This window comes from Mauremys reevesii, linkage group 16 (genome assembly GCF_016161935.1).
Source record: "Mauremys reevesii isolate NIE-2019 linkage group 16, ASM1616193v1, whole genome shotgun sequence".
Lineage (NCBI taxonomy): Eukaryota > Metazoa > Chordata > Testudines > Geoemydidae > Mauremys > Mauremys reevesii.
The window spans coordinates 39,444,841-39,510,369 of record NC_052638.1 but is presented as its reverse complement, the minus strand read 5'-3'; the positions used below and the strand labels follow the sequence as shown (position 1 = coordinate 39,510,369).

The following is a 65,529-nucleotide window of genomic DNA, read 5'->3' as shown; positions in this document are numbered from 1 at the left end:
AAGCACTTTGCAAGCTTTGCACGCCTCTGAGGCAGGGCAAGGCTCTTATCAACTGAGGCCCAGAGAGGCTAAGGGCTCGTTTGCACAAACAATGAGACCGCAGCAAACTGGAGTGTGAACCCAGGCCTCACTAGCCTGTGTGACAGACCCAGACCAGTGGGGTACAGGAGTCTGGTAGAAGGCAAATATACTGGTCACTGGATGAGTAGTTTTCTGTTCCCTGAGTGACCAGAGCAGGGGCTGCAGTAGAGTAATCAGGAACCTGCTAGAACCAATTAAGGCAGCCAGGCTGATTAGATCACCTGCAGCCAATCAAGGCAGGTAATCAGGGCACCTGGGTTTAAAAAGGAGCTCGCTTCAGTTTGTGGTGGGTGTGTGAGGAGCTGGGAGCAAGAGGCACCAGGAGCTGAGGGTGAGAGGGTGCTGCTGCTGGAGGACTGAGGAGTACAAGCGTTATCAGACACCAGGAGGAAGGTCCTGTGGTGAGGAGAAAGAAGGTGTTTGGAGGCGGCCATGGGGAAGTAGCCCAGGGAGGTGTAGCTGTCGTGCAGCTGGTACAGGAGGCACTATAGACAGCTGCAATCCACTGGGCCCTGGGCTGGAACCCGGAGTAGAGGGTGGGCCCGGGTTCCCCCCAAACCTCCCAACTCCTGATCAGACACAGGAGGAGTTGACCCAGACTGTGGGGAAGATCACTGAGGTGAGCAAATCTGCCAATGAGCGCAGGACCCCCAAGGTAGAGGAGGAACTTTGTCACACCTGCCATGGTCTAACTGTCCACAGGCACCCAGCTGTAGCACATTGAAGTTCATCAGAGCGCTTTGATCCTGTTTCAAAGAGGACTAGATCAAAGCTGGGTGCACATGGACAGTTAGACCGCAGCAGGCCAGCATGGGCTACGTTCACACCCCAGCTTGCTGTGATCTATATGTTTGCGTAGACAAGCCCTAAGTGACTTGCCGCAGGTCCCACAAGGAGCCTGTGGTGGTGGCAGAGCAGCGACTTGAAGCCAGGTCTCCCAAGTCCAAGGCTAGTGCCTCACACATGCCAAGGCATGCAGTCACACGTACACACATGCCACGGCATGTACTCACACGCATATACACACCAAGGCATGCAGTCACATGTACACACATGCCACGGCATGTACTCACACGCATACACACATGACATGGCATGCAGTCACACACGTACACACTCCAAGGCATGCAGTCACACACGTACACACATGCCAAGGCATGCACTCACACACGTACGCCCACGCCAAGGCATGCCGTCTCTCACACAACTGCATTTTAAATATTCCCCCACCACAATTTTGAAGATAAATCCTCTCCCCTCTCAAGACGCCTCAAGCACCTCAGGCTCCGCACACTGCACTCCCACCTACGCACACTGCGGCGAGTTATACTCACACAGAATGCACTCAGGAAGCACGCTGGAGATCCACAGCTCAAGACACAGAGGAAGATTCTGCCCTGAGAGTTTTACAATGGCCAAGCCAATGAATCGTTTTTTCTTTTATTGGATGCCAAGTTTCCGCAGGATTTAGACAGTCAAGTCAAAAATTCCTGAAAGACAGGGTTTAGCGCAGAGGGAACACAGATGCTGTCTTAACCCTGGTGCTGTAATTACACCACCAAACTTAGAAAGCAGAGGAAGTGCGCTATTGTAGCACTACAATTAGGAGGACGTTTAATTGCAGCCTGATTGCTTATTGTTTTCCTCGCCACCACTCCAGCTGCCAACAACCAGTTTATCAACAGGAGAGTTACTGCCAAACCCGGACGTGCTGGCTCTCGGAGACATGGAGTCACACTCGCTGGGCACGCACAACCCCCTGTGTGCAATGCACATGTGACAATGCACCTAGGCAGGTTGTTGGGAGGGATGGACCCCAGACCCTTCAGCGCTAAGGGCATAAGCCACTGCTATTTGAGCTAAAGGACCAGAGCCATGTTCAAAGGCAATAGGCATATGCACACCAGTATGCACCCTCCGCCCCCACATGCATGCGATATCCCCTTTTCCAAACATACTGGACCCAAACTGGCAGCAAGGGAAGGGGGGCAGGTGGAAGAAGCAGCCATCTAAATATTTACCTAATTGATGAAAGATACTTTTCTACAAAATTCTTCCCCTTGCTCAGGGATTCCCCCGCCTCTGCCCAAAGCACCCTCGCTGTCCACCACGTCACCGAAGAAGGATTTCTCCCTGTCAGACTGGAGATTAAAATGGATAGATGTGTGGGAATCAGCCGCAAGAATGGAAATGACATAAGAGAGCTGCTGATTTCTATCATGCTGCCCATGAAAACGGCAAACGTAAATCTGCTGCTTTTCATGGAAAAGCATGAGTCAAAGTAGCACTTAGAAACTTCACTTTATCTCCTCTCCAGTGTGACTCATCCTCGTCAGCTCCAGAGTCTCGGTAAAGAGGGACTGTGATAAATAATAACAATGATCCCTCGTACGGTTCATCCAAAGATCTCAACGCATTCGCAGAAAGCGTTACTACCCCAATTCCCATTTTATGGGCAAGGAAACTGAGATACAGCGATAACACAACTTGCTCCCTAGTTCACAGTCAGGGCAGACCTGGGAAGAGACCTCAGGTGTCCTGACTCATGGTCTCCTGTTCTAACCACTAGATTTTGCTGCATCCCTTCTGGTTTTTGCTGGGAGTAGAAACCCCACTGTTGACCAGCGATGATGTTCAGCTAACACAGAGTGGAGAGAGATTGCACGGCACTGTGTTCATTTGAAATTTCCCCCACATCCCACTTCCTTTGACAGCCCTATAAGAAATTCAGTGACCTGTGGGCAAAGTTGTTACAGTTCACAAGATTAGGGCTGGACTGTGATGCTAGCCCCAGCCCTGAGCAAGGTATGATGTGTGAACTGCAGTCCCAGGACGTGCTACGGCTCAGGCCTGGTCTACACTACGGAGTTAGGCCTAACTCTGTAAGCGTCTACACTAAAATGTGGCTCCCATCGATGTGACTTGCCCACTACATCGACTTAACTCCCGATGTAAGAGAGGCAGAGCACTTCGGGCAACGTCGTTAGGCTGACGCAGTGCCAGCGTAGATGCTGAATTGCTGACATTAACGGTTGCTGCCTTTCAGAAACCATCCCACAGTGCTCACACGGTCAGTAAAATCAGTGCAAGCGCTCCTGGAGAGGACGCCCGCCGCTGTCACAAGGAGCGTTGCGCGGCTGGTGTGTAAAATGTCGGCTTCACTGTATTATTACTGTAACACCTCGGAGCCTCGGTTATGGAGCAGGGACCTCATTGTGCCAGGGACCCCATTGTGTGTACAAACACATAACAAAAAGCGTTTACTGTCTAAGTACAGGAGAAGAGACACCCGAAGGAAACAGACCGATGGGGGAGTACAAGGAAACAATGAGACAATCTTGGGCACCTTGATAAGCCGTCGTCTCAGCACATCCGTCTAACACATGCTGAGCGAACCAGTTCATTTCACAGGGCTGTCACTCGGGGACTGGCATATGCCAGTCCATTTCTCCTGCTGCAACAGAGCTTGGAGGCAGAGCACGGGTCTCTTTACTGCAGGCAAAAGGGACTTTCCTTGCTAGAGTCTGTTCTTTTCTACTGGCATATCAGGACATTTGACTCACTGAGGAGGTGTTTGCATAACATGCATTATGTAGGAAGACAATTCCTGTTATTTTCACAGCTGATGGCGGTTCTGGATATGGTGTAATGTAGATACACTGAAGAGGAAATGCATTAGAGGGTCAAACTACAGCTGTCTGCAGTAGTTCTCTGCACCTGCAATTGTTTGTAAAGAGGGAGCGTTCCTGGTGGGTGTCTTGGCTCATGCTGGCAGTGATGGATTGAATCGGTATGGGGTGGTTATGCCATATCAGCACTTCTCTGCTGGCTCCTCACTTTCTACAGCATTTCGAGCTTTCACGTTGGAAAAATAAAGTCTGTCTTGTTCTGACGGTTGCAAAGGAAATGTTCCTAATAAGAGCTGATGCACTGTCAGAGTATAGTAAAAGGGGTGTTCGTAACTGGGGTGAAGTCACTTGGGGTAAAACGGCAGTAAAGACAGGGCAATTCGGCTTTTCACTTGGGTTGGCAGCATGAGCGAAAGCCAAAAGGGCAGCCTGGTTATCCTTGTATTGCTAACCTGAGGTAAAAGATGAGTTGCTCTGTCTTTCCTGCTAGTTTAACCAGGGTGAGCTAATCTGAGTTAAGGATACACCTTTTTTTTGGCAGTGTAGACATACCCAAAGCCCTGCTCTCTCTTGAGTTGGCAGGCACACACTCTGAAATATTAGTGCTGGGAAAGGTACGTGCTACTTTTATCATCTCTGAAGGGGTTTCAGCTCTGAAGACTCATAGAATATGAGGGTTGGAAGGGACCTCAGGAGGTATCTAGTCCAACCCCCTGCTCAAAGCAGGACTAATCCCCAGACAGATTTTTGCCCCAGATCCCTAAATGGCCCCTTGAGGATTGAACTCAAAACCCTGGGTTTAGCAGGCCAATGCTCAAACCACTAGAGTGATCCTTCCCCTCCTCATGATGACAGTATAACTAGTTCCCATAATTTTGGCTGAAACACTGAGCTGTTTTGCAGCTGTGGACGGAGCTTGAGACTGTGGGTGGAGCTTGGGACTGTGGGTGGAACTAAAGTAAAAGTCCACCCTCCCTCCATCTTCTGCCTCCCAGGGCACCCTTCGCACAGGTCTGAGAGATGGAAGCTACAGGTAACACATATGCAAGGGAACGGGCAGGAAAGATCTACTGGGAAATCTTTGTAATCTACAGGGACCCATCGGAGGCTGCCAGATAAAATCAGCATCAAAATCAGTGGAATTTGCTTTGGAAAAGTTAACTAAAATCTGGTCCATGAGCGCCCTGTGACCCATGGACAATCTAAATACCCCACTGCTGACACCTAGCACTGCCTGCTCTCTTGCAGTACGCGTCCATGGAAGTGAGCAGCGCTTCCCATGTTTACTAGATCCCCAGTGATACACTGCAAGAGAGAACACACGGGGAGATGGCCACGTTACTGCAGAACTCTCAGCCTAAGATGTGTGCCCCAGAAATGCACCGAAAGAGGAGCTGTGGGAGGACAGAAGCCCTGGAACAGTCAGAATAGAGGAAGGAGCAGAGAGAATGGCGTGGCCTGTGCCCCTGTCTTAGCCAAGGGAGAAAAATGGACAGTCCCTCAGATACCATGGTATAAGAACCCAAATTGAGTCAATACAAGACCGTCCCAGCTGAAGCAAGAAGACTGTAGCGTGCAGTGTGCTCCTCACATAGCACTGAATCGCAGTTCCTAGTTTAGCTGGGAAGGCAAGAGAGGAAACGTCCTATGCACTCCAGGCGTCTTCCTTCAGTGTTCTGATCTCTCTTCACAATAAAGTTACGGGAAAGAAACGCGCGGAGAGCTTTTACGGATGTCCTTCCGTTACCTCCCCATTGTGAAATGGCTCCCAGAAGGATACAGATAGCCTGGCCAGCGCCAGCCTACGCCTGTCCCGAGCAGCAAGTGTCACAACACAACAGCTGCCATCAGCTTGTCCTCCTCTTCAAAAACTAAACACAAATAAAGAGCACTTTTCTTCCTTGTCTGTTGACACAGCTGGGAGGACAGCAAGCCAATAGGCTCCACATACTGGCTTTGTAGCTCAGGCAGAACTGGAATAAGCAAACCTCCGTCTAGCTCACATGAGCTTCCTGGGAAAAAGCCCCTCAGATGTCCCCTTCCTCCATCAAGGGGATTGGTTGGACTTCCCAGCTCATTAGGAGCAATTTAGGTCAATAGGAACAACATGTCTCCCCAATCGACTCCCCGGTCGGTCCTGTCCGATTACACAAGCCCCAGAAGGGAGCGCTTCTGGTAAGTCAACATATGGCCATGGAACGCAGAACGACAGTGCCACGTCTCTGTTAGCACAGCCTCTTGGAGGTTTCTGGCCACGTTCACAGCTGTGCAGGGACCTCCCCTGCCCAGCCAGCTAAGGAGGTGGCTGTCCTCCCAACAGGAAGACCGGGCAATAATTTTGAGTATCTGCCCCGCGAGGCACTGTCAACGTCATCACATCCTGCCGACATTGTCCCAGCATAATGGTGTCATCACATGATGGTTAGCCATCTTCACCCCTGAGGCTACATCGCCACTGTGCGCCATTGCAACATGGCCCAGCTGTGGCACTTCAAGGCTACTGATGAGTGAGGTATAAATGCTTAGAGCTGGCAGATGTATTAAGGCAAAGGCATGATGGACAATACATCCGCCCATCTCCTTACTGGAGCAGGTCACCATAAATGCCCTACACCTTTGCCCCCATCTACTTCTGGGTGCACTTCTAGGCACTGGGCAAAGACCAATATTGTTTGATACCTGGCTATTTGATAGACCATCTATTTCCCAGCGCACCACCACAACAGGTGTATTTTATTTGTCTGACAGCCCCTAGAAATACACTTGAGGCACCCGGGTACATTCTGTAGGCAGGTGCAGGGGCTGATGACCACTTGGAGACTGGAGGTGAAATTCTGGCCCTACTGAAAATAACGGGAGTTTTGCCATTAGTTTCAAGGGGGGCCAAGATTTCACCCTGGGGGTTCTTGGTGGAGGGCCCCAAACTGGAATTTGTTCTCTCCGGTGAGCTGGACTTTGTTGGCTTTCAGAGCACACGTGGAAGGCCCAGTGTTTTGGCCAACCCTTTGTCTACACGGGTAAACCTTAAGGCATAGCCTCGTCTCTATTTCTTTTCTGATTCCTGTTTTAGAATTTCTCACACTGGTTAGATGTTTAAAGCACATATTTTATTGTAATTTATTCTCAGTGCATCTACAGGCACATTAAAGACATGTGGAGATCAATTAATAAACTACAGGGGCTCGTTACACAGTTCTCAGTCAATAAGCCACGGTATTCGCGGCATGCGTGTTCATAGATGCAAAGGGACATCGTTGCAATTCTCTGTGATTTTAGTTGGGATGAAGTGGTGTTTCTTCTGGCAGACAGATTCTACCCTGCAGGAAAAAATGTGAGGCCTGATCCTGCAAACATGTAAGAATATGTGTAACTTTGTTCGTGTCAGCAGCTCCATCAAGTTAAAGGGGACTTGCTCTGTGAGTAACATCACTCACGTGCTTAAATGTTGGCAGTATTGGGTTCTTGGTTTTAGTGCATTTGCCCCAGGTAAATTCCCACCGATGGAAGCTGCCTTTTTGGTTTTGGAAAACATCAAAACAGTTCTGGCTTTCAAACCTGTGAGCTCATAGGCCAAATCTTCACTGACTTCCCTGGAGCGGTGCTGATTTCCACCGGCTGAGAATCTGGACCCATGTGTTTGCAGGGAAGAGGGAAGAAGGCAGCCTTCTGTCAGTTTGCCACCAGTGTCAGTTACACAGAAACCCACACACACATTCCCCCTTTTAACAACCCTGCCTCCCTATTTCCCCCTCTGCTAGCCTGGACTTTGGTCTTGGACCCTGCAGCCAGATTATTTGCATACATGCGCCTGTCCTACAAAACAAGGAGCAAACTGGAAGCAGATCCTTGCTCAGGGGACTGGACCCAGGTTTCCCTGCCACAGTGCGTGAGCAAAGTTTTCCAAGGGATGGGACATAGAAAGATTCATTCAGCCCCTTGTGAAGCGGAGCAACTAGAGGGTCCCTGGATAATACCCCAAAGGTTTCAGATTGATCTCTCATGGAAGTCAGCGGAAATTTTGCCATTGACTTTCATGAAGCCAGGCTCAGGATCTTGGATGAGCCTGGATGGCCCAGTTGTGTGATTGGTGGGTTTGTTCCTCTTTGCCTCGGGGCTCCGAGACAAGGAACAAATGCAAAGCATGCCTTTATCTCCCTGCCTCTATGGAATGACAGAGGCAAAGCAACCAAATGCATCTTTGAGAGAGCTATAAATTTCATTTCCTTTGAAACCATTTGCTTCCACTTATAACTCAATGGAAATCCTGCATTGCTGGCAAGGTTGTGACTTCATTTACCCTCTGATCAATGTATATACCCCAAAGCTGAGCTTTCTGGATGAGCTTAAAAGTTCATGGACAGAGATGGGGCGGGGGGGAAGAGGGGAAAGACAACTGTGGAAAATGCTTAGGGAATTAAGGGCCTATTTCCATCTTCCTTGCGACCTATCAAGCAAGGGGTACCATCCACGCTATGGTGGCCTCAGCTGCACAATCAAAAGCTGCTTTTGTTCGCGGTGCAAAAGTTCATCTCTGGAAGCTCCTGGGATGTGGAAGCTGAGAAAGCCATTCCTGATGAATGCTGACTTACTGCATGAGGATGGCTCAGGTACTGCGTGGTCCATCAGGGCTGAAGAAATGGATAATCTCCATTTTACCAGGGGGTTGATTATAAGGCCTGCCAGGGGAAACAGCTGGCCGAGAGTAGCTCAGCACAGCTCCTAGCAGCTCTGCCAGGGGATGGTGCTATTTAGGTCCACTTAAAGAGACACAACTGCTGTCTGTGGGCCATGAGTCTCAGCTACAGTGATGAGCTTGGACTATAAACAGTAGGAGGATACCTGGCTGCTGGACGCCTGTGCTGTCAGACGAACCAGGTGTATATTTCAGGCCTGCATCTCCCATGGTGCAAAATGTACCAGGTACCTCTGACAAGGGTGCATCTCCTTTGCTGCAGATGGTAAGAAGTATATTTGGCAAGTGGGCACTCACAGTGTTGGTGAATGTGCCAGGTACATCACCCCCTGTAATACTGAACAAACCAGATACATTCATGAAGTGCCCTCAACTACGGTGCTGCCACATGCACCTCCTGTGCTAGTGAACACACCTGGTAGCATCCGGACACGGTACTGATTCGGAGTGATCATTTATTACATGTATTGCAGGAGCAGGGATCCGATCAGGGCCCCACTGAGCTACAGAATGACACACTCAGAGAACAAAAAGCAATCCCTGCCCCAAGGAGTATGCAGTCGAATGCCAGCACGGGATCTATGGTATAGGATTTCAGCAGGATGTAAATCAAAGCAGGGCGCAGGGCTAACGCTGCTCCTACTCAACACCCCGTGTTCATATCGAAAGCTCCTGAATGAAAAGCCTCGGCCGAAATAAGCCAGGCACTTGCTGCCCACGCAGCAGTTTGACAGTCTCAGTGCAAGAGACCAGTGAGAGATGCACAGGCAAGGAGGTGGCCCTGACAGCCTGGGGATCTCATCACTCACTCACAGGCAGGTAGCACATGCCATCCCCTCTGCTCTGCTGAGTCGCTGTGTTGTATTACATCCCCTAAACGTCAGCCAAGACGGTGAACCGGTTCATCCTTCTCCGCTTCGGCACCATCCCTTGTGTCTCTCAGCTGCAATGGGGATTGGAGTGAATTTAATCCGATTTCATTCCTTTGAACGTCTCTACAGCCCCTCCACCCTCCAAGCCCTCTGGCCACAAAGAAAAGGTTCTTAAATGAACTCCCAGATAACTAACTGCTGGCCTGGGGAAACGCCCACAAAACTAGGGACTGAAAGACGACTGCACTTACCCCCTTGTTCTAGCTTAGACCCGGATGTCCCACGTACACCGCTTAAGAGCATCTGATTTAACCGATTAACCTACGTGCCACACAGGAATCCTGCTGTCCCAGTTTGGCTCTCGAAGTGTTACTGCTCTCTAGTGACTGGTCCCCGGAAAGGACAAGGGAGCTGCTATTCCTAAGAGAAATCTTCCTTAGCTCAAGTGGTAGAGGCCTGTATTTCTGAAGCTAAGGGGTGAAGTACTGCTAGACATGAAATAATAGCGAGAGAAAGCACCGCAGGTTGTCAGGCTCCAGGGAAGGTGGATCTGAGAGAAGAGGGAGTCACCAGGCAAAGAATGGACTCAAATTCTACCACGGAGGGAGAAATCTTGCAAGGAGAAGTGGGAAATAGTTTTTAAACAACTGGCAGAGGAGCCAGGACAAGTGCACCAGAGCAGCAGCTCTGCCTGCAACCGACTCTCACTCATGTCGTTCCCGGCTTTCCAGAGGAGGAAGATGAGCGAAAGCAGCCAAAGGCACAGTGGGGAAGGAGGGACAGTGAGTACACAGCACTTAGCACGCCCAAGCGACATGCCGATGGTAGTTAATTAATCCTCTGAGGGAGAGCAGTAGCATCATGGCCACATGGAGAAACCGAGAGATGACCAGACTGGGCCAAGGCCTCACAGCGAGCCCAGGGCAGAGTGGGGAGTAAAACCCAGGAGGTTGTGGCTTTGCCCTGCTTGTGAGGCCAAATGGCTGAGAATGATACCAGCCAAATTAGCAGGTTCATGTAGCGGACACGTCCTTTCAACGTACGCTGCGGGGAGGATGGGAGTGAGAGAAGCTTAAAAATAGTGTCAGGTCAGAGTCATGCTGACCAGATAGTGGCAGGTGTCCCAGTAACACCGCTATTTAAAATAAAACACACCAGGCAATGACAGATCAAATGAGGGGGGAGGTGGGCGGCCCACCTGGGAGAAAGCAGAAACCAGTGCAAATCTCTTACCCGGGTCTGAAACTGCCCCATCCACGCCCCCCAAGGACAGTAACAGATGGTGAAACCCAGTGATGATTGAAGCTGGTGATATTCTGAACCCAAACACTTCTCAACCATGCTCATAGCTGTTCCCATTGCTTTACACTGACTCAACAGACAGTCTAGGCTTCAGAGGGACACACAGACAAGTGACAATCCTGGAATCTAATGACAGAGATTATAGGTACTGCAGTGTCCCTGGGCTCAGTCACAGACCAGGGCCCTTTTCTGCTAGGCGCTGTCTAGGCATGGAACAAAAAGATGGTCTGTAGCGAGGCGGTGGGATACCCCACAGCCCCGCTGAGAGATGGACCTCCTCTAACACCAATGTGGGCGGAGTCACTGGGTCCTGCGCCCGCCCCTCAGAGGTCACGGCGCAGACCCAGAAGTATAAAAGCTCACCAGCAATGCTCAGCTGGGAACCAGACGCCGGAGAGGCCAGACGTCTGTGACCGAGCTCCCTCTGGGGAGACAGCAGAAGGCTGCGGCCAGCCTGAGGTAGCACCGGGCCGGCTGAGCCTATCCCGCGCTCGTTACCCCAGCAAGGACTGGCCGAGCCTATCCCGCGCTCGTTACCCCGGCGAGGACTGGCCGAGCCTACCCCGCGCTCGTTACCCCGGCGAGGACTGGCCGAGCCTACCCCTCGCTCGTTACCCCGGCGAGGACTGGCCGAGCCTACCCCTCGCTCGTTACCCCGGCGAGGACTGGCCGAGCCTACCCCTCGCTCGTTACCCCGGCGAGGACTGGCCGAGCCTACCCCTCGCTCGTTACCCCGGCGAGGACTGGCCGAGCCTACCCCGCGCTCGTTACCCTGGAGAGGACTGGCCGAGCTTACCCCTCGCTCGTTACCCCGGCGAGGACTGGCCGAGCCTACCCCTCGCTCGTTACCCCGGCGAGGACTGGCCGAGCTTACCCCTCGCTCGTTACCCCGGCGAGGACTGGCCGAGCCTACCCCTCGCTCGTTACCCCGGCGAGGACTGGCCGAGCTTACCCCTCGCTCGTTACCCCGGCGAGGACTGGCCGAGCCTACCCCGCGCTCGTTACCCCGAGGAGGACTGGCCGAGCCTACCCTGCGCTCGTTACCCCGAGGAGGACTGGCCGAGACTACCCCTCGCTCGTTACCCCGGCGAGGACTGGCCGAGCCTACCCTGCGCTTGTTACCCCGAGGAGGACTGGCCGAGCCTACCCCGCTCCAGCTACCCCGAGGAGGAGCCGAGCCTGCCTCTTGCCAGCTACCCCAAGGAGGAGCCGAGCTTACCATCCGCTACTTACCCAGAGGAACCGATGGTGTTTGAGACCGCCGGTGACGCTACGAAGACTCAGGTACCCTACGAGGGGGAGTGCGGAAGTAGCCCGGGGGCAGCCGAGCCCAGTCTGGTTGCAGCACTGCCAGAGCCAATGTCAGTGTGTTGCGGCCGGGATCCCCACTGACAGCAGCGAGTTTCTGCCACTGCCAGGGCCCCGGGCTGGGACACAGTGGAGAGGGAGGGCCTGTGTCCCCCCTGTCACCCCACCCCGGGGTGGCAGACTCCCCCTTTTCCCGGGCCTGGAGAGGCTAGGACCTCCCGCTAACTGACTAGTGACTCAGCCCCTGCCAAAGGGCCTGAGTCTTTGGCTGTTTGTTTGCGGCCCCGCTCTGACCTAGGGCCTGGGCCACCATTTGACTATTGACTCAGCCCCCGCTCCAAGGGCCTGAGCCCCTAACCGAGTGTGCGTTATTCCCCACGACCGCAGGGTCGACGGCCGGCGAACTAGAGCAAGGCAGTGAGATACCCCACAGCCCTGCTGAGGGACGAACCGCGGCAAAGCCGCACCACATGGTCCTTGCCCCAAAATGCTGGCAATCATACCATGTGCACAGCAGGGAGAAATGTACCCCTCTGATTCTCAACAGCCCCAGCCCACTGGTGTAAATCAGAGCAGCCCAGGTGGTGTTCTAACTTATACCAGCTAGCTACGGCCGCTACGGGGATGTCTGCCCAGTCCTTGGGAGATATATCCCCTAAGCCTGGGGTGGGCAGTTGGCCTAAGAATCACCTGCACCACTTTATTACAGCGGAGAGCCCCCTCATGCGGGCGGAATGCCCCGCTGGCCAGTTGGGGTCAGATTCTGTCACTTTGCGCCATCGGGTGCTGCACAATGTGTCAGGAACAAGAGGAGACAAAGGAGCTAATAAGGGGAGATGCATCAGAAGAAAGAGCAGGGCTGCAGCTCCTGTACAAGGCCTCCATTCTGCTTCCTCTAGAGCAGTGGTTCTCAGCTTTCCAGACTCTCATTTGTCTTGCGTCCCCCCAAGTTTCGCCTCACTTAAAAACTTACAAAATCAGACGTAACAATTCAAAAGTGTTACAGCGCACAATTACTGAAAACCTGCTGACTTTCTCTTTTTCCTCATATAATTATAAATCAATCGTAATATACATATTGTACTTACATATCAGTGTATAGTATACAGAGCAATGTAAACGAGCCATTGTCTGTATGGAATTTTAGTTTGTACTGAGTCTGTAAGTGCTTTTTAGGTAGCCTGTTGTAAAACTAGGCAAATATCTAGTTGAGTTGATGTACCCCCTGGAAGACCTCTGTATATCCCTGGTTGGGAACCACTCATCTAGAATACAGGGTGTCTTCTTGTTTCCCCATCCCATAGTGATTGCCCTGGAGAAAGTGCACTCTCAGCGTGACCTGGGGTGATCCCAGATTGGAGAACGCTCATGGGAACAGGGCCAGATAAGGAGAACTAGGGGAAGTCATGGTGGAAATTCCTCAAGTGGAATGAAATACAAGGTGCTCCCCGGCGAGAGGCTCACAATCCAGAGGGCATGCTAGCAAGAGACAAGGGTGGCACTCAGGCAACACTGTTCCCCAAGATAACATAGAAGGGCAAATTCAGCCCCAGCATAAAGAGGCACAACTCCCAGCAACGTCAGGAGGAGCTGCAGTTACCTATCCCAGGGCTGCGTTTGCTCCAGAGAGCTTGCACAGCCATGCTCATGACCAGCTCCTGGAATTAGCAGGGTGCTGGCTACATATCAGTGATTCCTCCAACAGGACCTCTGGGAATATCCACACAGAGCACATTGCACATCTCTCCCCTGGGACTGCAGCCATGCACCTTCCTGTCCATATCTTTGGTGCTACATTTAATGCCCCTGCAAGGAGCCCGACTGAGCCCTACAGACCAAAAGCTTCTCTCTGACCTCAGAAGAGAAACAGCTATAGGGAGCAGCAGCATATTCCCCACTAATTCCCCCTAATACGCCTCCACCTTGGCCTAGGGCCCCTCCTAGAGAGAAGAGAGAGGTTCACTTTCCATGGCCCTTTCAGTCCTTGGATAACACAAGGGTAGGGAGCAGCTAGTGCCAGTTGGGTTATTAATTCCAGGAGCCACTGAGCCAGAGAAAGAAGCTAATCCTGAGGCAGAAGCATCAATATTCCATGGGAAAGTGTTTCTTCACTCTTGTCCCATCCAGCTGGGGCTGTGGGTGGAAGCTCAGAAACACCTTACGGAGGGCTGTTCTGGTGAGTTTCTAATTCCCTTTTACTTGAGGTTTGGTCAGGAGTATCTGAATGTTTGGATATTTATCCAGGGCTGACCCAGACCTGGAGCCTTTGCAGGGTCACCCACTCTGAGGAACCACACACCAAAAAAGAAAAATCATCACACTGGGGCAAGGTTTGTTCCCCCCCAGCCAATGCACTGCTTTACAGCTGTCTGCCATCCCTTCCAATCCCAGCAATGTGTGCAGGCCCACTCCGCCAGGCAGGCAGGGGGACAGGCATTGTGTAATCAGATGCAGCGCATACCACTGCAGCCACAATCAGATGAGAGGTCTTTCTAATAAAATGCCAGCAATGCCAGCTAGAGGAATCTCTGGCTGCCAAAATGGAGCACGCGGCTTGTTCCAAACGTAGCTCCTGGCTGAAGCAGTCAGGGAGGCAGTTCACACAGAGGGAATTAGGCCACTTGTACGTTACCTTTGATTTTTTTCCCCTTGGGTCTGCCATTATTTTCATTGCTTACTCATTAAGTAGCATTGATTTCAGCCTCCAGTTGCCCATCTCACAGCAATTTGTTAGGCTGCTTCAATAGACTTCAAGTTCCCTATTAGTCGATCCATCTGAAAACAGTTTCTTCTCCTAGCACCAGTGCAAACAAGACCCCTCGCACCTACACAGCAGGGAGGGAAGCCAGGGTCAGAGACACTGTGTTCTGAAACCAATATGTGGCTACGGTTACACAAAAGGGACCTTTAGATAAAAAACATGCCCCTGAAAAACGTTTCATATGTATCTTACATAGCACCACAGACGATTAGAATGGAGAGACTATTAAGCACCTGATTTATGTGTCATCCTTTACTAGGCTGCTAGTGTGCACAAGCCACTGTCTGTCATGCTGACCAATCCTGTCTTATTGTTTCCTTGTGCTCTCCTGTTGGTCTCTATGTTGTCTCTTGTCTTATAATTACATTGCAAGCTCCTTGGGGCAGAGACTGTCTTTTTCGGTCGGTTTGTACAGCACCTGATACAGAGGGGTCCTGGTTCATGACTGAGTAAAAACTGAAAATATCAACCCCCCCCCATTTCCGGTCAGTTGAAACATTTTTGTTTTGATCAAATTGAAACGTTTCAACCTCCATTTTTAAAAATGTGCCGTTACAGGATAATGTACCAGATACTACAAAATAGACAAACCGAAACAAGAAGTCGTGAAACATTGAAATGCTTCACAAAATTGGGTCTATTTCGTTGGAATTGTGTTGAGGAAAAAACCCAGTGCCTGGAAGAAATCGCAGCAAGCCAGAGAGAAGACAAAAGTTAGCAATACACGTCCATGCACGATTGTGGACACACCACGTCCTCCAGAGAGCTCCAGCTTTTTCACTAACTAAAGCTCAAAGAATTGTATGGATCAAGTCCAACATTTCATCCGCTTTAAGCAGGCTGGCTGAATCATTAATTACTAATACTATTCGTTAGTTACTTAGCCTCTTTTCTTGTCCACAATTCATTTGTAAGCTGAGCCCAGTTCTCTTTATCCAGGCGAATGCAATTTTAGGCCGTGGGTTATTCACAAACTGTCCCCATCAGCAATTCGCTATTTGGGTGGGGACGGGTAGGTCTCATGCTATTGCTTCTGCCCCCCGACTGGATGAGTGATTCTTTTTGAAACAGGAAAATAAGGAAGAGAGAAAGATGTACTTTCCGGTGCAAATGTTCAGACAAGTGATTGCTTGTGCTAAAATTTGTGAAACAATCACAATGAAGTGAACTAGCTGCTTTTCTTCACAAATCAGGGCTTTACCTATTCACCCAGTGCTAGCTGCGAGGAGGGAGGGCTCTGATTTTCAAAGGGGGTGCTGTTAAGGATACTTAGGTGCCCAAATCCTGTTGGCTTGGTTACAATCCACATCTGTCATCTCTGAAGATTAAAATCACTATGAATAGGTGAAGTAGAACTAATATATGTGAAAGGAGGGAATCTTTCATCACACCCTTTCCCCCCTCCATAAACTATAAAATTGGCATCCAAACCAGTTGCGTGTGTCCCTTTAAAATCGCGGTTTATGCATCTAAATGAGGGGCGCTCTGTACAAAATGTCCACAGCGCGGATGGAGGGTATAAAGCCCCCAGAAGTTTAAAGCACAACATGAAGCCCGTCATAGCTCACTTCAAAAGGCTGCAGCTTCCTACTTGATAACATCAGGAGGCCGAATCAAAGGCCGCATCCCAGGAAGTCCAGAGAGGGAAGAGACAAAATAAAATCACTTCCTTGAAAGCATTTCTAGCTGCTGAAATCAAGCTGTTGGTTTATGAAAATTAAACCATTATATTAAAATGACAGATGGCATCAAAGCACGACTCTAATGGCTTCGCGGGGTGGAGGGAAGAATTCGGAATAGCTTTCGTTGGCCTATATCAATATTTGCCCGACTGGGAGAGCTCAGGGACCGCAGCAGATTTCAGGTGCTAGTTTAAATCTCGCCTTGCAGATAGGGCAGCAGCATCTTGTCTTGGTCAAGCTCTGTTCAGTGCTGGACCAGCGGAGGGCAGAGCACAAATGGATTTGCTGTAAGCCCCAGCTGTCCTTCCAGCGCTCTAAAGGGCAGTTCCATCAGCTGGGTGAGAAAAGAGGGCTCCGGCCATGATCTCTGCACAAAGGGCAGGGAGGGGTGTGCTGCTGAGCCGCTACGTTGGCTCTATGCCACCTGGTGCTAATAAGTTTCACCACCCTGCTCACACGCAGAATGCATCGGCAGTGAAATGAAAGCACGCAGCACAACCATGATGGAGAGGAAGGGCAAGGAGGCCAAATGGAACAGAAAGAAGAGCAGGGAGACAGCAGAGAACTTGAGAGTGGAGGGGAGGCAGATACTGGCTGGGATGTGCAGGGTGCTTGGTAACTGACTGTAATTTACTCCATCTGGAGGGCTATTTTCCCTCAATCGCTATCCAACTACAGTGCTTTTGTGTAATGGGGTGACTATCTTGGGAGATTACAGGGGAAGACAGTGGATCAATGTGTGTGTACGTTCAGGCTCTAAGCTACACCCCTGATTTGACGAGAGAGAGACTAGGCAGTTCCCAAAGAAAAACAGAATTGGAATGAAGATCTCAGGGTGGACCCTGCCTCAGATTTCACAGCGGGGCCAAGAGCACGCAGCACTCCCACGCACCTTGCCCTGCATACCTACCATCGCCTGGAAAAAAAAACCCCATTCCTCTTTATAAGGCAATTTCCCACCTGCCACACCGTTTTTGGTTGCAAACACAGCTGGTGCGAGTGGGGGGTGTTTGCAATCCTCTCCACTTTGGGGCATTATCAGCTGGCAGGGATCCCACTGGAGCCATGACATCAGCACCAGGGTATGTCTGCTTGTATATATCCATTCCAGCCAGAAGAGATCGGAAGGAATTGGTGCTGAATATACAAGGGAGTCTGAGTCTGATTGTAAAATGCACAGTGGGTGGACTCACGCCTGGGGGCGAGAGAGATTCTGTTTGGGGACACCTAACGAAGGGGACAGTTCTGCAGGCCTGGGGGTGTCCCAAGAGCCACAAGGAGGATACCCACACACCGCAGGGCTGGGATGGCTGCTGTAGCATTCATGCTAAGGGCATGGACCTGCCTGGGTCTCCTTGCAACAGCAGTTCCAGATGTAGACATACGGTCATTGCCCCCTGCCTTCTCTTGGCCTCTGCTGTCTCAGCAAGGAGCCTGAGCTTGCACAGACACCCCCTCCACCCAATGCCATGCACATTTCCTGCCCAGCCACCCTTCCTAAACTAAGGGGGCCCAGTTGCACTGAGGTCACATGGGGGTGATGCTGAGCGAGCAGGGGATGATGCCAACTTCTCCTCCTCCGGCAGCGTTTTGGCCAAGGGTTTTCTGCTGGTCTTTTCCCCTCCACCGCACTAATGGGAGGGGGTGATCTGTCCCTTGGCCAGCGAGGGCTTTCTTCTTCTCCCTGACATACACAGCACCGAGAAGCACAGTCACAACTCTGCTAAGGAAAAGGCACCAAAGTGATGAATGAAAAGAATCCGAGGAGCTAAAAACCCGTTCCCCTTCCCCACGTCCTCTGAACCTGACCCATGCAGCACGTGTCACAAGGGTTTCCAACCACAGGCCGCACATGAGTCTTTCGTTTGGGGAGGCTACTCCCAAGAGTGCCAGAAATGGGAGAGCCACTGGCATGCAGACCGGAGCCCTGCCCCCACTCCTGCCCCTCCCCGTCATGGCCCCACCTGCGCTCCTCCCCCATTCCACCTCTTCCTCCAAGGCCCTGCCCTCACTCTGCCTCTCCCCCGAAGCCCCACCTGCTGCTCGCTCCTCTCCGCGCCCTCCCCATCCCTTGCCCTTAAGGGGAGGGGAGGGACAGTCCCGGCACCGGTGGCCCCCCACGCTTCTAGGGAGCTCTCAGGGCACAAAGGCGATTGGCCTCCAAAGGAAGGGGACCGCATCCCGCATTTGCCCCCCGCATGGCCAGCCTTTCTTATTTTGGGGAGGCTTAGCCTCCGCAAGCCTCTTATAGGTGCCACCCAGGTTTCCAACTCAAGCAAGGCCAACAGTGGTTTGCAGATCCATCCCCCTAGCCACATTCTAAATGGAATCTGGGATCATCAGCACGACGACGATAACAAATGACCTTTAATAACGCATGGGTAACCTGCACAAATTCAGCACCCTCTGAGCCAATCTTTCTCATGAAATACCACCTGACGGGGAGCCCAGCATTGCAGCAGTTCAGGGCACGCAGGCTGTCTCTGCCCCGCTGCGTGTGTAATCAGAGGTGTGACTGCAGTAGGCACAGACACACCAGGCCCGTTTACCTACCTGCCGCGTCGGCAGGTTCGGCCAATCGCAGCTCCCACTGGCCGCGGTTCGCTGTCCCAGGCCAATGGGGGTGGTGGGAAGCTGCGGCCAGCACAACCCTCACCCGCGCCACTTCCCGCTGCTGCCATTGGCCTGGGACAGCGAACCGTGGCCAGCGGGAGCCGCGATCGGCCGGACCTGCCAACGCGGCAGGTAAACAAACCGGCCTGGCCAGCCAGGGGGCTTACCCTGGCAAGCTGCGTGCCAGAGGCTGCCAATCCCTGCGCTATCACAACAGAAATAATAACGAATAATAATCATGTGGTCAAGCGAGAGGCTTGTTTCCTATAACTAGGAAACAAATGATTATGACACCATGGACCATAACTTACTGGCCGTGCTGTGCTGTGATTGGGGCACAAAACTGTCCTCTCTTTCCAGTTTCGTAAGCAGCATAATACAGATTAAAAGTAAGATTGAACCATGGCCTCTGATTTCATACCTGGCGGGGACCCCCTTTCCCACAGGAGCAAAAAAGACAAAGATCAGGCAAGGCCCAATGTCTCAAGCATGGAACATGCATTAAGATCACACTTGGGCTTTGCTAAGGAGATTCTTGCACATTTCATGCATGATTCTTATGACAAGTGTGTGGGTCTTTGCACTTTGGCCAGTACGGTACAGACTCACTTGTGTAGACACAAATAACTGCCCAGGTGTTTTTAAAAACATTGACATATAAGTAGGGTGACCGGAGAGCAAGTGTGAAAAATCCGGACCAGGGGTGGGGGTGGCAATAGGCACCTATATAAGAAAAAGCCCCAAATATCGGGACTGTCCCTATAAAATCAGGACATCTGGTCACCCTACATATAAGATGGTGCCCACAAATCTGATAGTCAGATGCTCATGTGCTGTAAAACTATGCATGCAATTATTTCTGAAAGCAGAACTGGAGGCCCAGTTGAAAAAAATTCAGGGCCCTGGTATGTTACTACGTAGGGATCAATTTGTCAACCGCTAGATCTTTTCCTAACGCACACACAGAGTTTCCTGAATCGTAATTTTCCAGCAACCCACCTCCTTTTAAATTTCCTGCTTCTATCCTTCCCACCTTGCTCACGCCTTGTCTGCTTACGTCGAGTCATATTGCCTTACACCTCCAATGGGCTGACGCGAGGTTGCTACCACCAGAGTGCAGAAATCCATGACAGGGCTGGACGTACGCTCCCGTCTCAGAGACCCCTTCCTTCAAGCAAGGATATGCACTTTGCTAGAAACCATGGAAACTTTGCCATGTGGCCCGCCTCCCATTTTGTAATTTATTTATTTTGTTCTGATGCCTCAAAGCGCAGGGAGGCAGCTGTTGCCTTTTCGTCTCCATCTTTTTCAATTATCGGCGCCTTACAGGCACACTGAACTTTCCTTTTTTCGCTAGTCAACTCCCAGATGAATAGCTTTGGGCAGCAGAAAGAGCAGACAGCACCTCCTGTATTACACGTATCATATGAAAAACAGATGCCACGAATATTGTTACAAATCAAAGCTGACAGGGGGACAAGAGGTTTACTTAGGGCTTGCGGGAAGGCATAGGCTCCTTCAAATGGGGCTACTGTTTGGAATCCCTTGGTACACAAATATGTAATTGTACGAGTGCTCCATGTAGCCAGGCACTGAGAAATATTTGACATGGAGCCTGAAAAATGCCAATAATCAGACACTTGTGCATTATTCATCTTTTCCATTAGTTTTTTATAGAAATGATAAGAAGTCATTACCTGGGGAGTCCTTTATTTTTGTTAGTTTTAACTTATCACTGGCTGCACTTATACAGATGTTTCAGATTGTGCAAAGCTACTGAGCAGTTTCCACAGCTGCTTTTGCAAGGCTTCTAAGAAAAGGCATTTTCAGATGGCAAGCTGGTGGCAAGATCCTTACTGGTAAAATGCTTTAATGAACTGTCAGCTAACAGAGGGAAGGCTGATGAAACAGCCATTCTTATGTTTAGTGACAGCTGTAATTTACTAATCCATCAGAAAAATAAATAGGAGCAGAGTGTAATAAAAGTGGAGTTTAATTCCAAACCTAGCTGGGGCATTAACAATGAAAGAGAGAGTCACGTTTTATAAATGACCTTTTCACGTAACTCTTGAGCCCTCAAAGGAAGCAGGAGTTGGCCTGCACAAAGAATGTCTTTGAAAACTGCAAAGTCAAGACTCTTGAGCTGGGAGGTTCTAAGTCTATGATGCGGGGCGGAGGGGGTCTGTGACGAATGATACGTGGAGACGCTTTCATCCCTCTGACCTCCTGAATCAGATTGTTCAATAAAGAGCCAACAGTCCTGCCCCCAACATGAAATGGAAATGATCGTAAAAATCTCTGCTACCTATTTTCTGTGACACATGATGACAAATTTGGCCCTAGTTCTCTTCCAGTTCACTTCTCCCAGGCTGCAAACCAAGCATGAGGCTTCCAAGGCAACAGAGATGAGCCTGAACCCAAACCCTAGATCCAAAACACGGATCTAAAGTTCTGAACTTAAACCTATCATGGAGATTTAGGAAAGGTTTGCATCTGACTCGGATTTCCAACCACCTGCCTGGCTGTATTTGGACCCAGGGGTTTGGGTGGGTCCTTTGGAAAGATACAAGTCCTGATCCAGACCCAGGGTTAGAATCCAGGGTTTTCATTCTGGTTCCTCTCTATAAAATGATTATTTGCATTGCTGTTGCCCCTGTCTTCTATATGATAACATTCCTGATCAATGCCTTTGAGATCTCGTAATCTAAGCAGGTTCCCAGTACTTAGATGGGAGATTGCAAAAGAACCCCGCCGCGGGTGCTATAGTACCACTGCACTTTTCTTCTGAAGTGTGTGCTGAAACCAATGGTTGTCATGCAATTGTAAAATCAGAGGAGATGTAAAACAGATCTTGATGGCATGTGTTCTGTAACCGTTCCATGGGACTCACTGGGAACCAAGGGTTATCCTGCCCACATTCCAACTTCAGTACCTATATTTTCTTTTCTTAAATACCCCTGGTAAGAATTTCTTTCAGTTGGAAAAGATACTTTTCACAACAATCTGCTCTAAATTATGGAGCAGCTTTTGTCGTTGCTTCACCCCAGAGCAGGCAGCGTTTGCTTCTGGTGGTTGAAACGATGCTGTACATAGTAGACAGTTATGGCTGTTAGGTTTGTAAAAGTGCTTTGGGATTAACAGTGCAATATAAATTCTGATATTATTATTTCATGGATTTTGAGGCCACAAGGGATCATTATGATCATCTGTCTGACCCTCATCACCCTCTGATTCCTGCATCAAGCCCAGCAGATATTTTAGAAAGACATCCAACCTTGATTTAAAGACTCCAAGTGATGAAGAATTTACCACCTTCCTGGTAATCTGTTACCATGTTACTCACCCTCTCTGTTAAAAATGTCTCATTCCCAATTTGAACTTCACTGACTTCAACTTCTAGACACTGGATCTTGTTATGCCTTTGTTTGCCAGACTAGAGAGCCCTCTAGTATCAGATATTCTCTCCCTGAATGGGTATTTATAGATTGTAATCTAGTCACCACTTAACCTTTTCTTCAATAAGATAAATAGATTGAGCTCCTTTAGTCTCTCATTGCTAGGTGTATTTTTCCAACTATAAATCACTCTTGAACCTCTTACCTGAATTCTTTTAAATTTTTCAACATCATTCTTAAAGTGCTGATAGCGGAAAGGGACATAGGATTCCATTTGGCATCCTCCATTCTGTGTGACCTCCCGCGTAGCGTACACGCGAGGTCACGCCACATGGAGGACACCATTTTGGTTTTGTACGTTGCCTGTGGAGGTGCTGCACAATTACACACGCAGCCCATCATGGGCGCCAGGTTTGTATAATTTTTGGTGGTGCCCAGAACGGGTCCAAGCAGAGCCGTCCCATCCACAGGACAGACCGGGGCAACCACCCCAGGCCCCAGCCTGCTCCCCTCCCCCAATGTCACTTGGGGGAGGGGGCAGAAGCCGAAAAGAGGTGGGAAAGGGGCTTGGGATGGAGTGGGGGCTGGGCAGGGGCGGAATGAGAATGGGGCGGGGCAGGGCTCCACCTACTTCTCAAGCACAGGGACCCCCAAAGCATGGGGCCCAGGGTGGTTGCCCCGGTCCATCCTATAGACGAGACGGCTCTGAAAATATAAGCCCAAACATTGGTGAAGCCGGGCCCACGTTCCTGAATATCGATGGCGCATGGGCACCACGGGCCCATATAACTCGCCACCTATGCAGAGGTTGGACCACTGTCAGGATTCTTGGACCTTTTTCTGATTTATCTGGTAGTGGCCACTTTTGGAGACAGGACTAGATGGACCATGACTCTGATCCAGTAAAGCAATTCCTATGTTCCTGTGAACTTGCATTTGCCTGTATTAAAATGCATATGCTTTGGAAAGCTGGGAGTAATCAAGCAGTCTAAATAGTTCTGTATCAGTGACTTGTCTCTGTTGTTATTTACCATCCTGCTAATCTTTGTGTCATCTGCAACTTTATCGGTAATGATTTATTATTTTCTTCCAGATCACTGATAAAAAATATTGAATAGCAGTGGGCTGAGAAATTCTCCATACCACAACTACATTTTGTGTTCTATCAGTTAGCCAGTATTCAAGTCATGTAATATAGACCACACAGATTTTATATAATTCTGCTTCTTAATCAGACTATTGTGGCACTAAGTCAGGGGTCGGCAACCTTTCAGACGTGCTGTGCCGAGTCTTCATTCATTCACTCTAATTTAAGGTTTCGCGCCCCAGTAATACTTTTTAACGTTCTTAGAAGGTCTCTTTCTATAAGTCTATAATATATAACTAAACTATTATTGTTTGTAAAGTAAATAAGGTTTTTTAAATGTTTAAAAGCAGATCCAGACTAACACGGCTCCCTCTCTGATACTTAAATGTTTAAGAAGCTTCATTTAAAATTGAATAAAATGCAGAGCCCCCCAGACCGATGGCCAGGACCCAGGCAGTGTGAGTGCCACTGAAAATCTGCTCGCGTGTCACCTTCGGCACACATAGGCCATGGGTTGCCTATTCCTGCACTAAGTCAAACACTTTATAAAAGACCAAATATATTATATCAACTTAGTTACCTTTATCAATCAGACTTATAACCTGGTCTAAGAATGAGATCGAGATTCATTTGAGAAGACCTGATTTTCATGAAACCATACAAATTTTATGTAAAATCCAGATCCAATGATGGAAAGTTGGAGCTAGACAAATTCAGACTGGATATAAGATACAAGTTTTTAACAGTGAAAGTAATTAACCATCGGAACAATTTAACAAGGGACGCAGTGGATTCTCCACCACTATATCATGTCCAGAAGCACCACTTCTGGAATAGGACCATGGTGCTTCAACAGAGAAAGAAGTTACAAGGGGGAAATGACTCATAGACTCAGACTCATAGACTTTAAGGCCAGAAGGGACCATCATGGTCAACTAGTCTGACCTCCTGCACCTTGCATGCCACAGAACCTCACCCACCCACTCCTGTAACTGACCCCTAACCTCTGGCTGAGTTACTGAAATCCTCAAGTCATGATATAAAGACTTCAAGTTACTGAGAATCCACCATTTACACTAGTTTAAACCTGCAAGTGACCCATGCACCACACTGCAGAGGGAGACGAATCCGCCCCCAAGGATCTCTGCCAATCTAACCCAGGGGGAAATTCTTTCCTGACCCCAAATATGGTGATCAGTTAGACCCTGAACATGTGGGCAAGACCCACCAGCCAGACACCTATAGTATGACATTGTTCCAGGAAATATTACCTTCAGGAGGTGGGACCTCAAGCAATGGCTTCAAGGCACAGTGGTTTGGGAAAGTTTGTTTTTTGCCTCTACCCGACATAAACAGGTGGTACGTAGCAGTCAAATAATTGCTTCCTTCTTGAGCAGTTTGGCAAGAGTAGCACATTGGAACACATGCTTAGGGAACGGCGTCATTTTGAGATCTGGATTATAGCTCACCACGTGCTTCACTCAGGACTGAAAAGCAATTTGAAAGACCCGAAAGGCCAACGTTTCATCTCAACAACCCAGCGTGCCATCTCCAATGTACCTGATTTGATTACAATCTATACTATTCACATGGCCGGAAGGTGACTGCAAGGAGATTATCAAAGCATGGTATAGGCTGAAGGCAGGTGAAATACTAATTGAAAATACACTATTAAATGGATATGGCAGATGCATGATGTCATGAAGAGCACTATGAGACCTTGACTTATTGCTGCCTATCCATATTCCAGATCCCTATTTGAAGAAGAGATGACACCGGATTGAACAAGAGTCCCAATAAAAACTCCAGCAATAGATGAACGCTACAGGTTGCCCTGTCCTGATCAAAAGTGTGCTTAGCTCATGCCTACTGCATTCCTCAAAAATGCAGCTGAATCCTCTCAACTAGAACAGTACAAGGAATGGTCTAGAATCCCAAATAAGTGAAGGGGCCATTAAAAAAAGACATTCAGAAAGACTATAAATGAAATAAAACACTGTACTCACTGCATTGCATCCTCACTTCTTCTCTCTTACTCTTTTCATAGTATTATTGTGACGGTTTCTGTATTAAGAGACCAGCTTAGAATGTCACACTTGGTTAAACACCAATTAACCCCTTGGCTCTAGCTAAATACTCTTCCCCATTAAGTGGAACTTTACCTAATACCATCTCGATCAAGCGTTAGACATCACTCATTAGCATCTGGCTAACTGGTTCCCAGGGAGAGATCGCAATAATTTGCCTGTACTATTTAAGTGAGTGCTGATTAAGCAGCATATAATACTATCACTATATTAGCACTCTTGCTATTGGCACACCTATGGGATTATAAACAGGAACTATCAATATTCCTTTCATCTCCAGTAACCTATTGCATTGGTTGAAAACTTACTGAAATCCTATTGTGGTTGCCGGCATTCAAGGGTGATATGGTAGTAAGAAGAACATACAGTCCCAACAATGTGAGGCTATTGTGTTGAGAAATTTTACCAGGAATATGTGGGAATCATCCCCGACTGTGACACCCCGTAACCCTCTCCCTACTACTGCTCTGAAAGCCTGCCAATAAAAACATCATTGTATTACGAGAGCCCAAGCAGCTAGTGCCAGAGCGGTCAAAACAGCCTCCCCATTGTGTTCCTGTTGCAGAATGTTTAGTTAGGGTTTAGGGCAGTGTAAGTGTAAAACTTTTCACTTCACCTCTTCGTTAACGTAGAGCGGAAATAAGAAACGTTCCACGCCATGGCTGTTTTGCACAGAGAGCCCAAGTTCTGAAGAAAAGCAACCCAGCTGCTTCGAAACCAGGGGTGCTCAAACTTCCCTGCACTGTGACCCCGTTCTGACAACAAAAACTACTACACGCCCCCAGGACAGGGGACTGAACCCTGAGCCCACCCAAGTCCCGCTGCCCTGGGTGGGGGGAGGGGCAAAGCCCAAGCCCAGTGGGGCTGAAGCTGAAACCCAAGAGCTTCGGCGCCAGGTGAGGGGTCTGTAACCTGAGCTTCGCCACCCACGGCTGAAGGCCTCGGGCTTCGGCTTTGGCCCCAGGTGGCGGGGCTCGGGCTTCGGCCCCAGACCTCAGCAAGTCTAACGCCAGCCCTGGTGACCCCATTAAAACGGGGCCGCGACTCACTTTGGGCTCCAGATCCACAGTTTGAGACCCGCTGTTCTACCCTATCCTTTAAGCAGCACAGCTTGTAACAGAGACCTCAATGCTGAGTAACAGGGGAGCTGAAAATGACAGCATCTTGAATGTCACTGATAATTACCCCTAGAAAATACCTACTAGACAGCGTATCCACTGGTCAGAGCAGGGGGCAGGCAGAGTCTGGAATGACTGGGTTCCATCCCCAACTTGGCCACTTGATTCACTCTGTGATCTTGTGTCCATCACTTAACCTCTAACTCCTTAATGCTTATAGGGCCTGATCCAAACCTCATGGAAGTCAATGGGAGTCTTTCCATGGGCTTTGGATCAGGCCCATAAAGAGCTACTGGGAGCATGGATAGGAAGGTGCTATTGAGGGGCAAGATCCTGAGAGGAGGTGAGCCCCGGTAACTGAGAGCTGTGGGTGCTCAGAGGTTCTCAGGATCACTCCCAACAATAATTCATTGTACTCATAACATGCCTTCCAGCTAAGGATCTCAAAGCACCTTACAAATTTGCGGTGGTTGGGTCAGTATTATTCCCACTTCAGATACATCAGAACGGAGGCGCCGAGATATTAAGTGACTTGCTCAAGGAGCCCATCAGAGAGCCAGGAACAGAGACCAGATCTGCAAGAGCGCTCAGCACCCCGCAGCTCCCATCGAAAACCTGGCCTCGTTTTCAGGTGCCCGACTGAACGAGAGCTATCGGGAGCTGAGCTCTTTTGCAACGCAGAACTTCTGACTGCCAGTCCAGTGCTGTCACTGTAAAAACATCCTTCCCCTTTATTAATGCATTTGCTTCAGAACAGGCATACCAGAACAGATGACTAACCCAGCCCAGCTGGTACTGTGTCTTCAGCTGTGGCCTATAAGGAATGTTTGAGAGGAAAGTGTCAAGTGACACCAAAAGCGCGTGTCGTAACTGCCGTACAATCCCATGGTGGGCAGGGCAGAAGGAGGTGTTATCGCTGACCTCTGCTCATGATCATCGTATACCCCAGGAAGCAAGAGGATCAAGAGCTCTTTAGCATTTATTTTTAATTGGTTAATTATGAATTGTACCCGCCCTCTGCCCTGGAACAGTGGCTCCATGTGCCATGCAATTTCAAACAGCCTGTCAAACCTTCCAGGGATGAGCTCCATCCTGGACATGGCCCACACATTTTCATTAGATGGTCTCAGAGTGCTTTACAAAGGGGGGCGGGCAGGGTCAGCATCATTATCCCCATTTTACAGATGGGGAAACTGTGGCATGGACAGGGGACGTGCCTGGTCCAAGGTCACCCAGCAGGTTAGTAGCAGAACTGGAAACAGAGCCTAGGCCTTCCGCACCCCAGTCCGGTGCGCTGTCCATGAACAGGAGGCAGTGCAGAGCAGCGCTGGAGAGATGTGCGCTTCAGGCAGGGCACTGTCGCTCCAGGGGCTGCGCAGTGTGCACCAGGGGGTGCAAACCATTCCACCAGAATGCAGCAGATTGTTCCCGGTGGTGCACAGGCCCTGCTCTATGGTCCTTAGCAAGGGGGTGGGGGCGGGAGCCAAGGCCCCACCTTGACCCTGCCCTCATTCAGCATCCTTCTTCTCAGCCACAGATATCGTGAGCAGCACTTATACAGCCATACAAGTTGTGTATGGTCACACAAGGGCCTCTCACAATGGCTCTGTGTTTATCCTCCCTCACTGTACTGAGTTTAACTTAGGAGCAGAGACCTGGCATTTTTACATGCATGAGAAGCATCATGCTTGCCTCTGGCACACTATAAATAACAAGCATCCTCCTCTGTGGTCCAAGAACTCCACTAGCCCTTGTTTTGTTTTCAGCAATGATAAAACATCAACATTTTTAGGCACAAAGGAACAGCCTGATGGCCTGACCTGTCAACATCGAGAATGGAAAACATGCTCGTCAAGTAGCTGGGATGAGGTTCTAATTATTCCCCACATACCAGCCCGCGTAAATACAGCATAGACATCCAAGAAAAGCACGCTTCAAATACGGAGAGCTGTTCCCAGAGTTAAATGCAGCCTGCTTCTCCCAGGAGCCAAGTTTCATCTACGGAAGATAGCAATTTGCTTCCACTGGTTTGCAGGGCTTCATGCAAACCATGTAAGATAATAAACTTCACTAGCGACCTGCCACTCCCTGAACATAATGTCTTCAAAACCTCTGCCTCCACGGAAGCTGAACAAGCCCCATTACAGAGCCAACGTGAAGAGCCAATGGCTAAGCTGAAGGACCTGACTTTGTCAACGATACATCGGGCCATTTGAGCAACGCAGAAGTATAGTGGAGCGGTTGCCATCTGATTTTCTTAACAATGAAACAAAAACCAGGCTGAAAGCACTACATTACAATGCAGAAGCAATAAGACTTACTTTGAATTTCTTATCCTGCTCTACCTTTTTTTATGGTACAACCACCATTTTCCTTTGACCAAATCAAAGCTCTGGAAATTCACTGTTCATTGCAAAGATAACTACCACTTTCATCACTAAAACAGTCCGAAAGGTGATTTGCCAGAGTGGTACCTTTATGATGTATAAGGAAGACTGAAACGTTTCCTCCTGTACACTAACTTAGTTTTTACTTTAGAAATATCTGCAAAGTCAAATCTGGTCTGTCCTAGATGCATCATAGGTGGAATCGTTAACAACAGCTTTCTTTCTCCAAAATGTTTATTAGTTATCAAAGTTAAGTGGGCACTTACAAAAATCAACAAAACACTAAGAGTATTTCGGCAGCCTGACTCCTAGTCTCTAGCTCTAACGTATCTTCCTTAGATCAGAAAAGAAAACTATTTCTACAGAGTTAATACAACCTTCCACCAAAAATTCTTGCTTGCAGTAGGAAGCAGCAAACATATAATTTAGAAGAAGTTGGCGATCTGATTTGCATGAATAATTCCTGTTTGCATGTATGCTGCAGGATAACTGATGAGCAAGCAGGTTGCCGGGGGTCAGCTACCCAATCAGTGCTTGCAAAATTCAGAGGTTGTGGGTTCAATGAGCATGTGCATTTGACCAGCACACAGATTGTGCCTCAAGCTGAAAATATGGCACAGTACAGGTTGACCCCAGCCATCTAAAGCCTCTGACTTTGCTCTTTAAAATCTGCGCCAAATATGCTGCTGCATCTATACTTTGGAAAAAGAGGCAGGCTCCTGGCAAAACCCTGGATTCAAATACCTCCCTGGCTTTTGAGGGGATTTGGATCAAATTTGGCCCCAAGTCAGCAAAACATTGAAGCATGTGCATAATTCTCCTGGACGTCAAAGGGCCTTAAGCAGGTGCCTAAGTGTTTGCCTAAATTGGGACCTAAATAGCTGACCTCTACAGGCCAAACTCTACCCAGTGATATCAAAGCAGATAGTAAAGTACTGAGTCATAATTCTGTTTGAAATGTTTGCCTTTCCCTAAGTTAACCCCATCACTGAATGCAGCTAGTGAGAAAACCACCTGTCTCTATTTTCAGTGTATTTACTCTGGTCATTTGACAGCACTTTGTCAACATAGTCAGTTTCACTGTTTCCTTGCATAGTCAGCTTCAAGGGATTCCCACAATTCCAGAAGGATATTGATAAGTTGAAGAGGGTTCAGACAAGAGCCATGAGAATGATTAGAGGACTAGAAAACATGCCTGACAGTGATAGACTCAAGGAGCTCCAACTGTGTAGCTTACGAAAGGGAAGGGTAAGGGGTCATTTGATTACAGTCTGAAAGCATCTACATGAGGAACTAATATTTAATAACGGGCTCTGCAGTCTAGCAGAGAAAGGTCTAACATGACCTAATGGCTGGAAGTTGGAGCTAGACAAATTCAGACTGCCATGCATTTTTAACATTGAGAGGAATTAACCACTGGAACAATTTACCAAGGGTTGTGGTGGATTCTCCAGCACTGGCAATTTAATCAAGATGGGATGTTTTTCTAAAAGCTCTGCTCTAGGCATTATTTTGGGGCAGTTCTCTGGCCTGTGTTACACAGGAGGTCAGTCCTTCTGGCCTTGGAATCTATGAAACTATGAACTAACTCAAAAGACCCTTATAACCACAGACAAGGAAGCAGAAAACCCGTTATTTTTTAAAGGCAACTGTCATGACATTCTATTTAATGGGAGTTGTGTCAGAAACAGGAATCTAGTCTAGGTTTGCATAGTGATTTAGGACTGGCATCCCAGAGAGACAGGATGATCTAAAAAGGGGAACTGAACTAGGGGAAAGGAGACCTGGGTTCTATTTTGACTCAGTTCCCCCCACCTCTCCCAACCCTTTGTCATGTTCATTGAGATCATAAACTGTTCAGGCCAGAGGGTCTCTTATGATGTGTTTGTAGAGCTCTACACACAATGGGGCCTTATTTCTGTTTGGTGCTACTGTAATATCAATAATAATGAGACAATTTCAGAACATCTAAGTTGACAGTATCCCTTTAAGGCACTGGCTTTAGATGCCAATTACATCCTTTGTTATTACATTCTCTCATCTCTCCTGTGGTTTTTCAATGCCCTCACTCGCAGGGAAAAGCACATGAGAGTGAAATAATAGCTAAAGGCTACTGAGAAATACAGGGTGCTGCTGCAGCTCCCCTGGTGTTAATATTCAGAGTCTGAGTTCTTCTCCTGGAGAATCCTGGGCAGAGTCACAAAGCGCGGCGGATCGCAAAGCAGCACTTGACATGCTGTTTGAAAGCCCCATGTGCAGGACCTGTTCTCTGCAATCTATTTAGCTTTTGGCATCACTCAGAAGGCTATTTTTAAAAGGTATGCAACTGTCCCAGAACTTTGAAGTGTGGTTCAAGACTGTGTTGTTGTTAAAAGAAAGGGTTTTTTACATTTGTAATTAAACACAAAAACAAGTGACTTATTGGTCCTGAGCTGGCCAAGCCAGGTCAGTTACACTCCACCAGCTGGAGCTGGAGTCTGGATGTTCTCCTTTTCCAGTTTAATAGCATGCCTGATAGACCGTTGGCTTCCTCTCATCCCTGTAAAATGCTGTTCTTCACTATTTGTCAGTTACAAAAATAAATAAATTAAAAAAAATTGCTTCTTCCACACTGACATACCAGGAGAGCAGACGGGTTTGGTCCAATTCTCTATGGCCTAACTGTGGCAAATGTACCAGTTCCCCTAACTGGGACTAAGTCTATTAAAGCAAGACACTGTCCTTTTAAACAGACAGTTCCATCCCAGAGTACAGGCTGGGGAATCCAGCTCAAATGGCCACTGGATCCAGACATGGGTAAGGCAGGAGGGCAACTCCCAGCATCAGCAGTGTTTCTGACAAGCACCAGTGAATTACCACTCCCCATGTGAATGAGCAATAAGGATTGTTATCCCCATTATACAGATAGGGAATCTGAGGCAGAGGCTCCCCACTGCCTGTACAGTGATTTGATAGCAGAAGCCACGTCCCGAGTCTGATATTTAGCCTACTACAACATACTGCATTGCAATCAAGTATGTCCTTTCTGCATCCATATGTCTACCTCCTTTTAAAGTCCAGGATTTTTATGCCGTGCCTGGCTTGCTGCATCTCCAGGTAACAAGAGCAGGAGAATCGGAGCAGACGTAGGCCCCAATTTTTAAAGGTATTTAGGCGTTGCTGCAGTCAGTGTTGCACCGCTTAATTGATTTAGGAGCCCACGGCTCATTTTCAAAAGTAATTTAAGTACTTAGGAACCAAAAGCCCATTGGCAGCCGATTTAGGCTCATGGGTGCCTAAATCCCTTTTGAAAATGAGCCGTGAGTTCAGTATTGCAGCGCTGACCACAGCAATGCCTGAATACCTTTAAAACCAGGCCTTTGACTTTGGAAAGAAAATTAATAGTGGGGTTTTCCCCCTCAAAGTACCACTGTTACTCCAGTTGTGAGGTCAGTGGAGTTAGGCTGATGTGATACTGGAATAACACAGTGGTGAATCAGGCCTTAGGTTATATTACTAGCTATTTATTGCTCCTGTTCTAGGCCCAGGATCAGCCCCCTTCCATCCTGTGACCCATCGGGAACGGCGCTGAAATCCGTGCTGCTGTGCCGGCATGTAACTGACAGCAGAGAGAGCAAATGGGTTCATTATCCAGAGATTCCCTTGGATTTCAACGACACGTTTCGGTTAAGAAGAAAAACAAACCTAATGTGTAACACTGAGCAAAGCACTTGGGTCCCATTAAACTCACTTCCCATGGACGTATTTTCTCTGAATGGGAAGCCCCGAGCCAGACCCCCAGAGCTACGTTCGGCACGTTATTGAAGCGCAGTTTTAAGCTGCAATGGAGTCAGAGGCTGCTAACTGAAGATGACAGTTGACAGGAGGGGAATGAAATGATTCTTGACACATGGCGTGGCGAGATATTCCCTCTTGCCATCAATGCATGGCGCTAAGACAGGTATCCTTAATTAACAAGTAGCAGCTCCAAAAACAAAAGCAGAGAGGAACTTTTGGGGTTTTTTTGTTTTTTTTTAAAGGGACACGAACAATCCCTCTGGGCCACATTTTTCAAGTCTTTATAAGCAGATCCCTAACTATCTATGGGAGGGATGCAGAAATTTGATTCCAGCTGTGGTTTTGTAATTCGAATGCTGCCGTGCTTTAAAATAAGTTTGACAGCCCTCCCACTCCCCAGGGGGAAGGGTGAGCCTCACATCGCTCCTTGCTACTCTTCTGGACGAGCTAGGAGGCATTTGCTGGCTCCAAAAGGAGTTCCACCCAACTCTGCTCATGGCCATGATATGGGGCTGAGAAGGTTGGGGGGGTTAATACACGACCCTGAGGTGGGTAGGGAAGCCCCTCCAGTGGGTGAAACCAGGAAAAAGAAAGCAATTCACTTCTGTATTAAGAAACCTGTCAATACCAAGGTGCACCCTAGAAATTAGCTAGATAGCTAGATAGGTGATGGCACTAACACCCTTGGGTCCTCTCACTACCATGCCGCTGGGCACTCGTACACAAGACTCACTCCTGAGCATTCACGCTTGCATTCTCCACCAGCTTCAGCAGCACAAGAAATTCAGGAGCCACAGCAATTTCTATGAATGATCAACCATAAAAGAGAAATAGATCCTCGCCAAACTGCTCTCTCCAAAGGCCACATGTGGTTAAGAACATAAAAATGGCCATACTGGGTCAGACCAAAGGTCCATCTAGCCCAGGATCCTGTCCTCTGACAGTGGCCAGTGCCAGGTGCCCCAGAGGGAATGAACAGAACAGGGAATCATCGAGTGATCCATCCTGTTGCCCATTCCCAGCTTCTGGCAGAGGCTAGGGACACCATCCCATTTTCAAAGCCGGAGTTATTGTGAGAGCAATTCATGTACTGTGCTCTTGCCTGCCCAGGCACACAGAATGACTGGCAAATTCCATCCTGAGAGGCATAAACAGAGTTGTGTGCCGATCAAACCGATTGCACATGACAATTAAAAATACTGTACAGACCCGTTTACGCGCAAATCTGCTTAATGCGCGGTAGCGCCATGCCTCTATTTAACACGCGGTACAGGAACTGGCTGTGTAGCGCTACAGATTTGCTCACTAACTCACTGACACAGAAATCGACAGGAAGTGCGGAGCGGAAACGTGTTGTACGTTTTTACCGTCGATGGGGGGGAAGGGGGAAAGGGGCAGCAACATTAAAGCACTGCCGTGGTAGTGCTTTAAGGACGGTCCTTTGCCACGGCAGCGCCTTAGGGACCCTACCAGCAGAGCCACTGACGGGGGAGGCAAAAAGGGCAGGGACATTAAGGCGCTGCCGCGGCAAAGGACCCTGCAGCACTTTAAGGTCCCTGCCCCTTTTGCCCCCCCCTCGGCCGCCAACAGGTGCGGGGAGGGAGGGGGCGCAAAGGGCACAGCTGCCCAGAGGCCAGAGATTTAAAAGAGCCTGGGGCTCCGGATGCCGCTACTGCAGCAGAGGCGTCCGGAGTCCTGAGCCCTTTAAATTGCCCCGGGAACCCCAGGCGGCGCAGCCTAGAAGGGCTGGCTGGGGGATGCTGACCCCCTAGCCCCGCTCCTTCTGGGGGCCAGAGCCGCCCCCACCCCGGACCAGTAAGTGTCCTGAGTTACTTTCACCCTTGTGTAGTAATAATAATGTTTTAATTAGATTACACATTTGAATTTATATTCTTGCAAAGCGCCATTAAGAGATAGGCCTGCAGTATTTGGGACGCTGTGAATACATATGTAATCCTAGATAATTATACGTATATATATATATAGATATCTTAAGATATTTCAGCATGGCCCTATTAACCCACGGTCCATTAACACGTGGTCGTGACGGCTTGACTCCCGACATCCACGCGTAAACTGGTCTGTACTGTAATACCTGTTAGTACGTTAGTGTAGGAGGAGAAACAGAGTTAAAATAAAAAAGCAAACCAAAACCCACTTAACAGAGAGAGCTCCAGTCGTTACCCATCAGATTTTGCTCATGTATTTTGTAAATGGCTGGTGGGAAATGCAAGCATTTGGGCACTGCTGTTTACACATTGCCACTGGAAGTCTTTAGAAGATCATTTTTCTGGGACGACTCAGTAGCTGCAGTGGGCAGGCACCTTCAGCGATACATTTAATATCGTCACAAAGCCAAACTATACACTTCAAACATCCTGTTCACTTGCAGCACACAAATACTTCAATCAAGTGACTTTGGTGCCAGTGGAAGGGGCTAAGCTGACAGTCCTGGAGACCCATCTAGTCTTGGGGGGGAGGGATAGCTCAGTGGTTTGAGCATTGGCCTGCTAAACCCAGGGTTGTGAGTTCAATCCTTGAGGAGGCCACTTAGGGATCTGGGGCAAAAATTGGTCCTGCTAGTGAAGGCAGGGGGCTGGACTTGATGACCTTTCAAGGTCCCTTCCAGTTCTAGGAGATTGGTATATCTCCAATTATTTATTTATTTATTTATTTTTTATTTTAGTCCCCCGTCTGTCTCTGACAGTGCCAGATGCTTCACATAGAGGTGAGAGAACCCCACAGTAAGAGATGTGAGATAGTCTGTCCCCCCTCCCCCGCTTTGATTCTCATTCTGGTCTCTTTTAGCTCGAGACTGGTTGATGCCCTGAAGCAGGAGGTTTAATATCCCTGCCAAAATGTTCATCATTATGATAAGAATTGTTGTTATCCATACAGGTCTCCAATCCCTTCCTGTGGCAGTGAGTTCCACTGTCTGATTGGACTGTCCACAGGACAGGTACGGCATGGGCAACAGCAGGGCAACCTTCCCCTCACACACACCACTCTGCTGCTGTCGCCCATCCCTGACCTAGACCTGGCTATTAGGCATGAGAGAGGAGGTCAAACACTGACTCTGGGTTAATGCCAGCCTTGGACTTTCTTCTGGAGCCAGCCAAAAGGATGCCAACCAGTGGCCTCCTGTGGTGATGGTTCCTATCCTCTGGGAACAGGTCTGAGAATCGTGCACTCATTTCACATAGGCCACTGAACAGTCCAGCCAACAGACAGTTTCGACTGTCGGTCGCTAAGGTCCTGAACCTATCCCAGTGAAGTCAAGGGGAGTCTTACCATTGACTTCTGTGGGTATCAGATCAGCCCCATATGCCTTGGCTAGGTTCAGGCCAGTGACCTAGTGACGAAAGGTTCCATCACCCATAACAGTCCCTCAAGGATTAGCAAACATCCGTCTCTGGCATCAATGGCCCCTCCATCACCATAGTATCCCATCCCCCTGCTTCTTAATATTTTTGATGAGAGATTTCCAAGGTCCTCCTTTCAGGAACACAGAAGCCTCAGCCGCCTGGAAATGGCAACTCCAGAGTTCATACAGTTCTATCACCTGTCCACAGAGGTGTGAAAATCTTTCAACTGCACATGAAGGCATTTGTGTAGTAGTGCATTTAAGTGTGCACGCAGGCAAAATTACACACTCCCCACAGCTTCATGGCTCGCTTATAACCAGGATCCTAGTGTGTGACTCAAAAGCCACTAAACTATCCTGTAAGTGCTGTGCTTTTCCTGCATTTCTGTTCCTATAGTCTCTCATAAGCAAGAGAGCAGAGAAAGAGACGCATCCGACAATCCAGTGATGACATCCCCACTGAAACAGTTGTGATGTCACAAAAGCTGGACTGTGGCATCAATAGATGACTCAGAAAGCAGGACAAGTGAGGAAAAGGTAAGTTACAGCGCTCAGCATGGAGGGGACGAGAGGAAAGCTTTTGATTAATGATTTTCGGATCAAGACATTAAATATTGCAGTTTGCTGGGGTGTGGGAGCCAGGTTTTAAGGCTATGAAAGAAAAACCACCTCAGCAAGGCCTCGACTGATGTAGAAGCCTGTTACTTGTAGAAAGTTGAGCACAAACAAACAATGAACAAAAATACTGTGTCTCCAGAGTTAATACTCTGAGATTGAGCTTTGTACCCCACAGGAAGCTTGGGGAGCAGGGTTTTCACACAACACTGTGCAACTCCTTTGTTTGGTTTGAGATAACAGCAGATGCGAGAGCTCTATCAGATTTCCCAGGAAGTCACCAGTAAGGGAGTGGGTGTAAAAACTACAAGGAACATCATTAGCAAAATCAAATGCATACTTGATGACTCATCTGCACTCTCCTGCTATTATGTGTCCTGCTGAGCTCCAGTCAAAGAGAGAGAGAGAGAGAATAAATAATCGTTTAGGACTTACAGAGTTCCTGCCATCCGTCAAAGTGCTTTAGAAAGCTAATGCACCATTCCCTTTTTACAGATGCGGAAACTGAGGCACACGGAAAGGCAATGACTTGCCCAGGGACACACATCAGCAAGTCAATAGCAGAGGCAGGAACAGAACTCAAACATCATGTCTCTTGAGTCCTGTGTCCTGTTCACTGGACCATACCTACCTCCCCACATACATTTGGTTGAGATATAGCTCATGTCTTCTAGAGGAGAACTGGAATGAGGCTACGTATGATACAGAAAACACAGGACATCTGCTCTTGTAGGAAATTCCCATGCTGCTGAAGGAAGGATATGTTGCTGCAGCTGCATTACCAGAAATGTCTCCTAGATTAGCTCAGTTTTATGAACTCTATCCTTTAAATGATGTCCAAATCCAAGATGTACAGGGCACACATGAGAGTAGAATACACAGTGCTGGCTCTTTAAGAGAATACTGTCAGTGTTTTCAGATATTACATTTAGCTACCCACCCCTCCCGCTTATCTACTAGCAATCTCCATGGAAATGTTAATGCCTTTTTCCTCTACCACAAGCACTTCTATGTGTTTTTAAAATAGACGAGTGCCAGTATCTCTGTTCTCATAAGCTACCCTACAATGACAAGTAAGTGAATGTGAGCACATGCTCATTAATAAAATGCCTGCATGCACATCCAATACTCATAAGCAATCTATAGCAACAAACCAGCATGCATTACCCAGTGCTCAGAAGCAACCCTACAATAACACCCACCGGGATTGCTTTAGCAATGCAGGAAGTTATGGCAATAATGACACAGATTTCAAGTTCCAGCCTCCAAAAGAAAAAAAAAAGTAAGATACAGATTTGTAAATGATAAAAGATACACTGTTGGGTCTTTTACATCAGATTTTTATGACGTGTTTTGAACTACTTTGCAAAACAAGAATATACTTTGTTCAAGTAACTGCTCCTCCTCAGGAGCCATATTCTGATTTCATTTACACTGCTGTAAATCAGGAGTAACTCTACTGGTTTATACTCTGTTTACATCCACATATATAATATTCAATCTGGGTTCCAGGATTATTAAAAAAAAAACAACCAAAACCAGCTAGATACGAGTCTGAGAAGTCTTCTGCAGAATAAATACTCACCAGTCAAATTTAATATATACAAAGGGCCTGATTCTTGCTTACATTAAGTTCCCTTTACACCACAATGTAAGGAACTTTAAATTATATTTAAGTACATTTGCATCCTTTTAAAGGCTGCTTTACACTGCAAAAATGGTGCAAAAAGTAACCATGGTGTAAATATGAATCAAGCCAGCTCCAACTGGATGCGGTAACTGTGCTGAAAACTTTGGGCTAATTCTTATTTACTTGCAGTGTAAGAGGGCCTTAAAGTAAATATAATTTGCACTCATGTTAAGGTTCCCTTATACTGTCAAAGTGGTGTAATGGGGCTCTAGTGTAAATGAGAAATAGGCCTTTTGATTTTAGTGGCACCTTTTGGGTTGTTTAAAAATAAATCTCTTAACTTAATGATGCTGCTTCACCCAAATGCAAACTCATTCTGTGCCCTGGGCTCTCATCAGCTCTCTCAAAGGGCAGCAATATTATGCCTTGTCGGGGCTTGCATGGAAGGACAAACCAGGCATTGCAGGAAGAAATATTGGTGATTCAGCTGAGTCAATACTAACCCAGTGTCCCACCCTGGTGGTGCCTTCTTTGGATGGGACACAGAACTGAAGTTCTGGCTACTTTGGATTATTAAAAACCCCAGGTCACTTTTCATACAAGTAGAGATGTTAACCTCAGTGTTCTGGCCAAGTTACACTTTAGAGAACTCTGTTCTGCCTACAAGCATTCCCCCCTGCAACTGCAAATGGTTAAGGTGTCCTCCTCCACTCCTGGTCCCAACCTGTTGTGCAGCTGTCATGTTCCACTCCAGATGTGACTTCGTTTTTATGGTGGGAAAAGTGACCTCTGTCTACAGTGTTAGTAGACTGCTATCTGATCCTTTGTAGGAAAGGGACCACATTCGTATCATATATTATCATTGGGCAAAATACTTACGTCCTTAGTGTTTACTCATTCAAGACTCCCATTGAAGTGCATGGGAGTTTTTGCATGAGTCAGAATGTTAATATTTGACCCACTGATATTATTAACAACAGTGGTAGTGATAGTAAAATTAAGTGATTATGATTGCTGTTATTATTGGTTTTGGAAAATTCACCCATGCCCTGTACCATCCGGTGCCCATCTGTCATGTATTCAGGACCTGGACAGGTAAAGGCCAATATGCTACTGACACCCACAACAGATGAGGTAAGAATTGTAGGCGTATTCTTTTCAAAGGCTTCAGTCGCCAATAGCCTCATGCCTGGCAGCGTTGGTGTTTGAATTCTACAGGACTAGGTTATAGTTTCTGAAGCTGTTCAGCCTCTATGGAGTTAAGTAGCACAGAGTGACTCAGATTCCTCAACCTAACACTCAAAAGTCGCTGTATAACCAGACTTGGCATTTTGAGACAGCTCCACAAATCCAGAGGCTAAAACACACAGTCTTCCGTTTGTCAAAAGAAGGCAAGTCGCAGTTAATTGAGGAAACAGAACCCTTCCCTCAACCCCCCTCAAGGCTGCTGCTTATTTTTTCAGAGTGAACATTGTGCAAAGAAAGTGAAATTTAATTTGGTGATTCCTTCCTCCCCGACCCCAAGCTGGTGTTTACTTTTAACTCCATCAGTTCACGAACCCTGGAATCACGTCGCAGCTGTTCAACAGCGACTTGCGCCTGACACAAGATGCGCAGAGTCCACCTTTCTCAAAAAATCCTGGTTTATTTCAGTGGTACGGCAGAGATCCGTGATCTGTCACCACAATAGCCTAAGCCGGATGCCAATTCACAATAGGACGCACTGTACTGAGGAAATGCCTATCTGGCATTGTACATTATTTCTTACACAATTCATCATATGGAGACACCACACAGAGAAAAGGAGGGAGGGTGGGGATGGGAGGGAGCCAAAATAAAATGGTAACGGAAAAATAAAAAACCTCTCCACTTCTTCACTCCTCCAACTATAGGCGAGATTCCCCTCCCTCCCTCTCGGCTGTACCTTGCTGCAGAAGAAAAAGCTTCCAAAACGTACAGTAGTTGTTTTTTTTAAAAAACTCACTCTAACTACTGCACACGATTCAAAGGAAATATAGGAAACCACAATTCTCAGCTCTCCATGAGAGGCAAATGGAAAGTCACTTAAAGTGACTCCTGTCTTAAAGTGGCAGGATCCATTTTCTTTGTTATGGGAGAAAAAGGAAAACCAAACCAAACCAAACCATGCAAACGTCAGTAGAATGCAGTTCATCTGCCCAGCTGTGAAGGTGCAACTGGTTTGTGCAATGAGAGGTGCCATGCCATTGTGAGCCATTTTCTTGTACTATCCTAGCAAGTCCAGGTGTCTTCCACAAGTTGAGTAGCTAAGCCAGGAGACACTGACAGAGTCCCCAGAGGGTCGCATTCTGCAAAGGAAAAGCCAACTGGGGTTTTCACAGCGTAGGTATTGGTGATACAATGCATGTGTGATTCCTAAAACTTTGCAAGTGCACATTAAACCGTCCCTAGTAGTAGCCAGCAGGGGAATGCAGTTTCATAAGGGCACTCCAGAGATAGTAGGCAGGAGGAAAGGGGCTAAAAAAAAAGAAAAGAAACAACCAAGGAAGAACTCACATCAAAGGCAACTTCTCTGTACAGCAGATGAACAGATCTATCTTCACATCCTTTTTTAAAAAAAATACCAGATGAACTCAGGGGGGAAATAACTGCATTAACTCCTTGTCTCTCAGAGACAGAGGGACTATCACACACCGGGGAAAGAAAAATCACAGCATTTCTTGATGCAAGCAGTTTGAGTTTACAAAAGGCAGCAGAGCAATGACAGCAGAAGCCGAGCCATGTTTATCTTAGGGGTTCCCGTGACGAATACCTAACCCGCGGAAGCATGACCACATCGACAGCTAATAGAGAGGGAAAAAAAGGAGGTGGGGGTAGAGGGAAGGACTTTTTAGCTGTAAAAATAAAAGGCCGTTATTTAAAAAAAGCTCTGGGATGACACAAATAGCTGAAATACCTCAGAGCAGAGAAGCATCATTTTTAACTCTTGCAATTGTGACACTGAATGAAAAAAGGAAAGAGGAAAAAAAGTTGAGTTAAAGGTACTTTTCAGTGCAAATGCAGGACCCCGTAGCAAAGCAGATTACTAAAGAAAACAAAAACCCTAGGAAATAACTGAAGCACACGCTGGGAGCGAGGTATTAAAAAACCCAGAACACTGACATGTGGCAAACAGCAAATTTTTTTCCCCTCCCCGTCTACAGGCCAAACACAAATAATATTCACATTACATCAGTGAACAACCCTAAATGACAAAAGGGTGTTTACTTACCTCATTATAAATCTGCTGATGGAAGGGCTGCGTTCTCCTGTGTGGAGTTGCAATGGAAAAGTAAGGGAATTACGAGCTGCCGTCTAGCCCTGTGCAGTTCCTCAGTAATCTGTGGATAAAAAGAGAAGTCTTCATTACTGACCACAGGCACGGAGACTTGCAGCGCACGCCCCCTCCAAGCTGCATCAGCCAGTAGCACATAGAAGTTAGTCTACAGGAGCAGGAGACAAGCTGAGCAGAGACCACAGTGATTTATCTGCACCTCTGGTGGAAAGAAAAAAAAAAGAAAAGGAAAAAACCCAGCTCAAAATATAGCAAAGGGGGGAAAGGAGGGCCATAGCATCGGTAGGATGACAGGCATGGGTGCATGCCAAATCTCAAAGGGAAAAAACCCCACCACACGCCTTTAATCAAAACTTAGCCAAGACCTTAATTAAAAAAGCCCCTACAAAATATCAGATAATGGACTGCATTTTCAGGCCTTTTTGAAAAACAATCTCAGATGGAGACATTTCTAAACTCCTGCCAGAGAAGGGAAAGCTGCCAATTTTAGGTTACAGTATCAAAGACATGTATCCTCCGCACCCCAAATCTCAGTTACACCAGGGTAAACCCAGAGTCACTCTCTTGGTGTCAGTGGGGTTATTCCTGATTTACACCAATGTAACAGAGTGGAATCAGGTCCTATCTCCAGTGACTTCAGTGCAGCTGCTCTGGATTTACACTGGTGTCATGAGAGCAGAATCAGGCTCTATTTGCATTGACTTCACTGCAGCTGCTCCTGATTTACACCAGTGTAACTAAAAGAAGAATGCTGCCCTTTTCCCTAGGTCACAATTAGATGGGTTTGCATCTTGTTTAAACAATACTCTCCTTGTAATTTTTAATGATTAAAAGGTAAAAAGGATTGTCCCCATGTTCTCTGTTGAGAGAGGCAGTTATAGCATTTGAAATCCCATGTGAAGCCAATCTGGATTTCCACAGCATGAAGATCAAATTCCTTTTAAAATTATGCTTATTATGTATGTAGCTCCATAAATGTAGAGAATTATTTGTCATCTAATCTTGACAATCAAGTGGAATTTCAATAAAAATCTTAGGCTGGACACCATCCAAACTGATTCTAATACAATAATATTTATAAGCGCATATGTTTATACTGTATATGGGAACAACTACAAAATGATTTTGAGAAGATGGCCTGGGGATTAACAGATTGGAGTACTGGGTCTAAAACTACTTTTGGCTTTGATGGTAATAAAATGCATGTGGTTTTGACGTAAGCCTCAAAAGCAACCAAACATTTCTCAGTTGTATTGTCATTGCTATATACTACAGAGAATCTGTGTCATAGTTTGTACTATTGTCTTATATAATATGGACAACCTGTATCGTGTGCTCCTTTACAGTTCCCGACACAAAGATAAATCTATAGATTCTCTCTCGTTCCAGCTCTATATACTATAGAGAAGCGGTATATAACAACACACGCTAGTTTGCACTACTGTAGTGACTTTCCTTAAAAGGATCTCAAAGTGCAACACAAACCTATTCTGATGAGAAACAGAAAGTAAAGTTTCGAAAAATGTTGCAATGTCCCTCTACTCACCCTTCCCCATTTTCCAGCCAGATCTAATGAGCATTATTACGTTATGCCCACTTTACAGGTAGACCACCTGACATATAGCAAGATGAAGTGGCATGCCAAGGCCACCCAGCGAATCAGAGTGGGAACAGTACCCAAGTGTCCTGCTCACACCTCAAGACAACTATCGCCTTTACCACCACAGCCTCATCCTAGGAAACTTCTGCATAGGCTTAATTGGAAGGGCTGGGATCGATCTAAGATACGCAACTTCAGCTACGCTATTCGCGTAGCTGAAATCGAAGTATCTTAGTTTGACTTATCCAGCCATCCTCATGGCAGCAAGTCGACCGCCGTGGCTCCCCCATTGACTCCGCTTACTCCTCCTGCCCAGACAGAGTACGGGCATCGATTCAGGGACCGATTTATCACGTCTAGACGAGACATGATAAATCAATCCCCAATAGATCAATTACTATCCGCCGATCCGGTGGGTAGTATAGTCGTGGCCTAAGTATGTGAATAGTCCCTGACAGTCAAGCATGTACATAAATCTCCGCAGGTTCAGGGATTATAGTTCAATAGTATATATGACAGGGAAACTATATAATCCCCTCTCCTTTCTAGACCTCTGTACTATGGAGAACACATATAATGCATCACTTTGGTAGTATGTCACATATTCTCTAGAGAACATCACTAGCACGCTTGTCTTAACATCTGTTTTGCAAAATTTAGAAAAGACCTATGTTTTTAAAACACACACAAACACAATAGCATGCTCACATAGTGTGTATGCACAGTGCCCATGTGTTACACCCACAAAGACACACACATACAGTGAGAAGTAAAATGAATGTAGAGTCACCTGCTTTTGGCAAAATTGATATAAATCCACAGTAAACTTCACTGAAGCCAATGAATTTAGGCTGGTGTGAGATGAAACTTTTAGCCCATGTATTGTGCTTTGTTGGAAAAGCAGACCATCAGTAAAATAATGAAGATTATAATACAGGCTGTATTCATATAATTGTTCTGCATCCACGTACATGAAAACATTTCTGTCATTCTAATTCCACACAATAAAAGGACATTTTCCTTTCAAAGTTCTCTGGTTTTGCCTTGGTCAAGACATTTCTCATGTGACATAAATCAAAGCCAGGTGCATCTCTTTGCAGTAAATGTTTGCTAATAAACACAGCTGAAAAATATATGGCTGCATTAAAATAAAACCCATCCCATTCACTTTAAGATGCATGACTAATGATCACTTCACTTGCAGGTGGTATTGATTTCCATCTGGAACTAAACCTTTGTAAGGTATTAGATATTAACAATGAAGAACCCTGTTCTATCACACTTTGACTTTATTCCATGACACCCAACACACATTTGCTTGTTTTTACTGGGCACTACAGACTGCAGGCTAACATACTGCTGCATGGGCTACAATGGGTGCAATTTTTCTTTCTGCACTCACGTTTACCCATATGCTTCTGGTACCTGGCAATTGTGGAGGGAGCAGTCAAATGGAATGCTGCTCAAACAGCCGCTGTGCACAGAGATGTCCCATTCTGCACTCAGATGTTTGTGCTGGCTGATTGAATATTCATTTGTTCCTGATTTCCTTTCACTTCTGCCAGATGCTCACACAGAGGTGAAGTCTGGCAAGCTGGGTGCCTGTTGACTCAAAGACACGATGATATTTACTTGCCACTTGGAAGAGGGCAGCAGAGGTCATTCCTAGGAAACCAGCGGCCGTTCCTGCGATGGGGGAGAAAATTGACAATGTGAGCTCCCTCACTGCATTGTCAGAAAGACTGTGGCCATTTCTTTTACAGATTGTCCCAACCCGATGCCCCAGATCCAAAGACTCAGTCTTTGGGGAGATTTTCCAGCTCTGGTTTTTGTAAATTTCCCCTATATTCAGAGTGAGCCAAACCAGACTCCCAGCTCTAATCCCAAACTGTGGGCTTGTCAAAACCCAACTCCAGCTCAGGACGCACATTTTGCTCCTCGGGTCCATTTTTAGGGCTCAACGTCAGGACCAAACATTCAAAAACAGACTCCAAAATTGCACCTGTAAGTATGACAGACACAAACCCCACCTTTGCACTAGCGATGGGGCAGGACCAAACCTCAGCCGTGAACATCCCACGTTCAGGGAACGTTTGGATCCCCGTCCAAACCCCCCAGCTAGGACCCAGCTCTGATTTGGACATGCCCAGGGTGGCTGGAGCATGCAGGCTGGGCAAGCAGCTGTCTGCCCAGTGAGAAGATCCAAAGGAAGGTTCTTGGAGGCCATTGTACAAATCTGTCTGTAACCGGGTGGCTTGCCCGTTAAGGATGGGAGGGCCTGGGGCTAATCACCCCAGATTACTGAATGAGCCACACCTGAGAGAGATCAGCTGATTCCACTCTAACGAGCAGCAGGAAGCTGCAAGGAGAGGGGCGGTGTAGGAAACAGCAGAGTGTGAGAAAGGTGCCTGCAGAGAAGACCCTGATACAAGGAGAGTTTGGAGGCCAGAGCCCAGTGTGGGAAATCCTGCCTGTGTTTGGGCTTGGAGCTCAGAGCCAGAAGGCTGAACTCCAGATAGGAAGACCTGGGAGGACTGGCTGTGAGAACAAGACTGATGGAAGAAAGAGCTCTAGTTGTGAGAGAAGATGCCACAGTATGAACTTTTGTATTATGGTGACGGACTTTATTTTGGGACCTGCGGACTGTTTTGAACCTTTTCTGTTATTAAACCTGCCCCAGGCAGGGGTGGTGTTAACCCAGGGAGAAGTCTGTGTGCAAGTTCTTAAGGGGCCCTGAAGAGGGGGAAACAGAGTCAGGGTTCCACAGAGAGATCTCTGGCCACACGGGGGTGCTCAAAAGGCGTCCGATCCTATTACAATAGTCTCACAACTCAGTGTACCCAATGTGACCAGCGCCTGGCATTCAATTGTTCCTTGCTTCAGACACAAACATCCACAATCCAAGTCACTACAACCTGTCAATCAGAGATGAGGACAACAAATACTTCCATCCATTGGCCCTCTATCCACCCATAATTCCAGTATTTGCACAGCTGCCTAGTGATGCAGGATAGTCTGTTACATAGTCATCTGAAATTCTGGCACACCCACACGGACTAACTGCAACTGCTGCCCAGCATCATACCTCTAGCTTGTGGGCAGCCATTTCAATCAATCAGCAATGAACGAGTTACCTGGGCTGCAGGTTGTCCCATTCACCCAAAGAAAAGAGCAAATTAAATGGCAGCGGTTTCTTCCATGGCATTTCAAGTCAGACAGGAACTCTCAGATGGATATTGAAATACGAATACATTTATTACTGAAAACACATTTACGTGGCAACATTAATTTACCATGGTGCTTAATACAGAGAGAGAAGGCACTGACCACCTCCTGATCAGCTTTTAGTCTATGGGAAACAATAAGGAAAGGGTGAGTGCGGGGATTACTAATGAGGAGCAGGCTAGAGGGTCTGAAGGAGTGGAGAACTGTCAGTCGAGAGCTGAAGCCGCTAACAAATAACACTCTCTGTTGATGCCAGAAGGTGTTCCCTGTATCTCTGCCAGAGCGTTGGCAACATCTCAATTTCCCCATCGCCTTTATGGTCACCATCTTTCCAGCCCTCACCTTAGCACCTCCACTGTCACTCTTCGAACCTTGAGCTATGATTTTCCATGCAGAATGAGCAGCCATGTATCTTCAGTCAAAGGAATATTTTAGATTAAGGCAAACGACAAAACAAGAAAGAACAAAAGTAACTTCTCCCTGATATCGAGAGAGCACTGGGTGCATGTCTCTCCTCTGTAACATGCTGCATTTTTTGTCCCAAACAAAGTAGCTGGCAGGCAGACTCCTGAGAAATTTTAAAGTGCAGTGCAGAGAAAAAAGGGACAATATGTTTGTGGACATTTTAGTTGAAAAATGTGAGCCTTGTTTGGACCAGCTCCATAAAATAAAATTAAAGAGCAGATAAAAGAGGCAACAAGTTGGTGGAAGAAAGAAAAGAAAAAGAAAACAAGACTGAACTGATATGCTGATTTCTTCTGGATGGCTGCAGTCAGGGATCAGCTAATGCTTCTCATTTCCTTGGTCTTTCTTCTCCAAGTAAACTGACTAATCATAACCCTTTCCTACCCCTGCTCAACTGGGGGTTTCTTAGAAATTCATTTTCTGAATCCAGCCTAATCTAGCTCTGGGAAAGGCATCATGATCAGCCCGAATCCAAAAGAACAGCTACACCAACTGAAATATAACTCCACCGAGACATACCAGATAAACATTGCTCGGAAATCTGCAATAGGTTTTCTTCTATTCCATCTCCCTTTAATAAAGGCTACAGCTTGAGTACTAAAATAGGAAGAAAAGACCCACTCTGGGTTGTACATTGAGACAGACTGACCCAAGTGTACATTGTGAAGGCTTATCCACAGGCACAGGTATACTCAAAACACACCTACAGTCCCATACACACCTAATACAGTAATGCACTCATGCACAAACTCAAATGCCCACACACACGCTGTTGTCCTATATTGTATACAGTCACATGCAGACACACACACAAACGTATAGGCCCAAAATGTTCCAAAGTGGCCACTAATTTAAGAGGCCTCAGTTTTGGGGGTGTCTGTCTCGAGGCACCTTGGACGTAATTTTCAGAAAGTGCTGAGCACCCAAAACTCCGTTAGAAGCCAATGGGCTCTGTGAGTGCTCAGCACGGGCCAGTGGATCGAGCACTAGACTGGACTAAGGGGTTCTGTTCCTGGCTTTGCCAGTAGGCTGCTGGGTGACCTTGGGCAAGTGCCATCTCTGTGCTTCAGTTGTCCCATCTGTAAAATGGGGATAATGATACTGATCTCCTTTATAAAGCACTTTGAGATCTAGGGATGAAAAGCACAAGATATGAGCTAGGTCTTATTATTAACAACTCTGAAAAACTCAGGCTCAAGGAAGGTGTCTAATAGTTGGGCGCCAGAAAGCGAGGCACCAAAATTAGAGACCAGTTTTGACAACATGGCTGACAATGTGCACAACACCTCTCTACACACACACACACACACACGTGCCCCTTCCTAGCACTTTCCAGCAGACATTTATCTGACACTTAAGTTGTGAACAACAAGCCCATCAGGGCTAGGATTGCCAACAGTCCCTTGTACAAGGGAGGTCCCTTATTTTTTCATCTGTGTACAATAAGCTCAGGAGTTGCTGAGTGCTGCCAAAAGCAGCAAGAAATACCCCTGGCAAATGTAGGTGAGTACAGCTTATTAATTATTACATAAATAATAATTAATAATGATAATATCAGGAGGAGAGGTGGCGTGGGGGTGCTTGGAAAATAGTCCCTTATTTTTAAAATACGTTGGCAACCTAATCAGAGGCCACATTGTCACTATAAATAACACATTCCAATTTCAGTCTGTTTTCTAGTCCTGTTTCTTTTTTTAAAAAACCTGCCTGAGATTAGGATTTAGGCTTTCCAGCCCCCCCCTAGACCCTATGGGAAACTGCAGGACAGTGATGGGGCAGCTATTTGTACAATCTCTAGGCTAACAAGATGTAGCATCCCTTACCAGCCTCTCATAGACATTCAATATGGGAATCCTGTTAATGAAAGGAAAACAGAGCAAGGCTGAGAAGCAGAGGCCCAGGGTGTGGTAATTCAAGAAGGCAGGACTGGAGTCATGAATGAATCCTTTCACTGTGGTCCAGGGAAAGCCAGTGGCACAGAGGGTTGAGGAATTCAAGAGTTCCGTACACCAAAACAGGCAGCGGAATACATTAACAGGAATACGGAGACATAACTTTCCTTTAATTAGCAGTGGTGCTGCCGTGTTGGTCCCAGGATATGAGAGAGACAAGGCGGGTGAAGTAGCATCTTTTATTGGACCAACTTCTGTCGGTGAGAGAGAGCCGCTTTTGAGCTTTCCAGAAGAAGAGCTCTGTGTGAGCTCGAAAGCTTGTCCCGCAAAAGATATCACCCCACCTGCCTTGTCTCTTTAATTAGCAGACGGGGTGAACGTGGGAGAGGTGCGCTGGAAAGGGAGAAATGCCACGTCTGGCTGCTAATGTTGCAGACTGGCAGTTACAAAGAAAAGAGGAAGGAAAAAATACATATCTATCCACAGTAAAAAAGTCCCGCTTCCCAAATTGTAAATCGCTGTCTTTATTTTTTCCTGTAATTATGTCTCTAAGGGATAACTAAAATTTACATTTTTGCAGGACCTGTATAGTTTATTCAGAGGCCTGTTTAGAGCAAGGCTCGGCTAATAAATAGACTTATTGATACTTGCACTTATACATTATACTAAATACACATTCAGACAACTGGCCTATTTTACACCAAACTATATTGTGAACAAATTATTCTCTTTTCCAGCACGGTGCGGGCACACACAGACACACGCTATATATACACACACTCTCCAACCCCCAGCTGAGCTATGAATGGCTGTAGTGTACAGAATTACTTTATACTAACGGCTTTCAAAACACTCAGAGAGAAAAAAAAGTACAAAGATTCCTTCAGACTCTCTCTCTGTCCAAGTTTATTTCACCTTTCTCCCCTCACGTTCCCTTCCAAAAAAATAAAAAGAAGAGGAAATTATTCCTTAATACTCCTGTACAAAAATAAATTAACCTTTCTCTCCTTTGTCTTCCCATTGCAGCCAGAACAAACTTCTCTTTCCTGCCTCTCATTAGGGGATAATGCTCCAATGAAATATTTACTCCTCCTGCTCCTAATTTGTTTGAAATTATTTATACAAATATTCTCTAGAAATTTATTTCCAGCATCAGCAGTGCTTTAACCTCTAGGCCCGGGGTTCGAATCCAGCCTAGGTTAGGACTAGTCATAAATTTTTACCATATGAGGGTTGTGCTGTGGCTTATATGAAACGAGTCCAATACCAAAACAGGCGTCCACATTAAAAAAAAAAGTCCACTAGGCAAATCTTTGGGCTTTATTCACCTTCACTGGCTAGATGACAGCCGCCGAGCAGAGCAAGAGTTACAGGTGACTTCTGTCAGGTGCAATCCCCAGCCAACAGAATTCCTGCGGTTGGTGAGGAGGTGTGAGGTAGATGAGATAGCTGAATGGGCTACAGAGTGTGAACTGCCCCAGTCAGGTAAGGCGCCCTGGCCAGGCAGCGTGAGGGAAGCTGGCACGGCTGCTGCATGTGCTGCACCTGGGCTTTGGGCTTGGATTTATTTATTTGGGTTTCTTTATAAATGTACCTTCCAACACTCTAGGCACAGAGGGAACAGGGGATAAATAGAAGCCATCAGTCACCAGGACCAAGTGATCTCACTGCAGAGCTCAAACAGCAACTCTGGGAGTAGAAAGTGAACTCTGATTGGGAGATGTGGTCCAGCTACCTTGAAATGCTGCAACATGGAGTCTGAATCAGAGCCATCTGCATTTGGATTGATGCTACACCACTAGAAGAGGAAAGGTAGCGCACGGACAATGGCGTTGCCGTAGGTCAGCACAGCCAGGTAGCCACCACCTGTGCCGATGTGCACGCAAACCCTTCTTAGGTTTCAGGGAAGATGAGATGTAGCGGAGCCCCATCCTGGCCCCATTTGTACACAGCACTGAACAATCCAGTACTTCGGGCCCATCTGGTACCCTCCACTCAGCACAGGCCCAGCCCACGTGTAACCGTCAGGAGAGATGGGTAGCATTAAACTAAGGTGCATGATCAGAGCCGCGGCCAGGTTCTAGCCAGCCCTATTAGTCCCTCACTTTCATGACCACCTAATCCATTCATAAACGCAATGAAAAAAGAGAGCCTGTAAAAAGTATTAGAGGTGGAACCCAACCCAAACACCCCCAAACGCAGAGGAAGTGCTGATCTGGTTCCAAGTCTCTTGGCTGACTCCCTAGCTCTGCAACAGACCAAGCAAAACCCGAGATGTGACCTCTCCCTTTCCCCTTCCAACCCAAACACAGGGAGGCTCAGATCCCCACCTGGAACTGCTAATGGCTCCATCTACATCATGGATCTGAGCAGCCTGGACTTAGCGAGTTTGGAGCAGGAGTAGGACTTGAACTTGGAAATGCAAGGCAGGCAGAACACAACCCAGGCAGAAGGGTGAGTCCAGAACACCCACCCTGGGACAGGACTTGATTGGGTCCAGGAAATCAGGAATGGGCCTTTTCGCTTTCCAACCCTTTTTTCCATCAGGTCTTGTTCTGAATTTTTTTAAGGGGTATTTTTAGTGAGTTGCTTCAGGCAATAACTCAGAAGTCCCATCATTACTGATTGGAAAGCCCAACAGTGGAATCAACAAGCTGCAGCAGCAAAACCACTGGAGAGTGAAAAGCTTTTCCTGCCCCAAATGCCTACCACTGGGAAGGGGCATTAACTCGCACATACGTCTTGTGATAATTTCCGTCACTCATCACTCACGGCCTCACCCTGGAACACCAATATTAGCACCCGGGGTTAAGAGGGCAAACCCACTGGGTGTCTTTTAACCTCAAACGATAACAGGCTTATCATCTGTTTAGCTAAAGAGTGAGGGGAGACAAGTCATTCTCTAAAGCCTCCCAGAGCAATCTGGGGTGGAGCTGCTAGGGGAGAAATATTGTTCATTCACACCCAACAGCTAAACGTGCAACTATGGCAAAGCTTCGAATGCATAAACACTCCTCTGTGCCTCCAGACTTCCAGCGAGCTGGACACATAGATGGCATTATATTTCGCTGGACCCAGATCCTGGACATAATATTTTTTTTAGCAGTGGACTAAATATTTTTAACATATGCAAACATGCATGACTAAAGCCGCTACAGAACCCGGGGGCGGTGACGCTGATGGGCATCCAGGGCAGAACAATGTCGGCATTCTGCTTCCCATGCAGCATGTCCCTGCTGAGATGATGCACTGGGTGTGCAGCTTGAGAGAAGGTGGGGGGGAAGTGGAAGCTTTCAGGCTAATTTTATAACTACGCCAGAACGGAGGAGTCGAAATTCCTCCAAGTTGTAGAATTGAGAACACACAGAGAAATAATCACACACACACACACATGCTTGGTGCTTTGGCTGAGAGGAAGAACTCTGTATTCTAAACAAGCAGAAAGGTGGCAGGCTGAATAAGTGGAGCAAGAAATCCAGCAGCAGGCATATAGATCATTGACAGGTTCAGAGAGGATTAGATAGATAGATAGATAGATAGATAGATAGATAGATAGATAGATAGATAGATAGAGGGGGTGTCTGGGGATAGATAGATAGATAGATAGATAGATAGATAGATAGATAGATAGATAGATAGATAGATAGATAGAGGGGGTGTCTGGGGATAGATAGATAGATAGAGGGGGTGTCTGTGGATGGATAGATAGATAGATAGATAGATAGATAGATAGATAGATAGATAGATAGATAGAGGGGGTGTCTGGGGATAGATAGATAGATAGATAGATATTTAAAGTAGTGGCTCTCAACCTTTCCAGACTACTGTACCCCTTTCAGGAGTCTGATTTGTCTTGTGTACCCCAAGTTTCATCTCACTTTAAAACTACTTGGTTACAAAATCGGACATAGAAATAGAAAAGTGTCACAGCAAAGCAGTACTGAAAAAATGGCTGACTTTCTCATTTGACCATATAATCATAAAATAAATCACCTGGAATGTAAATACTGTACTCACATTTCAATGTATAGTATATAGAGCAGTATAAACAAGTCATTGTCTGTATGAAATTTTAGTTTGTATTGACTTTTCTGGTGCTTTTTTAATGTAGCCTGCTGTAAAACTAGGCAAATATCTAGATGAGTTGATGTACCCCCGAACTCTGCGTACCCCTAGGGTACATGTACTCCTGGTTGAGAATGGATCTAAAGTACTTACATGACTGCCGTTACTGTAATATCTGATCATCTCACAGTCGCTAATTTATCCTTTCAATATCCTTGGGAGGCAGGGACATGCTATTACCCCTATTTTCAGATGGGGAAACGGAGGCACGGGAGTGGCTTGTCCAAGGTGCCATGGGATAAACACACATGCAGAGTTCTCAGATAAACCAAATGACCCTAGGTACACAAGGGGAGGAGTGACTCGAGGCAGAGGTAGTTGGAGACTGAGCCTTTCACCTTGGCATCACTGGCAGCAGTGACTGAAAAGCCTTATAATCTGAGGTGTATTTAGCAGTCCTTGTTAAACAAGCTGGGGATTGCGGTCCATATTCTTAGTGGGCTGGTCTTCTCATCACAACTGACACCCTTTGTTGGAATTTTTGTAATAGGGGCCAGGGATCAAATGGGCCATCAAAACTGAAATATCCATTTGCCTCTCCAAGAGAGAGTTGAGGCAAATTGGCTGGGCTGCTTATGAAAGCTTGCATGGCCGCTCCCTAAGCTGGGCCCATGTGGTGGAGAAATGGAAGAGTTCTGACTCTAGTATGAAATGCCCTTAAAAAGATCTAACCCTCCTTACTGACCCCTTACTTGTATATATAGGGCCAGGCTTGTACAGGGCACAACTGACACCTACATTTGCACATTCAAATACCCACCGTGCATCTGCAAATAAGGTACATGCACCAGACAGGTTCTCCCAACAATGGATAACTGCACTCAGATTGTGCCTGTGCGAATGTACATGCCTAACTTTAACATCTGACCCATAAACAGCAATTGTGGTGTCACTTATATGAATTGATTATGTACAGGAATTGCAGATGTTTAGAGAATAGAAATGTTTGAGATTCTCAGCGATAAGGAGCCAGAAATCAGTGCAATAGGACATCATACGGAAAACAGCCAGATGGTCCTTGAGAGAATGGTCTGCCCAAGAGGACACATTTCTGGGCGACAGCTATGCCAGGAATGCAGTGTTATCCAATCTCTCACTAACACAAATTGATCTACAGCAATAGGAGAAGTGACTTGGTGGCAGTTTTGCCCTATTGCATGTGGCTGAGTGAAATGCCACTTAGCCATGTGTGACTGATTGGTATCAACGAAACTTCAAGCGCAGGGTTAGACTGATGCGCTTGCAGGTATGTTGCCAAGTGAATTAGCAAACAAATGCCAGGGTGTGGGGGGAATAATAAGAATAATCAAATATGAGACATGAGGTATTAAACTTTTGTCGGTGCCTTCATCCAACTGCTCAATGCCTGCACGTTGGGTTCCCTTTCACACTAACACTCGCTTTGCGCTTGGCCACCCTGTGTATGAAATTAACACAGGTGCTGCATTTCCTTCTGCAGTGAAACATCATGGGGCAGGAGCAGCGCCTTTCTCCCACACTCTGCAATCTTCTCTGTTTACATCTCTCCAACTACTCATCTTCCTGCCCCTGCTCATCTCTCCTCCAGTGAAACCGTCAGTTCAGCCAGAACAACGTGTTTACGCCTGCTCTTGCTTGACCACAGTTTGTTGTGGCTATTTTCTTGTGGGGGAGAAAAGAAAAAGCCAGTCATATTCCTCTGTAACTTCTGTGACAGGGTTCAGTCACAGAGACCCCCTTGGGACTGTCACCTGATGTGCTGAGACTACCTCTGAGCCCATTTTCTCTGCCAGTTTGGGTCTCCAGAACCCTTGTGACGAGGCGGTTCTGGCGGGACCCAACTGAGAGTGCCAAATCAGGACCAATTGCTCAAACAGGGCAGTCACAGCCCTAGGCTGGGGGTTTTTCCACCTCTAAGGCACCAAACCAGCCAGACAAAAAGGACTTCGGTCTCACCCCATTGGCTAACCACAAGTCACACAAGCAATTTCCTTAGACACTCCAGTCTCCCCACCAGTGCACTCGTCCTGGGGATGAATGGTTATGAAAACCAACACCCCAATAAAAGAAAAAGGTTCTCTCGATCCCAAAGGACCAAGCCCCAGACCCAGGTCAATATACACATCAGATCTTACCCACAAATCACGCTGTTGCCAATCCTTTAGAATCTAAAATCTAAAGGTTTATTTACAAAGGGAAAAAGGTAGAGATGAGAGGTAGATTTGGTTAAATGGAATCAATTACATACAGTAATGGCAAAGTTCTTAGTTCAGGCTTGCAGCAGTGATGGAGTAAACTGCAGGTTCAAATCAAGTCTCTGGAGTACATCCCCCGCTGGGATGGGTCCTCAGTCCTTTGTGCAGAGCTTCAGCTTGTAGCAAAGTCCCTCCAGAGGTCAGAAGCAGGGTTGAAGACAAGATGGAGATGATGCATCAGCCTTATATAGGCTTTTCCAGGTGTAAGAACCTCTTTGTCCTTACTGTGGAAAATTACAGCAAAATGGAGTCTGGAGTCACATGGGCCAGTCCCTGCATACTTCGCTGAGTCATAAGGCGTGTCTGCCTTCTCTCCATGGGTCAATTGTGTAGCTGATGGTCCTTAATGGGCCATCAAGCAGGCTAAGCAGAGCTAACACCAACTTGTCTGGGATATCACCCAGAAGCACATCACCAACTTGAAATACAGACAGTATAGAGCCAATATACATAACTTCAACTAAAAATGATACATGCACACAGACAGCATAATCATAACCAGCAACCCATAACCTGGTCTTAGACACCTTATATGACCCCCTTTACCTAAGATTTGGTGCCACTACAGGACCTTGGTTGCAACCCATGTTCTATATGGTCCCAATTTATATCAATAACGTCACAACCCTGCTTTGTTGAGCCAGACACGCAAGCCTGCTGCAACACAGACTTGGGGTCTGAACCATGCCCCCAAAGCTGCAGACTTAACTGAAAACAGCTTAAGAAGTGCTCCAGTCTCCAGCACCCAAACACTCAGCTCCCAATAAAATAAATTTTATTTATGTAATAAAAACAAAAGTGATTTTATTACATATAAAAAGGAGGATTTAAGAGGTTTCAAGTAATAACAGACAGAACAAAGAAAGTCACCAAGCAAAATAAAACAAAACATGCAAGTCTAAGCCTAATACATTAAGAAACTGAATACAGGTAAATCGCACCCTTAGAGATGTTCCAATAAGCTTCTTTCACAGACTAGACTCCTTCCTAGTCTGGGCCCAATCCTTTCCCCTGGTACAGTTCTTGTTCGCTCCAGCTCAGGTGGTAACTAGGGGATTTCTCATGACTGCCGCCCTCTTTGTTCTGTTCCACCCCCTTTTATAGCTTTGGCACAAGGTAGAAACCCTTTGTCTCTCTCTGGGTTCCCCCCCTTCCTTCTAAATGGAAAAGCACCGGGTTAAAGATGGATTCCAGTTCAGGTGACACATGATCACATGTCCCGCGAGACTTCATTGCCCATTTGCTGGCACACACGTTTACAGGAAGTCTTACAAGTAAACAGAGCCATTTACAACCAATTGTCCTGGTTAATGGGAGCCGTCAAGATTCTAAGCCACCATTAAGGCCCGCACTTTGCATAATTACAATAGGACCTCACAGTTAGCTTCATATTTCTAGTTTTAGATACAAGAATGATACAGTCATACAAATAGGATGAACACACTCAGTAGATTATAAGCTTTGTAATGATACCTTACAATAGATCTTTTGCATAAAGCATATTCCAGTTACATCATATCTACACGTATAAATATATTTTTATAAAAATATGGAGTGCAATGTCACAACTTCCTTCGTTTTATAAGCTACGGGACCCAAGTTTGCAGAGAGGTCGAGCAGCTGCAAATCCCAAAGAAAACAACTGCCATTAGTGACTAACCCAAACCCTGTTGAAATAAATGGAAAGATTTTCATGGACTACCACGGGCTTTGGATCAGGCCCCAGAGCACTACAGGGATCTGTGGCCTGATTTTTTTGTATTCCATAAAAACGTTCCCCCGTGCACACCATTCTATAAAAACCATTTGCACATGCAAATGTAGGTGTACAGGCGTGCCCTGTTAGAAGAGCTGAGCACCCACAATTCCCACTGACGGCCCTGGGAGCTGGGGTCACTCAGTCCTCGGAAAGCTGGTTCAGGGATTTTTAGGGGCTGAGCCCCTGATGTGGGATTAACGGGGGATGTTAAAGGGACAAAAAGCACCCACAGCCAGCACATTCAGGCCAATCACCAGCAGGTTTCATTACCAACAAACCTGCATGTGCCTTTTCCAGCACTGATAGCTAGCAGCATATCTGGATGGAAATAGAAGCTTTTAAGAGGAGCGGCGTAGTGTGGCCGGCAAGGCACTGGCGTAGGATTCGGGAGAGCTGGGTTCCGTTCCAGCTCTGCGGACGATTGTGGGCAATTGCTTTCTGTTCTTGTTTCTCCTCCCATGTCTTGGCGGTTTGATTCCAACCGCTCTGAGGTGGGGACTGTCTCTCACGATGTTTCTAGCACAACAGGGCCCTGATCTTGATTGGGCCTTCTAGGTGCTACCATAAGACTTGTAACAAATGTTGATCATATTAAATAAGCAGCCACCCTAACCCGGCCATATATAATCTGAGATTTCTCAGCAGACTGTCCTAAAGCCACAGAGGTGGATTCATTTTTAGGATCCTCAAGTTCAGAATCACAGTTTCATCTGACTCATGATAAAGAGGGGGATCAGGTCTCAACTTTGGGGGTTAAGATCCAGGGTTTGGTTCCTTTAAGTATTTCATGTATCACCAGAGTCTAAAGCTCTCTCTCTCTGTACACACGAGAGCATGCACTGCCATGGGTTCCTGCTACATACCTCCACGCTATGGCTCTTTTTGAACTGCAAACCAATACTTATAGTTACTAAGTAGCTGTTTCAAATTTCAACATAACTGCATATAGTGTAATGCACAGGAAGCTGTTCAGGGATGTTACTTTCCACACCAAGCGCCGGGTGAAATGCAAGTGCATACATGTATTCCCAGAGCACATTCCAAGCCCCTCTGGACAGTAGCACTAGTTCAGTATGATTGATAGCATCACCCAGGGCAGTGCCAGGATCAGAATCACAGGGGTATTGTAGTACATGACTAGGGTGCACTGATCGCGTTTGTGGAGGCAAGAGAGGAATCCCAAAGCTAGAATTGCAGGGGATATCCAGGGTCAAGGTTAAGAAAAATACACAAGGGCTTCTGGCAGTCCCAGATTAGAATCAGCAGTGGTATTACTCCGGCAGTGACACTGTGAGGTCAAAATCTGGGCCAAAACATATTTTTTGTAATCACCGAGTTTTAATAAACCTAAGGCCAGGTCTGCACTAGAAACTTTTGATTCTATAGCAAAATTGATTAGGGTGGTGACTTTTCTATACCAGCAAAAGCCCAAATGTAGATGCAGTTATACTGGTAAAAAAAGTGCTTTTGCTGATATAGACTATACTGGCTAAAGCACGTGGTTGCTGGTGTACACTGTGTCTAGATTAGACCTCAGGCTAGCGGAAATATTTGCTTTGCTGTTTGCTTTCTGAACCCAATAAAAACAGTTCTTTAAAACAACCAGACCTTTGCCATTTTTGCAGCTCCAGCCCAGCTCACGTATGACTTGTATTACTGTAGTGCCTAAGGGCTCCAGCCATGGACCAAGACCTGACGGGGCTAGGTGCTGAACAAACACAGAACAAAAAGACAATCCTTGCCCCAGACACGCATGAGAAACTGCAAGTGAAACTGACGATAAGCAGAACGAAAGTTGACGCTAATGGAAGTGGTAGTACGGACTAGAACCGGGCATACTGTAGGACGGGGTAAGTTTTCTATCTGGGTATTTATATGGCCCCTGGATACCCTAGTATCCAAGCATGGCCAGCTTACTTCTGTTCTGACCTGCTATGCCAGACCGAGGCTCCCCATGCAGCTTTGCCAATACACGTCTGTGCTGACCCGCGGTTCTATTTTATTTGATTTGGAAATATGTGAAATGTCTGCGAACCCGCCTACCCTTGCCAGTGAAAGAAACACCAGGTGTAGATTGCCAAATGGTGCCAGAGGAGCAGCACCCACAGGACTCTTAGCAGCAGACGCCGATGTGAACACAGCTTCCTGGAACACATTGCCCCGCCGTCAATGTACGCTGGGGCTTGAACGGCTGCTGTGTAACCGGCATCAGCTCACAGGGAGTATATTTCCCTGTTTCCCATTGAAACACACTGTTTATCCAAGCCCATTGAGCCTTCTGACCTTGCGGATGTGAATCTTAAGGGCTCAATTTTCCGGATATTTAGATCTAGAAAGATTGTGGTTATGTCAAATTAGGCATCTCGCCGCTCTGCGTGCAGAGGCTACTGCACGCTTCTAACTCATTTCAGTGCCAGGCTTTCCAGCCGCTTGAATGCGTCTGGTCATCCTCTATGCCATCTGAGCACAAGGGGAGCCTTTGCACTTACGCCATCATGCACACAAAGGCCCTGGGATGTACCAGGCTGCCAGCTGGCACTCCAGGAACACAACCTGCCAAGCAGGGAGGCAAGGTACAAATTCCACCACTGGCGCCAGCATCACAGCTGTTGGCACCAAACCTTGGATGGGGAACAGAGATGCAAAGGGCTGTGGCACTAGCGGAGATGAACAGCCTATGCAGCAGTGCTATCGCTGGTGCTGTGGTTTGTGGATTGGGTGTGGCATGACCTGGACAAACTGGAGAAATGGTCTGAAGTAAACAGGATGAAATTCGATAAGGACAAATGCAAAGTCCTCCGTTGAGAAAGAAACAATCAGTTGCACGCATACAAAATGGGAAATGACTGCCGAGGAGGGAGTATTGCGGAAAGGGATCTGGGGGTCATAGTGGACCACAAGCTAAATATGAGTCAACAGTGTAACGCTGTTGCAAAAAAAGCAAACATCATTCTGGGCTGTATTAGCAGGAGTGTTGTAAGCAAGACACGAGAAGTAATTCTTCCGCTTTACTGAGGCCTCAACTGGAGTATTGTGTCCAGTTCTGGGCACCACATTTCAGGAAGGATATGGACAAATTGCAGGGAGTCCAGAGAAGAGCAAGAAAAATGATTAAAGGTCTAGAAAACATGACCTAGGAGGGAAGATTGAAAAAATTGTGCTTGTTTAGTCTGGAAAAGAGAAGACTGAGAGGGGACATGAGAACAGTTTTTAAGTATGTAAAAGGTTGTTACAAGGAGGAGGAAAAAAATTATTCTCCTTAACCTCTGAGGATAGGACAAGAAGCAACGGGCTTATATTGCAGCAAGGGAGATTTAGGTTGGACATTAGGAAAAACTTCCTAACTGTCAGTGTGGTTAAGCACGGGAATAAATTGCCTAGGGAGGTTGTGGAATCTCCATCATTGGAGATTTTTAAGAGCAGGTTGGACAAACACCTGTCAGGGATGGTCTAGATACTTAGTCCTGCCATGAGTGCAGGGGACTGGACTAGATGACCTCTTGAGGTCCCTTCCAGTTCTATGATCCTATGAGAGGGAGCTTCCTGCAGCTACATAAACCTGATGCTGACACTGATGGGAAGGGAATTAACACACATAGATGCCTACAGGTCACAAGGAAGAACGGCCCTCTTAATGGAGACAGGATTAATGTTTTCTTATTGAATCCTGGTGGGTAGAGAACTGGACTAGGACTCAGGAGACCAGGGGGTCTACTCTCAGCTCTGCCACTGGCCTGCTGGGCGACCTTGAACAAGTCACTTCCCCTCTCTGTGCCTCAGTTTTCCCCATCTGTAAACTAGGAATAACGATACTGACTTCCTTTGTGAAGCACTTTCCAATCTACTGATGAGAAGAGCGAAGTATTATTAGTAAAGAACGATTTTAAACCCTGCAGGATGCTAACTTGGGTTTTCCACTGGTGACACCAATTCTAATACATTCTTTGAGCCAAACTGCTTATTTGTAGGTTTCCTTTTATTTCATCCACCATGAATAATCAAAGCTTAAGAAAACAACGCTACAGACTATTAGATCTGCAGAACAAACATGTCATCTTACTTTTACCCATTCATTCTGTTAGCATATGGCCTGTGCCCAGACCGTAAAGCTAGGCAAGTCAGAGTCTTTTTCTACTTATAGTCAATTGAGTTGGTTTATACTTTGAGTTTTTGATGAAAATGTCAAGTTTCACCCAAAAATACAGAGGAACATATTTTCCCCCAATATATTTTTCTATTTCTTGACCAGCTATAGAGTTGATTGGATTTTTTTAATTTTTGTTGAAAATTTGAATTGCAACAACGGGGGGAAAAACCTCAATGAAAATACACACTTGTTTTTAGCCCATTTTTGACAATCTCTAACAGACCCCAATCCACCCACCATCTGCTTAACTTTAAACAAGCATGCAGTCCCATTGATATCAATGCTATTACTCACATGCTTAAAGTTAAGCATCCACTTAAATGCTTTGCTGGGTTAATGTCATAGACATGGTTAATCACTGGCTCCCTTGCAGTAGTTGAAAGCTGCTGGGTTGGGAATTTCTAATGTGGCAGAGGAATGTTGTAAATTTTGTAACATAAGGAAGATGTGTCTGTCTATATTAGATTTCGTAAATGATTTTCACTTTTTACACAGCTGAAATAGCTGACAGAGCCGCTTACAAATGTTGCTGTACTGACTGCAGTTCAGTCTGAATTTTGCCTGCTTACATGACGAGAAGAAGCTTTTTATAGTTTTACACAGCGCATACATAAAAAATAAGTCCTTGTCCCTCAGCTTACAGACCATTCTTCATGCTAGTGTGCTCCCAAGTTCAGCCCCAACATTAATTCCTACCCTGCAGCTAACACAGAGGGGCTATATTCCTGACCAGCCCCACAGAGAGGTACGTCTATAACTCCCCTCTGTATTGAGATGAAAGGATACCCCACAATCGCTGCTTAATTCCGGATAAGTGTTTTTCCTCAAAATTATGAGAGAGGAAATTCAATATTATTTTAGGACTTGCCTTTGCATAATAATGAACAGTACAAGGAGAACAATTCCGTATTCAAACAAGCACATTCCAATAATGTCACACTTCTGACTTAAACCCATCCAAGGGAATTCAGCGTTAAGCCTCAAACCCGTCCCCAGACAGACGCCAATGTGCCTAGGCACTGGAGAACGCTCGATCTGCTTTCTAAACTCTCTCACTGGAAGAAGAAAATGCAATAGCTTTACTTTGCATAGCATCCTCCGCAGAAACCGCACCCTACAATGCTTTACAGAATCCAATAAATAGATTAAAGAAGAGTTTTTAAAAAAAGCAATGGGGGAGAAAGAAAGGAAGAAGTGTTGACAAAGAAGGAGAAAGGAGCTTTATTTTCTCAAGGTGAGACTGGAAAGTAGATAGCGTTGAGAAGGAGGGGAGCTGCAGCGGAGAAATCTCTAGCCGGATTGCGTGGAGGGACAGAGATGGGCCCAATGCTAGCAGATGAGAAAAGCAAAGGAAGAGGAGAAGGACTGGTCAGCGAAGTGGGCTGAAACAAGTTCCCGGAAGGTTTGAAAACTAAGGAGAGCTTTTCTGAAGTGAGTCCACAAAGGAATGGGAGTCATTTCAACTGGGGAGGGAAAAGAGGGCAGAGAAGGGAGTTGGGCACCCAACCGCCATTGACTTCCATCATCCTTTGTACCTTTGAACATCTCCCTAGTGTTTTGTCCTCTTCAATTGGGATTCATCCTTTCTGTGGGGGAGGGGACCTTGTGCCCTAGCAAGGGGTGATTCTGATCTCACTTAAATAAGCCTAACCCATTGACTTCAAGTGGAGTCACTCCTGATTTACACCAGTGAGAGACCAGAAGCCGGGCCAATGTGCTTAACTTGAGGTAACCCCAGGCTCTTTAAACTGATGTTCTGTTCCTGAGCCAATCAACTACAGCCCCAAAAGAAATCTCCTAACAGAAGTGAGCTACCCAAAATTCTCTGCTTGGGGTTGAAGTGAAGAGAGCGGGTCTCACTCCAGCTGATACCATTATACAGTGCACCATCCGCCAACTGCAATCTCCAAGCTACAAAAGGAAACCGTGCGGCTAGAAAACACTGTTTACATTTACACTCAACGCTGACATAACTTTTGGAGCAAGTACTGGACAGAGATAGCTTCTGAAATACACTGGTACAGGGAAAAGGAAGAATACAGTCACCTCATAAAAGTTTCTCTTAAAATAGAAAATGAAGTAAAAAAGGGACCAGAATTCAGCTCTCTGAGTTCATCCTCTTCCTCATCGAGGGCTAGAGATAAGGCTCTTCTCTTCCTGAGCCATTTACATTTATCTCCATGATGTCAACTTCATACAGCCCCAGGGCCAGATTTCTCAGCACTAAAAGTCCACTGGCTTCTGTTTGCCTTGACCAAGAGGGAGCCGATTTGTGCTATAACGCCACGTTAACTGGACAATCAGTGTTGGCCGGTTCCCTGTTCGCTCTTTCCAATAAGGAAAGAGTGTCTGGGTGCAGGCTCCTCTTTCATAAACACGACAGCCAAGACTTTCATACTCAAAGGCCTTGCAGTAGACACCTATGTCCACATATAGGCACCTAACGATTTAAGTGCTTTACATTTTAAACATCTGACAATTTTGGCCTGTAATTTTCTAGCAGGCCTCTTTCAAACAGGAGCCTAATAAACAGTCACGTGCATGCATATAATAGTAAGTTTTAATCTCAACATGCTTTAGAGACCACGCACACACCGCACCAAGCAATAAAGTGGTGACAGCAAGCAGCCAGCCGGCACACAGGATGCTGCTTCCCACCGTGTGTGGTTGTGACCCTGGAGAGAGACAAGCACATTTTGGCACAGAGCATCAGAGCAACCCCCTAATTTTGCACAAAGTGCCACATGGTCTTTAATAACCATGCAAAGAAGACAGGACCTTGTTTTTCTTTTTAAGCTCTCATCCCAAAGACCCAGACGCAGAATGCTGCTTGGTACTCACTGGGTCCGATTGTGGTATGGACGTACCCTGAGAGCAAAACCGACATATTTCCAATTTAAGTCCTGAGCTCTCTGAGCCATCTCCTGCAGCAAAAAGGCAGGGCATGTTGCCAAGATAGATGCTTCCTAGCCTTGATTTTGATGTTGCAGAGCTGAGTGGTACAGGCATTGTTTAGCAAATATGGTATAAACTTACTAGGAACCACATGAAGTGTGCACAAGGTTTATTGGGCTAAGTCAGTGGTTCTCGACCTGTGGCACACGGGCCGCTTGCAGCCCAATCAGCACAGAGCTGTGGCCCATGTGACATCCTCAGGACTATAGAGGTAGAATTGGATGTGGCCAACATAACACATATGCGGCCCACAATAGTAAATAAGTTGAGAACCACTGGGCTAAGTGGAAACTCCATTCAGCAGAGGATAGTGTGCGTATGTTAATACTCTGGAAGTCTGAGCTGACTGTTGGTTTAGAGTGCGGGTGGTAGGTGGTGCTGGTGGCCTGGGACATACAGGGCAGACGAGATGATCTCATGATCCACCGCTGGCCTTAAATTCTATGGCTATGTAAGAGGCCAAGGGAGGGAGGGGTGATCTGTCTCCTTCCCACCCAATCCCACCAACCTCCCGCCCTGGAAAGATCTGGGCCTTCAGATGGAGTGAGCTAGTCTCAACCGTTCTCAGTGAGTTGGACTCTGGGCTCATCTGTGGGAGGTTGTTTCTCCACCTGCTGCAGAATTTAATTATGTAACTGGAAATGGGGAAAGCATTAGGTGGAGTGTCCTGAGGTTGCTTCCCCATTAATGGCCACCTAGTTGACACATTCTCGAGGGTCTGATCTTCACGCTGAGAAGTGATGAGGTCAAAGGTGTTATCTAGAGGCTGGTGGCCTAGGGTGGATAGGGTCTCCGTCTTGCTTGTGGGCGGAGGTTGATGGGGGACTGTTGGGAGGTCCCTGCTGGGGGGTCCTCTTCCTGGGATGGCCTCTTTCCAGGCCTCTGGAGACACCCCTAGTACAGGCCCAAGACTTACTTGGCCCTTGAGAGTTGTCTGGGGTAATAGGCATAAAGTTTCCATTCAAGACACAGGGAGATGCCTCCGATTGCAAGCCAGGATTATGGGCCAGGGAAGGTGCTCAGCTACGCCCACCTGGAGATGCCCCACCTGATTGGCTACTTGTACACCAATAGAAGTGGTTGGATAAGTGCATCTTTCCCCCGTATGCAGCAGATTTGGACCGTTCTGTCAGATTGGAGGGCTTTGGGTGGGAGCAGGTCTCAGCATAAGAGCATTTGGATAGAGTGGCCCTGGGAGAGCCTAAGCAGAGAACACCTTCATGGGAGCGCTGGGCAAACCTTGCTCAAGCAGCCTGGCCACCTCCGCCAGGGACCGCCAATTCCATTCCCGTTTGGCCAGCCGGTCCTCCGCCATGTGCTGGTGGGTGGCTAGCAGGGCCTCCAAGAGCTACGGCCTGTTGGTGCTGTATCATTAATCGCAAGATTTCCTCCATGGCTCCAAGGGGGCGGAAT

General features: G+C 47.0%; 1 long non-coding RNA gene across 1 annotated transcript; it reads right to left on the bottom strand.

Moving 5' to 3' along the window:
• Positions 1–40,500: 40,500 nt before the first annotated feature.
• On the bottom strand, positions 40,501–44,994 carry LOC120384239. The gene is made up of 3 exons (XR_005588702.1): positions 44,740–44,994; positions 41,652–41,760; positions 40,501–40,728 (listed from the first exon to the last, which is right to left on the bottom strand). It is a non-coding gene; the product is annotated as an uncharacterized LOC120384239 (long non-coding RNA).
• Positions 44,995–65,529: the final 20,535 nt, after the last annotated feature.